General features: G+C 45.2%; 1 protein-coding gene and 1 pseudogene across 1 annotated transcript in view; one reads left to right on the forward strand and one right to left on the reverse strand.

The window, feature by feature from the left end:
* C1QA (complement C1q A chain) overlaps positions 1-1291 on the reverse strand; it is a 13607-nt gene extending 12316 nt beyond the window's left edge. The window contains exon 1 of the mRNA XM_060758679.2: positions 1201-1291. The gene's annotated coding sequence lies outside the window, so the exon portion shown is untranslated. The remainder of the gene's footprint in view (positions 1-1200) is intronic.
* A 22566-nt stretch (positions 1292-23857) lies between these two features.
* On the forward strand, positions 23858-41706 carry LOC137097771 (uncharacterized; annotated as a pseudogene).
* Positions 41707-72089: the final 30383 nt, after the last annotated feature.

The following is a 72089-nucleotide window of genomic DNA, read 5'->3' on the forward strand; positions in this document are numbered from 1 at the left end:
AGTGGTTGTATGAAACCCTATTGTTGTGTTGGAGGAACTAGAAGAATGTTCTAGATTACTCAGTACTGCTTCATGGAAACATCCAGTAATTGGATCATGGTTGTATGAAACCATGGCTGTTACCATTGAATTGCCTTTTTTCAGCCCCAGCAAACCACATTATTGTGTTGAAGCACCTAGAAGAATGTATTAGGTTCCTCAACACAACTTAATGGAAACAGTCCTAGAATAATGTTCTAGGTTCCTCAACACAACTTGACAGAAACTTCCAGTGGTTGTATGAAACCCTATTGTTGTGTTGGAGGAACTAGAAGAATGTTCTAGATTACTCAGTACTGCTTTATGGAAACATCCAGTAGTTGGATCATGGTTGCCTCGAGGACATGACCATATAGCCCAAAAAACCCCACAAGAACCTACCTTCCATAATTGTCTGGGGTGGGAGGGGACCAGGGAGCCGATTATTATTATTATTATTATTATTATTATTATTATTATTATTATTATTCTGACACAAAAACCCAGTATGGACTGGATGGCCCATGAGGTCTCTTCCAACTCTTTGATTCTATGATTCTATGAAATGAGATGTATATGCTGGATTTCGTATCACAAAATCACAAGTTGAACACTTCCCAAGCGTCTAGGACTGTGTGATGTATTATTATTATTATTATTATTATTATTATTATTATTATTATTATTATTATTCTGACACATAAACACAGTATGTCACAGCAAATGAGATATATATGCAAAATCACAAAATCACAAGATGAACACTTCCCAAGCGTCTAGGACTGTGTGATTATTATTATTATTAGTATTAGTATTATTGATATGAGCATTGGACTAAGACTCACACTCTCCTCTCAGCCTCATACAAAGACAATGGCACGCCTTCTCTATCTTGCCCGGAACGCCTAAGGTTGCCATAACTTGGCATTGACTTGAACGTGCACAACAAAACGCACAAAAGACCAACAACAAAGCAAGGTATTGGAAGACATTGATTGTTCAGTGTCAGAGATCTCTAGGATATGCCCTAGGAATGTATCAAAGTGCTATGAATGTATAATGTTGAAGTAATTGAACTAGACGGTCATTGCAACCTCTTCCAACCCAACAATTCGATGGTTGTCGAATTCTATGGTTCTCCATAAATTCTATTAATCCAAGACGAAATAAAGGATTGCTTACCTCTTCAGAAGAGATCTCCACCACGTTCTTTGAGAAGGAAGAATGTGCCCTGGTCGGCCTCGCAAATAAAGGAAGTTGAAAGGAAGAGTGATTGTTTTTGGCTGAATTGCAGAAAGCAAAGTTTCCCTTCCTTCTTTCCATTGCTTACCCTTGCCTTCCCTCAAACCACAAACTCAACAACTCAGCTCAGAAATCTCCCCATTGTCCATCTCTCTCTGCAAACCAATTTCTCCGCTTTGCTTCCATGTAAAAGGTGGACATTCTATATCATGGTTGAATGGAGAATGTTCTAGGTTCCTCAACACAGCTTTATGTTCTAGGTTTCTCTAAATTATGGACCTTTCCTCATTATCAGCCCCAGAATGTTGGAGGACCTAAAAGAATGCTCTAGGCTCCTCAACATAATTTGATGGAAATTTCCAGTTGTTAAATGACACCAGAGGATAATCCAACACAACAATAGGTTATGAGGAACCTAGATAACCTTCTAGGTTCCTCATAAAAATTTAATAGAAATGTCCAGTGGTTGGATCATGGTTCTATGAAATCATAGCGGTGACCATTGTATTGCCTCACTTTCAACTACCAGTGGTTGTATGAAACCATATTGTTGTGTTGGAGGACCTAGATGAATGTTCTAGGTTCCTCAGCACTGTTTTATGGAAACATCCAGTAGTTGGATCACGGTTGTATGAAACCATGGCTGTGACCATTGAATTGCCTCACTTTGAGCCCAAGCGTACCATATTGTTGTGTTGGAGAATAATCCAACATAACAATAGGTTATGAGGAACCTAGATAATCTTCTGAGTTCCTCATAAAAATTTGATAGAAATGTCCAGTGGTTGGCTGACAGTTGTATGAAACCATAGCGGTGACCATTGTGTTGCCTCACTTTCAGCCTCAGTGTACCATATTGTTGTGTTGGAGGATAATCCAACACAATAGTTCATGAGGAGCCTAGATAATCTTCTGAGTTCCTCACAAAAATTTGATAGAAATGTCCAGTGGTTGGATCACAGTTGTATGAAACCATAGCGGTGACCATTGAATTGCCTCACTTTCAGCCCAAGCGTACCATATTGTTGTGTTGGAGGACCTAGAAGAATCTTCGAAGTTCCTCAACACAGCTCGATGGAAATTTCCAGGGCTTGGATCATAGTTGTATGAAACCATGGCTGTGACCATTGAATTGCCTCTCTCTCAGCCCCAGCATACCCCATTGTGTTGAAGGACCTGGAAGAATCTTCTAGGTTCCTCAACAGAACTTGATGGAAATTTCCAGTGGTTATACGACATCGTAGCTGTGTCCATTAAATTGCCTTGCTTTCAGTCCTAGCAAACCATATTGTTGTGCTGGAGGATCTAGAAGAATGTTTGAGCTTCCTCAACACAGCTTGATAGAAATTTCCAGTTCTAGGGTCATGGTTGTATGAAACCATAGCTGTGACCATTGAATTGCCTCACTTTCAGCCCCAGCGTACCATATTATTTTGTTGAAGGACCTAGAAGAATGTTATAGGTTCCTCAACAATGGTCACACCATGGCTGTGACCACTGAATTGCCTTACTTTCAGTCCTAGTAAACCATATTGTTGTGTTGGAGAACCTAGAAGAATGTGAAATGGAAATGTCCAGTAGTTGGATCATGATCCTATGAACATGTCTGTGACCATTGAATGGCCTTGCTTTCAGCCCCAGCATTCCATTGTGTTCTGTTGGAGGACCTAGAAGAATTTTCTAGATTTCTCAAGACAGCTCAATGGAAATTTCCAGTGGTTGGATCATGATTGTATGAAACCATGGCTGTGACCATTGAATTTCCTCACTTTCAAGCCCAGCATACCAAACTGTTGTGTTGGAGGTCCTAGAAGAATGTTCTAAGTTCCTAAACACAACTTGACAGAAACTTCCAGTGGTTGTATGAAACCATATTGTTGTGTTGGAGGACCTAGAAGAATGTTTTAGGTTACTCAGTACTGCTTTATGGAAACATCCAGTAGTTGGATCACGGTTGTATGAAACCATGGCTTTGACCATTTAATTGCCTCTTTTTCAGACCTAGCAAACCATATTGTTGTGTTGAAGCACCTAGAAGAATGTTCTAGGTTCCTCAAGACAAATCGATGGAAAAGATCCTATAAGAATGTTCTAGGTTCCTAAACACAACTTGATAGAAACTTCCAGTGGTTGTATGAAACCATATTGTTGTGTTGGAGGACCTAGAAGAATGTTCCAAGTTCCTCAACACAGCTCGATGGAAATTTCCAGAGCTTGGATCATAGTTGTATGAAACCATGGCTGTGACCATTGAAATCCCAGTGTACCATAGTGTTGTGTTGAAGCCCCTAGAAGAATGTTCTAGGTTCCTCAAGACAAATTGATGAAAACGATCCTAGAAGAATGTTCTAGGTTCCTCAACACCATTTGACGGAAACTACAAGTGGTTGTATGAAACCATATTGTTGTGTTGGAGGACCTAGATGAATGTTCTAGGTTCCTCAGCACTGTTTTATGGAAACATCCAGTAGTTGGATCACGGTTGTATGAAACCGTGGCTGTGACCATTTAATTGTCTCTTTTTCAGCCCCAGCAAACCATATTGTTGTGTTGGAGGATAATCCAACACAACAATAGGTTATGAGGAACCTAGATAATCTTCTGAGTTCCTCATAAAATTTTGATAGAAATGTCCAGTGGTTGGATCACGGTTGTATGAAACCATAGCGATGACCATTGAATTGCCTCATTATCAGCCCAGCACGTTGGAGGACCTAAAAGAATGCTCTAGGCTCCTCAACATAATTTGATGGAAATTTCCAGTGGTTAAACGACACCATAGCTGTGAATGTTCAAAGTTCCTCATCACAGCTCGATGGAAATTTCCAGTGCTTGGATCATATTTGTATGAAACCATGGCTGAGACCATTGAATTGCCTCACTTTCAGCCCCTGTGTACCATGTTGTTTTGTTGAAGGACCTAGAAGAATGTTCAAGGTTCCTCAACAGAGCTCAATGGAAATTTCCAGTGGTTGCCTCATGGTTGTATGAAACCATGGCTGTGACCATTCAATTGCCTCACTTTCAAGACCAGCATACCATATTGTTGTGTTGGAAGTCCTAGAACAATGTTCTAGGTTCCTTGACACAACTTGACAAACACTTCCAGTGGTTGTATGAAACCATGTTGTTTTGTTGGAGGACCTAGAATAATGTTCTAGGTCCCTCAGCACTGCTTTATGGAAACATCCAGTAGTTGGATCATGGTTGTATGAAAACATGGCTGTGACCATTGAATTGCCTCTTTTTCAGCCCCAGTAAACCATATTGTTGTATTGAATCACCTAGAAGAATGTTCTTGGCTCCTCAACACAACTTGATGGAAATGGTCCTAGAAGAATGTTCTAATTCCTCAACACAATTTGACAGAAACTTCTAGTGGTTTTATGAAACCACATTGTTGTGTTGGAGGACCTAGAAAAATGTTCTAGATTCCTCAGCACTGTTTCATGGAAACATCCAGTAGTTAGATTACGGTTGTATGAAACCGTGGCTGTGACCATTGAGTTGTCTCACTTTCAGCCCCAGTGTACCATATTGTTGTGTTGGAGGATAATCCAACACAACAATAGGTTATGAGGAACCTAGATAATCTTCTGAGTTCCTCATAAAAATTTGATAGAAATGTCCAGTGGTTGGATCACGGTTGTATGAAACAATAGCGGTGACCATTGAATTGCCTCACTTTCAGCCCAAGCGTACCATATTGTTGTGTTGGAGGACCTAGAAGAATGTTCAAAGTTCCTCAACGCAATGGAAATTTCCAGTGGTTAAACGACAGCATAGCTATGTCCATTGAATTGCCTTACTTTCAGGCCCAGCAAACCATATTGTAATGTTGGAGGATCTAGAAGAATGTTCTAGATTCCTCAATACCACTTTATGAAAATGTCCAATAGTTGGATCATGATTGTATGAAACCATGGCTATGACCATTGAATTGCCTCACTTTCGGCCCAAGCATACCATATTGTTGTGTTGGAGGACCTAGAAGAATGTTCGAAGTTCCTCAACACAGCTCGATGGAAATTTCCAGGGCTTGGATCATAGTTGTATGAAACCATGGCTGTGACCATTGAATTGCCTCTCTCTCAGCCCCAGCATACCACATTGTGTTGAAGGACCTGGAAGAATCTTCTAGGTTCCTCAACACAACTTGATGGAAATTTCCAGTGGTTATACGACATCGTAGCTGTGACCATTAAATTGCCTTGCTTTCAGTCCTAGCAAACCATATTGTTGTGTTGGAGGATCTAGAAGAATGTTTGAGCTTCCTCAACACAGTTTGATAGAAATTTCCAGTGCTAGGGTCATGGTTGTATGAAACCATAGCTGTGACCATTAAATTGCCTCACTTTCAGCCCCAGCGTACCATATTATTTTGTTGAAGGACCTAGAAGAATTATAGGTTCCTCAACAATGGTCATACCATGGCTGTGACCACTGAATTGCCTTACTTTCAGTCCTAGTAAACCATATTGTTGTGTTGGAGAACCTAGAAGAATGTGAAATGGAAATGTCCAGTAGTTGGATCATGATCCTATGAACATGTCTGTGACCATTGAATGGCCTTGCTTTCAGCCCCAGCATTCCATTGTGTTCTGTTGGAGGACCTAGAAGAATTTTCTAGATTTCTCAAAACAGCTCAATGGAAATTTCCAGTGGTTGGATCATGATTGTATGAAACCATGGCTGTGACCATTGAATTTCCTCACTTTCAAGCCCAGCATACCAAACTGTTGTGTTGGAGGTCCTAGAAGAATGTTCTAAGTTCCTAAACACAACTTGACAGAAACTTCCAGTGGTTGTATGAAACCATATTGTTGTGTTGGAGGACCTAGAATAATGTTCTAGGTTACTCAGTACTACTTTATGGAAACATCCAGTAGTTGGATCATGGTTGTATGAAACCATGGCTGTGACCATTGAATTGCCTCTTTTTCAGCCCCAGCAAACCATATTGTTGTGTTGAAGCACCTAGAAGAATGTTCTAGGTTCCTCAAGACAAATAGATGGAAACGATCCTAGAAGAGTGTTCTAGGTTCCTAAACACAACTTGATAGAAACTTCCAGTGGTTGTATGAAACCATATTGTTGTGTTGGAGCACCTAGAAGAATGTTCTAGGTTCCTCGAACAACTTGATGAAAACGGTTCTAGAAGAATGTTCTAGGTACTGTAACACAATTTGACGGAAACTTCCAGTGGTTGTATGAAACCATATTGTTGTGTTGGAGGACCTAGAAGAATGTTCTAGGTTCCTCGAACAACTTGATGAAAACGGTTCTAGAAGAATGTTCTAGGTACTGTAACACAATTTGACGGAAACTTCCAGTGGTTGTATGAAACCATATTGTTGTGTTGGAGGACCTAGAAGAATGTTCGAAGTTCCTCAACACAGCTCGATGGAAATTTCCAGAGCTTGGATCATAGTTGTATGAAACCATGGCTGTGACCATTGAAATCCCAGCGTACCATAGTGTTGTGTTGAAGCCCCTAGAAGAATGTTCTAGGTTCCTCAAGACAAATCGATGGAAACGATCCTAGAAGATTGTTCTAGGTTCCTCAACACAATTTGACAGAAACTTCCAGTGCTTTTATGAAACGATATTGTTGTGCTGGAGGACCTAGACAAATGTTTTAGGTTCCTCAGCACTGTTTCATGGAAACATCCAATAGTTGGATCACGGTTGTATGAAACCATAGCGGTGACCATTGAGTTGCCTCACTTTCAGCCCCAACGTACCATATTGTTGTGTTGGAGAATAATCCAACACAACAATAGGTTATGAGGAACCTAGATAATCTTCTGAGTTCCTCATAAAAATTTCATAAAAATGTCCAGTGGTTCGATCGCGGTTGTATGAAACCATAGCGGTGACCATTGAATTGCCTTACTTTCAGCCCCAGCGTACCATATTGTTGTGTTGGAGGATAATCCAACACAACAATAGGTTATGAGGAGCCTAGATAATCGTCTAGGTTCCTCATAAAAATTTAATAGAAATGTCCAGTGGTTGGATCATGGTTCTATGAAATCATAGCGGTGACCATTATATTGCCTCACTTTCAACTACCAGTGGTTGTATGAAACCATATTGTTGTGTTGGAGGACCTAGATGAATGTTCTAGGTTCCTCAGCACTGTTTTATGGAAACATCCAGTAGTTGGATCATGATGGTATGAAACTGTGGCTGTGACAATTGAATTGCCTCTTTTTCAGCCCCAGCAAACTATATTGTTGTGTTGGAGGATAATCCAACACAACAATAGGTTATGAGGAACCTAGATAATCTTCTAGGTTCCTCATAAAAATTTGATAGAAATGTGCGGTGGTTGGATCACGGTTGTATGAAACCATAGCGGTGACCATTGAATTGCCTCACTTTCAGCCCTAGTGTACCTTATTGTTGTGTTGAATGTTCTAGGTTCCTCAACACAACGTGAGGGAAACTTCCCGTGGAAATTTAACCAGCTCTCCACATTTGCTCATGTTGTAGACACAACACATAGCAGGGAGACCTAGCAAGAGGGAGGCCATGTCTGTCCCTATGAAGGTCATGCTGTAAAGGACAGCGAAGACATAAAGCAACCGCTACTGCAGAGGAGAGAATTAGCTAAGATTTCAATGTGGGGAAAAACCACAGTTTTGCATTGCGATGCATGCACACAACATGTGAGCTGCAAAACGTGTATTGCGCAAGCCGGCCTCACTTCTCCTAAAACGATGGAAGCATCTTGTCCCATGGCTTCCTTTCCGCACCAAGAACTATTTCTGTATTTCCTGTACAAGAAGAAGAAAGAAGAGTCAACATGGATTTCTCAAAAACAAGTCATGCCAGACTCATCTGATCTCTTTTTTTCGGTAAAGTTACAAGCTGAGTAGATGCGGGGAATGCCGTGGATGTAGCGTACCTGGATTTCAGGAAGGCCTTCTTCGACAAGGTCCCCCATGACCTTCTGGCAAGGAAACTAGTCCAAGGTGGGCGAGGCAAAACTACGGTGAGGTGGATCTGGAATTGTTTAAATGGACGAACCCAGAGGGTGATTCTCCCCAAGGCTTCCTCTTCATCCTGGAAAGAAGTGACGAGTGGAGTGCCATCCGCAGGGTTCCGTCCTGGGCCCGGTCCTGTTCAACATCTATATTAATGACTTAGATGAAGGGCTAGAAGGCATGATCATCAAGTTTGCAGACGATACCAAATTGGGAGGGAGAGCCAATACTCCAGGGGACAGGAGCAGGATTCAAAACGATCTTGACAGATTAGAGAGATGCAAACTGTGCCATCTAAGAGAAAAAATAGGACAAGTGCAAAGAAGCCAGAATGGATGTCCAAAGAACTTCTAACTGTGCTAAGACACAAAAGAGACATGCACAAGAAGTGGAAAAAGGGAGAAATCACCAAAGAAGAATTCAAACAGGGAGGAGGGAGCAAGCTTGTTTTCTGCTGCCCTGGAGACAATGGCTTCAAACTACAGGATGGCCATCTGTCAGGGGTGATTTGAATGCAATATTCCTGCTTCTTGGCAGAATGGGGTTGGACTGGATGGCCCATGAGGTCTCTTCCAACTCTTTGATTCTATGATTCTATGAAAGGATGGAGATTCCACCTAAACATTAGGAAGAACTTCCTGACTGCGAGAGCTGTTCAGCAGTGGAACTCTCTGCCCTGGTGTGTGGTGGAGGCTCCTTCTATGGAGGCTTTGAAACAGAGGCTGGATGGCCGTCTGTTGATGATGCTTTGAATAGATTTTCCTGCTTTTTAGCAAAATGGGGTTGGACTGGGATTCTTTCCTTCCTTCTTTCCTTACCTCATTTCCTTCTCTCATTCCTTCCTTCATTATTCCCTTCCTTCCCTCCTTCCTTCTTTCCCCCTTTCCTTCCTTCCTTCCTTCCTTCCTTCCTTCCTTCCTTTCCCTTACCTTCTTTCCTTCTGTCATTCCTTCCTTCATTATTCCCTTCCTTCCTTCCTTCCTTCCTTCCTTCCTTCCTTCCTTCCTTCCTTCCTTCCTTCTTTCCTCTTTCCTTCCTTTCCTTCCTACTTTTCTCTTACCTTATTTCTTTCTCTCATTCCTTCCCTCCTTATTTTCTTCCCTTGTACCTTCCTTCTCTTTCCTTCATTCCTTCTTTCCCTCCTTCCTTTCCCTCTTTCATTCATTTTTCCTTCTTTTCTTCTTTTTTCATTCCTTCCTTCTTTCCTTCTTTCCTCCTTCCTTTCCCTTACCTTCTTTTCTTCTCTCATTCCTTCCTTCATTATGCCCTTCCTTCCTTCCTTCCTTCCTTCCTTCCTTCCTTCCTTCCTTCCTTCCTTTCCCTTACCTTCTTTCCTTGTCTCATTCCTTCCTTCATTATTCCCTTCCTTCATTCCTTTCTTCCTTCCTTCCTTTCTTCTTTCCTCTTTCCTTCCTTTCCTTCCTTCTTTTCTCTTACCTTATTTCCTTCTCTCATTCCTTCCCTCCTTATTTTCTTCCCTTGTACCTTCCTTCTCTTTCCTTCCTTCCTTCTTTCCCTCCTTCCTTTCCTTCTTTCATTCATTTTTCCTTCCTTTCTTCTTTTTCATTCCTTCCTTCTTTCCTTCTTTCCTCCTTCCTTCCTTTTCTTCCTTTCCCTTACCTTCTTTTCTTTTTTCATTCCTTCCTTCATTATGCCCTTCCTTCCTTCCTTCCTTCCTTTAACTTACCTTCTTTCCTTCTCTCATTCCTTCCTTCATTATTCCCTTCCTTCCTTCCTTCCTTCCTTCCTTCCTTCCTTCTTTCCTCTTTCCTTCCGTTCCTTCCTTCTTTTCTCTTACCTTATTTCCTTCTCTCATTCCTTCCCTCCTTATTTTCTTCCCTTGTACCTTCCTTCTCTTTCCTTCCTACCTTCTTTCCCTCCTTCCTTTCCTTCTTTCCTCCTTCCTTCCTTTTCTTCCTTTCCCTTACCTTCTTTTCTTTTCTCATTCCTTCCTTCATTATGCCCTTCCTTCCTTCCTTCCTTCCTTCCTTCCTTCCTTCCTTCCTTTCCCTTACCTTCTTTCCTTCTCTCATTCCTTCCTTCATTATTCCCTTCCTTCCTTCCTTCCTTCTTTCCTCTTTCCTTCCTTTCCTTCCTTCTTTTCTCTTACCTTATTTCCTTCTCTCATTCCTTCCCTCCTTATTTTCTTCCCTTGTACCTTCCTTCTCTTTCCTTCCTTCCTTCTTTCCCTCCTTCCTTTCCTTCTTTCCTTCATTTTTCCTTCCTTTCTTCTTTTTTCATTCCTTCCTTCTTTCCTTCTTTCCTCCTTCCTTTTTCTTCCTTTCCCCTACCTTCTTTTCTTCTCTCATTCCTTCCTTCATTATGCCCTTCCTTCCTTTCTTCCCTTCCTTCCTTCATTCCTTCCTTCCTTCCAGCTGGCAAATCCCAATGCTGACAGGGGATAGGGAAAAGGCAGAACTACTTAATGCCTTCTTTGCCTCGGTCTTCTCACAAAAAGAAGGTCATCTTCAACCTCAGCAAGATGGAGTGGATGAGGGATTAGAGGACATCCAACCCCACATTGGGAAACAAGTCGTCCAGGAATACCTGGCCACTCTCAATGAGTCTTAGTCCCCTTTGTGGGCCAGATCAACTACACCCAAGAGTATTGAAGGAACTAGCAGAAGTCATTTCGGAACCATTGGCAACCATCTTTGAGAGTTCTTGGAGAACGGGAGAAGTTCCAGCAGATTGGAGGAGGGCCAATGTGGTCCCAATCTTCAAGAAGGGAAAAAAGGATGACCCAAACAATGACCAATGTCCGGTCAACCTCACGTCGATACCGGGCAAGATTCTGGAAAAGATTGTGAAGGAAGTGGTCTGCAAACACTTAGAAACAAATGCGGTCATCGCTAAGAGTCAACATGGATTTATCAAAAACAAGTAATGCCAGACTCATCTGATCTGTTTTTTCGACAGAGCTACAAGCTGGGTAGATGCAGGGAATGATGCCGTGGATGGAGCGTACCTGGATTTCAGGAAGGCCTTCGACAAGGTCCCCCATGACCTTCTGGCAAGGAAACTAGTCCAATGTGGGCGAGGCAAAACTACTGTGAGGTGGATCTGGAATTGGTTAAATGGACGAACCCAGAGAGTGATTCACCCCAATGCTTCCTCTTCATCTTGGAAAGAAGTGACAAGTGGAGTGCCATCCGCAGGGTTCCGTCCTGGGCCCGGTCCTGTTCAGGATCTTCATTAATGACTTAGATGAAGGGCTAGAAGGCAGGATCATCAAGTTTGCAGACGACACCAAATTGGGAGGGAGAGCCAAGACTCCAGAGGACAGGAGCAGGATTCAAAACGATCTTGACAGATTAGAGGGAAAAATGGCCAAAACTAACACAATGAAGTTCAACAGGGACAAATGCAAGATACTCCACTTTGGCAGGAAAAACGAAATGCAAAGATACAGAATGGGGGACAAGGCCTGGCTCGAAAGCAGGACGTGTGGAAAAGATCTTGGAGTCCTCGTGGATTCCATGAAAGCGCAAATGCTGACACAACATAGGACAGGTTGCATACGCCCTGATGAAAGCATTGTACGCAAGGGCTTGAAATATTGTATTTTGAGAAGGGAAGAACCACTAGGTGGGGCCATTGCATAAACAAAGCCCGGCAATGGGGAAGCTTTTCCTATTGAGACTAAGAGAACCCTTAGAATCATAGAATCATAGAATCAAAGAGTTGGAAGAGACCTCCTGGGCCATCCAGTCCAACCCCATTCTGCCAAGAAGCAGGAATATTGCATTCAAATCACCCCTGGCAGATGGCCATCCAGCCTCTGCTTAAAAGCTTCCAAAGAAGGAGCCTCCACCACACTCCGGGGCAGAGAGTTCCACTGCTGAACGGCTCTCACAGTCAGGAAGTTCCCCACCATAGCATTCAAAGTCTGTGCAATTGTTCATATATCATCCACATACATTCTTGGAGAGATGCATGCTTTCCAATTATTATTATTATTATTATTATTATTATTATTATTATTATTACTACTACTACTACTACTACTGGTGCTATGTTATGATATTATTATATTATATTTTAATTATTTTATGTTATTATTATTATATTTTATTATATTTATTATTGGTGTTATGTTATTATATTATCATATTTTTATTATTTTATGTTATATTATTATTATTATTATTATTATTATTATTATTATTATTAATTATTAGCTGTACCCACCACACGCTGCTGTGGACAACCTTCCCTCCCCCTTTCTCTCCTCCTTTCTTTCTTTCCTTCCTTCTCTTCCTCTTCCCTTCCTTCCCCCCTTTCCTTTCCCTCCCTCTTTCTCTCCTCCTTTCTCTCCTTCCTTCCTACTTTTTCTTTCCCTCTCTCCTTCTTTCTCTTCCTCTTCCCTTCCTTCCCCCTTTTCTTTCCCTCCCTCTTTCTCTCCTCCTTTCTCTCCTTCCTTCCTATTTTTTCTTCCCTTCTCTCCTTCCTTCTCTTCCTCTTCCCTTCCTTCCCCCTTTTCTTTCCCTCCCTCTTTCTCTCCTCCTTTCTCTCCTTCCTTCTCTCTTTCTTTCCTTCCTTCCCATTTTTTCTTTCCTTCTCTTCTTCCTTCTCTTCCTCTTCCTCTTCCCTTCCCCCTTTTCTTTCCCTCCCTCTTTCTCTCCTCTTTTCTCTCCTTCCTTCCTATTTTTTCTTTCCTTCTCTCCTTCCTTCTCTTCCTCTTCCCTTCCCCCTTTTCTTTCCCTCCCTCTTTCTCTCCTCCTTTCTCTCCTTCCTTCTCTCTTTCTTTCCTTCCTTCCCTTTTTTCTTCCCTTTTCTCCTTCCTTCTCTTCCTCTTCCCTTCCTTCCCCCTTTTCTTTCCCTCCCTCTGTCTCTCCCTCTTTCTCTCCTTCCTTCTCTCTTTCTTTCCTTCCCTTTTTTCTTTCCTTCTCCCCTTCCTTCTCTTCCTCTTCCCTTCCTTCCCCCCTTTTCTTTCCCTCCCTCTTTCTCTCCTCCTTTCTCTCCTTCCCATTTTCTTTCCTTCTCTCCTTCCTTCTCTTCCTCTTCCTTCCCCCTTTTCTTTCCCTTCCTCTTTCTCTCCACCTTTTTCTCCTTCCTTCTCTCTTTCTTTCCTTCCCTTTTTCTTTCCTTCTCTCCTTCCTTCTCTTCCTCTTCCCTTCCTTCCCCCCTTTTCTTTCCCTCCCTCTTTCTCTCCTTCCTTCTCTCTTTCTTTCCTGCCTTCCCATTTTTCTTTCCTTCTCTCTTTCCTCCTCTTCCTCTTCTCTTCCTTCCCCCTTTTCTTTCCCTCCCTCTTTCTCTCCTCCTTTCTCTCCTTCCTTCTCTCTTTCTTTCCTTCCAGTATTCAGAACAGCTATCGAGAATATAGCTAGAATACTATGTGGAGCAGTACCCCGTTAGTGGACTGTCCAATTCCTAAGAAAGTCTAGTTCAGGGTTTTTGGCTAGACTCCTAAGGGGGATTTTTGGGAGTTACTTCAGAGATTCATTTCCTGAAGTAATTTTCTGTGTTGAAACTTTTAAGACTTGTAACCCAGAAGTTTTTAAGATCTTTATTCTAATGTAACCACAAGCTTTTTATGCCAGTATTTTACTGAAACCATTAAGCATTTGTACCTGAATTATTCCAGGCTGTTCAATAAACATTCTTGTTATTTTTATCAACTTATACCAGCCTCAGTGTGAATACCTTTGTGGTCAAAGCATTATTCAAGTCAGCTTTCAGCAACCTTTAAGGAAAAGGCATAACCCGACTTACCGGGCCAGGGAAGTTGCGGCGCAGGGCATCCTCCACCGTCATTTTGCAATGGAGGGAGCTTCTTCCTCCCAGAAGCCCCCTCACTCAGCAGGAAGGTTTCCCGCCATCCAGCCAGGTGGCCCAATCAGCTAGCCAGCCACGCCTCCAGGCCGGAGAGGCTGGTTCTGGCCTCTCCTCTCTCATGGGCAGCCTACTTGAGGCTGCCCCATGCTCCCCAGCACTGTGCCTGCAAGAGCTAATCCACCTCACCCACCCTGCATGCAGTTCGAGTAATTGCTTACGGCTAGCTTGCTTTGTTAAGTTATCACGATTAACTGTTCTTTGTTATCACGTTTACCTGTTCACCGCTTTGAGTCGCCTGAGGGCTGAGAAAAGTGGTATATAAATAAAGTAAATAAATAAATAAATAAATAAATATGTTGCTTGTTTTTTGTGCTACTCGTCACAACTCATGGTTGGCGGAGGGCATGGGCCCTGGATCTGGCTTGGTATCCCCCCCTAGCAGTAGGGGGGGGACGCCTGGTGGTCTCAGGGGTGCAGAGTTTTTGTTGTGCCGACGGCACCCTGGCGTGTCTCACGGTATCGGACAGCAATGGGCTGCCCTATCCTGATCCAGGACCCATGCATGGATGCCAACCCTTGTTTTTGTTGTCAATAAATGAGTTGTGGCCTTTGTTTATCCCAACACCCTTGTGTGAGTGATTTTTATGGGCCTGCGGAGAGAGGTATATCGTCCGTGCACACGCAACTATAGTGACACAGTGTGTGTTACTGAACAAACTCTCAATATTACCTCAGCCTAATTAATAGTGACATGGTGGCAGTGGAAATCTTTTGAAGAATCATTTTACGTCTCTCAGTTCCAGTGGTTCCCAGTTACTAACTTTTAAATATATGGTCAGTTCCACAACCATACTCCCGCTATATTTTAGTCTGTGGTGGTGTTACGTTATAGAGCTCATAAGGGAGGAGGCGGTCGCGCAGATAGGCAGGTCCATAGTGCAGTGCATACTAACATGAGTTTATCTCGCTATTGCGTGTTTCTGTATTTCTGCAACTGCGCTGATTCACCAATCCATGGTCTCACATTCTGACTTCATTGCAATCATATAGTTGAAAGAGACCTAGAATGGATGGTTTTATGTTTCATGTAGCCACAATCAGCAATCACACCGCTGCAGTGGAATAACAGCTGTGTGCGATAACGGTCATCTCCATCTCATTGCATAAAGCAATGGCAATCCAAGTGCAGGGGCGGCTCTTCCATTATGCGAAGCGGTCGCAGAACACTCTTTTTTTGCCAGGGGCGCAGAGGCGCCTCTGTAAATGCCTCTTGACCGCCACTTGAGGAGCGCCCCCTCAGCTCACAGCAGCCCTAGCAGTCCGGGGGGAGCCTCGGCCTTCTTGCCTCACTGCCAGGCGATCCTCTTCCCAAAGGGGTTGGGCCCTTGAGCCTCGCCTTGCCCCTCTCATTCCTGCTCCACCTGGCCACCGGGTGCGCAAGCAGAGCCGGCACTCAATCGTTCTCTGCATTCGATCCCTTTCCCATGACTGGATCGCTTTCCTGATCCCTCGGCACTCCACCCGCCTCCTCTCCTCTCCCCAATCCGTGGGTGGGCCAAGGGGCGTAGCCACCGCGTCTGGCCCGCTTTGGGTCTGGAGGCGTGTCTGAAGACCCCAGCGTGCGCACCAAAAGTCACCTCTTTTCCTGAGTTTCTCTTCAGCCATTGGGACCAAGAGAGAGAGAGAGAGAGAGAGAGAGCCCCTCCGGCTGGAGGTATCTCCCACCTCCGCTCCCTCCTTTGTTTTTGCTCCTACCTTCAGGAAAGGTGGGCATCTCCACCTCTCTCTCTCTCTCTCTGTCCAAATGGCTGAGGAGACAGTCAGGAGATGAGGTGACTTTTGGTGCACACGCTGGGGTCTTCAGGCACGCCTCCAGACCCAAAGCGGGCCAGGCAAGGGAGCAAGTGCGACAAGCGTAGTTACTGGGATGTATAGTTGACCTACAATCAAAGAGCATTCTGAACTCCACCAATGATGGAATTGAACCAAATATGGCACACAGAACTCCCACGACAAACAGAAAATATATATCAATGATTGGTTGGTTGTGGCACACAGAAATCCCACGACAAACAGAAAATATATATCAATGATTGGTGGGTTGTGGCACACAGAACTCCCATGACGAACAGAAAATATATATCAATGATTGGTGGGTTGTGGCACACAGAACTCCCACGACAAACAGAAAATATATATCAATGATTGGTTGGTTGTGGCACACAAAACTCCCACGACAAACAGAAAATATATATCAATGATTGGTTGGTTGTGGCACACAGAACTCCCACGACAAACAGAAAATATATATCAATGATTGGTTGGTTGTGGCACACAAAACTCCCATGACAAACAGAAAATATATATCAATGATTGGTTGGGGGGGGGCACCAAAATACTGTTTGCTTACCGTTGAAAATTACCTAGGGATGCCTCTGTCCAAGTGGCATCAAATTGCATCACTTCTATAATGTGGCTGCAACCTCTAGTCTCCAGAATCATGGCGCAATGCTCCGACCATTTTGCCAAACGGCCTTCGAAGGATATGCGTGCCATTTAGTGATTGCGAAACTTGTAAACAATGCGCTTCGAATCATTAAGTCACCAGCCATTAAACATTTATCATTTACCGCGGGCCACCGCGAGCTGATTTGAAATTCCTCGCTTTCCTGGGTGAGATTAAAGATGCTTTTGAAAAGTCATAAAGTCCCCTCTCCCTCATGCGTTTCTCCTTCAAACCCTCTCCTCCTTCCTCCGCCACATTCCCGCCGCGTGTGTTTCAGAGCTTTGGTGCCAACGTCAAGCTCAGTTCTCAATCGGTGTCTCTCCCTTTGATTCCCCGTTGCTTCATCTCTGTTTACCGGGTATCTGCACTGTCTCCGAGCCAACATTCGCTCCCCTTTCAAGTCTCAGCTCCTTGCCCTTGTTCCTGTTGTACCTCCTTCGTGTTCACCTCTCATTTCGCTTTTCTTTTGTGTAAAAGGGGAAAAAAAGATAGAAATAATATGGCACCACCAAGTTGCCACAGAGCAAAAAATTAGTTTTTCAGTGCTGTCAACAAGGCATGGCCATAGCGAGTCTTGTTAGATAGAGGGTGACATTGATGGTTCAGTGAACACCAAAAGTAGGAATGGTACCATTGATGGTTCAATGGGCGACAAGGGTAAGAATAGTGGCATTTATGGTTCAATGGACACCAAGAGTAGGAATAGTAGCATCGGTGCTTCAATGGACACCAAGACTAAGAATGGTGGCATGGATGGTTCCATGGACACCAAGACTAAGAATGATGGCATTGATGGTTCAATGGACACCAAGACTAAGAATGGTGACATTGATGGTTCCGTGGACACCAAGACTAAGAATGGTGGCATTGATGGTTCAATGGACACCAAGACTAAGAATGGTGGCATTGATGGTTCAATGGACACCAAGACTAGGAATGGTGGCATTGATGGTTCACTAGACATGAAGAGTAGGAATGGTAACATTAATGGTTAAATGAACATCACAAGTAGGAATGGTAACATCGATGGTTCAATGGACATCACAAGTAGAAGGTTCAGTGGACACCAAGGGTAAGAATTGGGGCATCAATGGTTCAATGGACACCAAGACTAGGAATGGTGGCATTGATGGTTCAATGTACACCAAGGGTAGGAATGGTGCCATCAATGGTTCAATGGACACCAAAACTAAGAATGGTGGCATTAACGGTTCAATGGACACCAAGACTAAGAATGGTGGCATCAATGGTTCAATGGACACCAAGACTAGGAATGGTGGCATTGATGGCTCACTAGACACGAAGAGTAGGAATGGTAACATTAATGGTTAAATGAACATCACAAGTAGGAATGGTAACATCGATGGTTCAATGGACATCACAAGTAGAAGGTTCAGTGGACACCAAGGGTAAGAATTGGGGCATCAATGGTTCAATGGACACCAAGACTAGGAATGGTGGCATTGATGGTTCAATGTACACCAAGGGTAGGAATGGTGCCATCAATGGTTCAATGGACACCAAAACTAAGAATGGTGGCATTAACGGTTCAATGGACACCAAGACTAAGAATGGTGGCATCAATGGTTCAATGGACACCAAGACTAGGAATGGTGGCATTGATGGCTCACTAGACACGAAGAGTAGGAATGGTAACATTAATGGTTAAATGAACATCACAAGTAGGAATGGTAACATCGATGGTTCAATGGACATCACAAGTAGAAGGTTCAGTGGACACCAAGGGTAAGAATTGGGGCATCAATGGTTCAATGGACACCAAGACTAGGAATGGTGGCATTGATGGTTCAATGTACACCAAGGGTAGGAATGGTGCCATCAATGGTTCAATGGACACCAAAACTAAGAATGGTGGCATTAACGGTTCAATGGACACCAAGACTAAGAATGGTGGCATCAATGGTTCAATGGACACCAAGACTAGGAATGGTGGCATTGATGGCTCACTAGACACAAAGAGTAGCATTAATGGTAACATTAATGGTCCAATGGACATCACAAGTAGGAATGATATCATTGATGGTTCAATGGACACCAAGGGTAGGAATGGTGGCATCAATGGTTCAATGGACACCAAAACTAGGAATGGTAACATTGATGGTTCAATGGACATCACAAGTAGAAACAGTACCATTGAAGGTTCGATGGACACCAAGGGTAAGGATTGTGGCATCGATGGTTGAATGGGCACCAAGACTAGGAATAGTGGCATTGATGGTTTAATGGACACTAATGACAGGAATGGTGGCATTGATGGTTCAGTGTATACCAAGGGTAGGAATGATGCCATCAATGGTTCAATGGACACCAAAACTAAGAATGGTGGCATCAATGGTTCAATGGACACCAAGACTAGGAATGGTGGCACTGATGGTTCACTAGACACAAAGAGTAGCATTAATGGTAACATTAATGGTCCAATGGACATCACAAGTAGGAATGATATCATTGATGGTTCAATGGACACCAAGGGTAGGAATGGTGGCATCGATGGTTCAATGGACAACAAAACTAGGAATGGTAACATTGATGGTTCAGTGGACATCACAAGTAGAAACAGTACCATTGATGGTTCAATGTACACCAAGGGTAGGAATGGTGCCATCAATGGTTCAATGGACACCATAACTAAGAATGGTGGCACAGATGGTTCAGTGGACACCAAAGGTAGGAATGGTGACATCGATGGTTCAGTTGACACCAAAAATAGGAGTGGTGACATTGATGTTTCAATGGACACCAAGGGTAGGAATAGTGGCATTGATGGTTCAAGAGACATGACGAGTAGGAATTGTGACATTGATGGTTCAATGGACATCACAAATAGGAATGGTATCATTGATGATTCAATGGACACCAAGAATAGGAATGGTGGCATTGATGGTTCAGTGGACGCCAAGGGTAGGAATGGTGGCATTGATTGTTCAATGGACACTATTGGGAGAATTGGGGGCATTGATGATTCAATGGATACCAAGGTTTGGAATGGTGACATTGATTGTTCAATGGACACCAAGAGTAGGAATGGTGGCATTGATGCTCCCATGAACACCATGTGCCTTGATAGTTCAATGGATACCAAGGATAGGAATGGTGGCATTGATGCTTCAATGGACACCAAGGGTCAGAATGGGGGCATTGATGGTTCAATGGACACCAAGAGTAGGAATGGTGGCATTGATGCTCCAATGAACACCATGTGCCTTGATAGTTCAATGGATACTAAGGATAGGAATGGTGGCATTGATACTTCAATGGACACCAAGGGTCAGAATTGGGGCATTGATGGTTCAATGGACACCAAGAGTAGGAATGGTGGCATTGATGCTCCCATGAACACCATGTGCCTTGATAGTTCAATGGATACCAAGGATAGGAATGGTGGCATTGATACTTCAATGGACACCAAGGGTCAGAATGGGGGCATTGATGGTTCAGTGGACACCAAGAGTAGGAACGGTGGCATTGATGCTCCAATGAACAGCATGTGCCTTGATAGTTCAATGGATACTAAGGATAAGAATGGTGGCATTGATGCTTCAATGGACACCAAGGGTCAGAATGGGGGCATTGATGGTTCAATGGACACCAAGAGTAGGAATGGTGGCATTGATGCTCCAATGAACACCATGTGCCTTGATAGTTCAAAGATAACTAAGGATAGCAATGGTGGCATTGATACTTCAATGGATACCAAGGGTCAGAATGGGGGCATTGATGGTTCAATGGACACCAAGAGTAGGAATGGTGGCATTGATGCTCCAATGAACACCATGTACCTTGGTAGTTCAATGGATACTAAGGATAGGAATGGTGGCATTGATACTTCAATGGACACCAAGGGTCAGAATTGGGGCATTGATGGTCCATGAATGCACATTAAGGCCTTCTTGGGATTATGTGGGTTCTCCAGATCTTTCCTGACCCCCAGGACCCACACTGAGAGCAACAATACAGCCTAGAAAGAGCCACATAAAATGCTTTTTGGTCCGACTCTACATCCCACGTCTCTCCTCCTTTTTCTCCTTCACAATCTCGCACATGTTTTCCGCCGGCAGAGGGAATCATCTCCTCAACTGAGCTGAACAGGAGCAGTTCAACTCTCTCCCCTCTTTCTCCCCCTTCCCCAGTTTTCTTCCAAAGGAGTTTTCTCTCTCTCTCTCTCTCCTTGTAGATTCCCTGCAGGATTCCATAATGGGGAAATCGTTCGATTCAGATTAAAAAATCCTCAAAGACGGGCGTTCTGCGGCCTCTGACCTCTTCGCGGAGCACGTCCCAGCTTCACCATAATAATTAGCTGCCCGGCTAATGCAAAGTTTTCGGGTTTTTTAAAATGAGTTTAAGAAGGAAAGCGATGAAACAAAGAGATGGGCGACCCTCTTATTAGAAAGGAGAGAAAAGGAGATGTCGGGAAGACTCTCCTCCCTGTTGTTCCTTTCAATTTCAGGTTTCCTTCGGATCTCTCTTTCTAAATATTTGGTGGCACCATCTCCCATGTGTCCAATGGTCAGGCACAATGGGAACTGCACTACAACATCATGGAGAAGGTGACTCTTTCTCATCCACCAATTGACTGAGGTAGTCTTTGCGATCATTGGTGAATTGACTGCAAGGCTGCGCATCAAACCCTGCGAGAAATAAAATATTCTAAATATTTGGCAGCAACGTCTCCCACGTGTCCAGTGGTCAGGCACAATGGGAACTGCACTGAAACATCATAGAGAAGGTGACTCTTTCTCATCTACAGCCTTTGCCACCAATTGACTGAGGTAGTCTTTGCGATCATTGGTGAATCCAGGGGCGGCTCGTCCATTACCCGAAGTAAGCGGTTGCAGAACACTTTTTTTTGCCAGGGGCGCAGAGACGCCTCTGTAAATGCCCCTCGACCGCCACTTGAGAAGCGCCCCCTCAGCTCACAACAGCCCTAGTAGTCCGGGGGAGCCTCGGCTTTCTTGCCTTGCTGCCGGGCGATCCTCTTCTCAAAGGGGCCGGGCCCTTGAGCCTCGCCTAGCCCCTCTCGTTCCTGCTCCACCGAGCCACCGGGTGCGTGAGCAGAGCCGGCGCTCAATCGTTCTCCGCATTCGATCCCTTCCCCATGACCGGCTCCCTTTCCCGATCCCCCGGCACTCCACCCGCCTCCTCTCCTCTCCCCAATCCGCAGGTGGGCCAAGGGGCGGAGCCACCGCGCCTGGCCCACTTCGGGTCCGGAGGCACGTCTGGAGACCCCAGCGTGTGCACCAAAAGTGGCCTCTTCTCTTGACTTTCTCTTCAGCCATTGGGACCAAGAGAGAGAGAGAGAGAGAGCCCCTCCGGCTGGAGGTATCTCCCACCTCCGCTCCCCACTTTGTTTTTGCGCCTACCTTCAGGAAAGGTGGGCATCTCCACCTCTGTCTCTCTCTCTCTCTCTCTCTCTCTTGGTCCCAATGGCTGAGGAGAAAGTCAGGAGAGAAGGGGACTTGGGTGCACACGCCGGGGTCTTCAGGCACGCCTCCGGACCCAAAGCAGGCCAGGCAAGGGAGCAAGTGCGGCAAGTGTCATTACTCGGATGTATAGTTCACCTACAATCAAAGAGCATTCTGAACTCCACCAATGATGGAATTGAACCAAATATGGCACACAGAACTCCCACGATGAACAGAAAATATATATCAATGATTGGTTGTGGGGGGGGGGGGGGGACGCCAAAATACTGTTTGCTTACCATTGAAAATTACCTAGGACTGCCTCTGGGTGAATCAACTGCAAAGCTGCGCATCAAACCCTGCAAAAAATAAAATATTCTAAATATCTGGCAGCTACATTTCCCATGTGTCCAGTGGGCAGGCACAATGGGAAGTGCACTGACACATCATAGAGAAGGTGACTCTTTCTCATCCACCAATTGACTGAGGTAGTCTTTGCGATCATAGGTGAATCAAACTGTGAAGCTGCACATCAAAACTTGAGAGATATAAATATTTGGCCGCGGTATCTCCCACATGTCCAGTGGTCAGGCACGATGGGAACTGCACTGAAACATCATAGAGAAGGTGACTCTTTCTCATCTATAGCCTTTGCCACCAATTGACTGAGGTAGTCTTTGCGATCATTGGTGAATCGACTGCAAAGCTGCGCATCAAACTCTGCGAAAAATAAAATATTCTAAATATTTGGCAGCAGCATCTCCCATGTGTCCAGTGGTCAGGCACAATGGGAACTGCACTTAAACATGACAGAGAAGGTGACTCTTTCTCACCCACCAATTGACTGAGGTAGTCTTTGCGATCATTGGTGAATCAAACTGTGAAGCTGCGCATCAAACCTTGAGAGAAGTAAATATTTGGCAGCAACATCTCCCACGTGTCTAGTGGTCAGGCACAATGGGAACTGCACTGAAACATCACAGAGAAGGTGACTCTTTCTCATCCACAGCCTTTACCACCAATTGACTGAGGTAGTCTTTGCGATCATTGGTGAATCAACTGCAAAGCTGCGCATCAAACTCTGCGAAAAATAAAATATTCTAAATATTTGGTAGCAGCATTTCCCATGTGTCCAGTGGTCAGGCACAACGGGAACTGCACTGAAACATCATAGAGAAGGTGACTCTTTCCCATCCACCAACAGACTGAGGTAGTCTTTGCGATCATTGGTGAATCAAACTGTGAAGCTGCGCATCAAACCTTGAGAGATATAAATATTTGGCAGCAGTATCTCCCACGTGTCCAATGGGAACTGCACTGAAACATCATAGAGAATGTGACTTTTTCTCATCTACAGCCTTTGCCACCAATTGACTAAGGTAGTCTTTGTGATAATTGGTGAATTGACTGTAAAGCTGTGCATCAAACCTGGTGAAAAAATATTTTTTTCTAAATATTTGGCAGCAACATCTCCCATGTGTTCAGTGGTCAGACACAATGGGAACTGCACTGAAACATCATAGAGAAGGTGACTCTATCTCATCTACAGCCTTTGCCACCAATTGACTGAGGTAGTCTTTGCGATCATTGGTGAATCCAGAGGCGGCTCGTCCATTACGTGAAGTAAGCGGTTGCAGAACACTTTTTTTTGCCAGGGGTGCAGAGGCACCTCTGTAAATGCCCCTCGACCACCACTTGAGGAGCGCCCCCTCAGTTCACAACAGCCCTAGCAGTCCGGGGGGAGCCTCGGCCTTCTTGCCTCGCTGCCGGGCGATCCTCTTCCCAAAGTGGCCGGGCCCTTGAGCCTCGCCTAGCCCCTCTCGTTCCTTCTCCACCCGGCCACCGGGTGCGCGAGCAGAGCCGGCGCTCAATCGTTCTCTGCGTTCGATCCCTTCCCCATGACCGGCTCCCTTTCCCGATCCCCCAGCGCTCCACCCGCCTCCTCTCCTCTCCCCAATCCGCGGGTGGGCAAAGGGGCGGAGCAACTGCACCTGGCCCACTTCGGGTCCGGAGGCATGTCTGGAGACCCCAGCGTGTGCACCAAAAGTGGCCTCTTCTCTTGACTTTCTCTTCAGCCATTGGGACCAAGAGAGAGAGAGAGAGAGAGAGAGAGAGCCCCTCCAGCTGGAGGTATCTCCCACCTCCGTTCCCCCTTTTGTTTTCGCGCCTACCTTCAGGAAAGGTGGGCATCTTCACCTCTGTCTCTCTCTCTCTCTTTCTCTCTTGGTCCCAATGGCTGAGTAGAAAGTCAGGAGAAGAGGTGATTTGGGTGCACACGGCGGGGTCTTTAGTCACGCCTCCGAACCCAAAGCGGGCCAGGCAAGGGAGCAAGTGCGGCAAGTGTCATTACTCGGATGTATAGTTCACCTACAATCAAAGAGCATTCTGAACTCCAGCAACATCTCCCACGTGTCCAGTGGTCAGGCACAATGGAAACTGCACTGAAACATCATAGAGAAGGTGACTCTTTCTCATCCACAGCCTTATCACCAATTGACTGAGGTAGTCTTTCCGATCATTGCTGAATCAACTGCAAAGCTGCGCATCAAACTCTGCAAAAAATAAAATATTCTAAATATTTGGCAGCAACATTTCCCATGTGTCCAGTGGTCAGGCACAATGGGAACTGCATTGAAACATCATAGAGAAGGTGACTTTCCCATCCACCAATTGACTGAGGTAGTCTTTGCGATCATTGGTGAATCAAACTGTGAAGCTGCGCATCAAAACTTGAGAGATATAAATATCTCATCTACAGCCTTTGCCACCAATTGACTGAGGTAGTCTTTGCGATCATTGGTGAATCAACAGCCTTTGCCACCAATTGACTGAGGTAGACTCAGATCATTGTTGAATCAACTGCGAAGCTGCGCATCAAACCCTACAAAAAAAAATCGAAATGCGAAGCTGCGCATCAAATCTTAAAAGAAATAAAATATTCTAAATATTTGGCAGCAACGTCTCCCACATGTCCAGTGGTCAGGCACAACGGGAACTGCACTGAAACATCATGGAGAAGGTGACTCTTTCTTGTCCACCAATTGACTGAGGTAGTCTTTGCGATCATTGGTGAATCAAACTGTGAAGCTGCGCATCAAACCTTGAGAGATATAAATATTTGGCAGCAGTATCTCCCACGTGTCCAGTGGTCAGGCACAATGGGAACTGCACTGAAACATCATAGAGAAAGTGACTCTTTCCCATCTATAGCCTTTGCCACCAATTGACTGAGGTAGTCTTTGCGATCATTGGTGAATCACCTGCAAAGCTGCGCATCAAACTCTGCAAAAAATAAAATATTCTAAATATTTGGCAGCAACATATCCCACTTGTCCAGTGGTCAGGCACAATGGGAACTGCACTTAAACATCATAAAGAAGGTGACTTTCTCATCCACCAATTGACTGAGATAGTCTTTGCCTCCCAGCAGGCTTTGTTGCATTAAAGATGCTTCGTCATAGTTCCGACTCACTTCCACATCCCTGAAATCAATCATGCAAGGCGAGTCAAAACTATAGGGGACTACAGCCTTGCGGAAACGTGGCGGAAATCCCTTCGAAAGGCAAAAACATCCGATTTTTTCCAAATTACGCCACATCCGAGTGCACAAATCCAACCCTAAATAAATGCATAAATAAATAAATACAGTAACTGCTTTGGGAAACGGTGATCTACGGGCAAAATTGGACAACATGACCTTGCCCAGCGCAGTTGATGGTGGAGGATCATTGCTTCAATGCTGGTGGCCTTGGCTCCTTCTAGAATACTGACATTTGTCCGCCTTTCTTTTTCCCAAGAGATTTATAGGATTTTTCAGAGGCAACTCTGATGGAATAATTCCAGGAGTTATATATATAATTATGTATCTATCTATGTATCTATCTATCTATACGGAGCTTTGCCTCTTCCATCCTCAAAAAAATCGCAGCTGCTCTGTCCCAAACCCGGTGGTTAATACAGGTGAAATTATACCCCCGGGGGCTTCGAACAAGCCTGAAATGCGAGAGAGAGAAAGGGCCGTCGCCGGCTGCCTTTGAAAGCCCCAGCAGCTGGCCACGGAGGCAATTGGGGCCCTCGCGGAATGATGATATGATGCCATCCAAATTGAGAAGCGAGATCCCAACTCGGTATCGATCCAGCAGCAAGGTCATTTGGAGGAAAACAGAGAAGAGCCCAGTTGGGAAGCATGCGGCAATCAACTCTAGCCTGTGTTGGCTTCCAGCCCCTCCGGTGACCCAGTTCTTTGCCAGCTTGCAATGTTATTGAGCCACGGTAACCCCCCCAAAAAAAGATTTATAGTTCACCAAGGGCTCAGAATCTATTAGGACTGGGCGGTTTCATTTCGTAATTTCGTAATTCGATAAAAATTCGTTATTTTTTTATAACGAAGCGATAACGAACCATTCAGGAGCAACTAAAAAACGAAACGAATTTTTAAATTCGTTTTGTAATTGTTTCAAATTCGTTTTGTATTCGTTTCGTTTTTGTTTTGAAATCGTTTCGTTATTATTTCCGCATGTCTGGGGCAAGTTTTATAGTTGTTGTTTGTTTAATCAGTGAAAAAAAATTATAAATATCACACCAACAGTCAACAACAGAGGGAGAGGGAAGCTTCAGAAGTTCCCCCTGTCCCATTTGGAGGTTTTTTAGCGTATTGCGCGGTTGCGTCCACCATTAACGAATCGATTCGTAATTGTTTCGTTATTGTTTCATATTGTTTTGTAATTTATGAAATTTCGTAAATATCGAACTTTTTAAAAGAAAAATTTCAGAATTCTTTTAAAAATCGAAACGCAAAAACCCCCAAAAAACGAATCGATTTTAGAAACAAATTTTTCCCTGGTTGCCCAGCCCTAGAATCTATATATATAAATCTGAAAGGGGCGTCGAACGGGACAGCAAAACTAAAAAAATCCCCAACGAAAATTAACCAAAATTCCCATACACATACCACAACCCACAAGGTACAAACAAATCGAATCAAAATGAAAAACAACACAACACACTCACAAAATGACAAAACAACTGAGCATGCACAATGGCACCCAGCCGCAAGTTCCCTGGCGCGCGCACATGGCCTGCCGGCCAACACTCCCTCTGCTCAAGCCACGCCCCATCCTCCTTCACCTTACCCCTCCCACACCACCTCCAAGCCCGCCCTGTCAAAACCATCCCTCCTCCCCCTCCCTCACTCAATCCTTCCCTCCTCCCACCCGCCTCCGGTAAGACACGCCCCCTCCCTTCTCCGTGGCGGGTCCAATCAAGGAAGAGGAAAAACATCGAATGAAGGAAGGAACCAGAGAAGGAAACATGGAAGCGAAGGAAAAAAGGAAAGAGGTAGAGAAGGAAGAAAACAGAGAAAGAGGAAATGAAGAGGGATGGAAAGAAATGGGTAGAGAAAGAAGGAAGGAGATAAGGAAAGAAAAGGAAGGAAAGAAGAGCGAAGGTAGAAGAGAAAGAAAGAGAAAGAGGGGGGAAGGAAGGACAGACAAAAGGAAGAATGTAAACAAAAACCACAGGAAGGAAGAAAGGAAAGAGGCAGAGAAGGAAGAAAGAGAAAGGGAAGGTAAAGAAAAAAGGAAGAGAAGGAAGGAAGGAGAGAAGGACAGAAAAGGAAGGAAAAAAAGGGGCGAAGGAAGAAGAGAAAGAAAGAGAAAGAGGGGGGAAGGAAGGACAGACAAAAGGAAGAATGGAAACAAAAACCAAAGGAAGGAAGGAAGGAAGGAAAGAGGCAGAGAAGGGAGAAAGAGAAAGGGAAGGAAAAGAAAAATGGAAGAGAAGGAAGGAAGGAGAGAAGGACAGAAAAGGAAGGAAAGAGGTACCGAAGGAAGGAAGAAGAGAAAGTAGAAAGGAAAGAAAAATAAAAGGAAGGAAAGGTAGGAAAGAGGAAAAGAAGGAAGGAGAAAAGGAAAGAAAAAATGAAAGAAGGAAGGAAACATGGAGGGAAGAGGAAGGAAGAAAGGGGGAGGGAATGAAGGAAAGAGAGAAGGATGAAACCAAGGAGCGAAAGAAGGAAAGAAAGAAAGAGGTAGAGGTCTCTTCCAACTCTTTGATTCTATGATTCTATGATTCTATCATAGAATCAAAGATTTGGAAGAGACCTCATGGGCCATCCAGTCCAACCCCATTCTGCCAAGAAGCAGGAATATTGCATTCAAATCACCCCTGAGAGATGGCCATCCAGCCTCTGTTTCAAAGCTTCCAAAGAAGGAGCCTCCACCACACGTCACTCTGGAATGCAGGAGATGTGGACTAGTACTGATAACAGCAGTTTAAACATACATACATACTAGGGCTGGGTAACCACGGAAAAATTTGTTTCTAAACTCGATTCGTTTCCAGGGGACGCTAGCGTTTCCAAATTCTAAATACTTCCGAAATTTTGAGATTTCAAAGTTTCGTTATTTACGAAATTTCATTAATTTCGAATCGATTCGTTAATGGCGGACGCGATTGCGCAGTATGCTAAAAAAACTCCAAATGGGACAGGGGGAACTTCTGTGTTAAAACAAACAACAACTATAAAATTGCACCAGACATGCGAAAATAATTACGAAAAAATTACGAAATAAATCGAAAAAATTGTTTTGAATCCAATTTACTCCTCACACAATTCCTGCATGGCTCAATATCGGATCGTAAGCTAATTTAAATACGAATTAATAACGAATTACGAAATTAACGAACGAAACCGCCCAGCCCTATTGTTTACAACTCAAAATCATTTCGCATTCTGCAATTTGGGCATTTTTTTCTCAACTGTCGCTTATATATGGCTATTAGGCTTGGGTAACAACGGAAAAAATTGTTTCTAAACTCGTTTCCTTTTTTAGGGGGTCCATTGCGTTTCGTTTTTTTAAAGAATTCCGAATTTTTTCTTTAAAAAAATTCGAAATTTACGAAATTTCGTAAATTTCGAATTGATTCATTAATGGCGGACGCGATTGTGCAATATGCTAAAAAAACCTCCAAATGGGACAGGGGGAACTTCTGATGCTTCCCTCTCCCTCTGTTGTTGACTGTTGGTGTGATAAAACAAACAACTATATTATATTATATTATAATAATATTATTATATTATATATTATTATATTATTATTATTATTATTATTATTATATTATTGTATTATATTATATTATATATATTATATTATATATTATTATATTATATTATGTTATATTATTATATTATATTATATTATATTATATTATATTATAATATTATATATTATTATACTATTATTATATTATATTATTGTATATTATATTATTATAATATATTGTATTATATATTATATATTATTATATTATATTACGAAAATAATTACGAAATAATTACACAAATTGGAAAAATTGTTTCGATTCTTAATTACTCCTCACACTATTCCAAAATGGCTCAATATCGGATCGTAAGCTAATTTAAATACGAATTAATAACGAATTACGAAATTAACGAACGAAACCGCCCAAGCCTTATAGCCATGGGTGGCGTGATGTCCTGCATGTCTCAAAATATAAACAAGAGCCCTGTCAAAATGCTTTTTGCTAGTACACAACTTGGATCTTCAACACAGCACATTGCGGGTGCCTTGCTTGATATGTAATCTGCTTGCGATATATATGATAAATTTAAGAAGCTTTCTTTCGTCCACAGTTTGTGTCTGTTATTGCTTCTGAATCTTAAAAAAAGTCAGAACTTCCCTCGTATTTGGCAAAACACCTTTCTGTTCCTTTGGCTTGTAAGGAAAGTGAAGGGCAAAAGAAAAAAAAGAGCAGAACAGAAGTGCGCAGCTTTCACGGTTGGAGGGAAAACCACCTTTTGGCATAAATTCCCCTGGAACAAAGAATGCCGTAGGCTTTTGGCCTGGGACCGTGAACCGAGGCCTAACCTATTCGGAAAGGATTGTGTTTCCATTGGGAGAGCATTCGCCCTCGACGAATTCTCAGAGTCAAAGCTGCGCGCGGAACGGGACGGAGCCTACATGCCGCTTTCATCTCCTACTATTGGCCTCCTCCGCACCCGCCGTGGTATTAGCCACCCAGTGGGACACACAACAAAGCCAGGGGCTTAAGAAGGGAAACAGCAAATTACAAAGACACCAATTAATGGAGGAGTTGGGAAAGAAATCCGGTGGAAATGCCCAGGTACGAGGAGAATGCAAATGCCAGCCCCCCCCCCCCCCCCCGCTGCACCGAAGCATCACAAGTTCAAGTCACATAGTACCCATTAGGCTTGGGCGGTTTCGTTCGTTAATTTCGTAATTCGTTATTGATTCGTATTTAAATTAGCTTACGATCCGATATTGAGCCATGCAGGAGCGACTAAAAATCGAAACGAATTTTTCAATTTATTTCGTAATTGTTTCGTAATTGGTTCGAAATCGTTTCAAAATTGTTTCGAAATTGTTTTGTAATTGTTTTGTAATTATTTCCGCATGTCTGGTGCAAGTTTTATAGTTGTTGTTTATTTTATCAGTGATAAAAAATAAATTATCACACCCACAGTCAACAACAGAGGGAGAAGGAAGCTTCAGAAGTTCCCCCTGTCCCATTTGGAGGGTTTTTTAGCATATTGCGCAATCGCGTCCGCCATTAACGAATCGATTCATAATTTTATGAAATTTCGTATATTTCGAACTTTTTTAAAGGAAAATTTCGGAATTCTTTAAAAAAACAAAACGCAAGGGCCCCCCTAAAAACGAGACGAGTTTAGAACCAAATTTTTCCGTGGTTACCCAAGCCTAGTACCCATCTGAATCCGAGTCCTTGGAGTAACAGACACACCATACTATGGCCATGGCAATGCCCGAAATGATGTCAGAAAGGATCCAAAGAAGAGCGCAGTAACTCCTGATTGGACTACTGTAATGCACTCTACGTGGGGCTGCCCTTGAAAACAGCTCGGAAATTTCAACTGGTACAACGGGCAGCGGCCAGGATGTTAACTGGTGCTCCTTTCAGAGAGAGGTCAACCCTCCTGTTCAAGGAGCTCCACTGGCTGCCGTTTATTTTCCGAGCCCAATTTAAGGTGCAGGTGCTTACCTACAAAGCCCTGAACGGTTTGGGACCAGCCTACCTGCGTGACCGCATCTCCGTCTACGAACCCACGCGTTCATTTCGTTCACCTGGAGAGGCCCTGCTCGTGATCCCGCCTGCGTCGCAAGCGTGTTTGGTGGGGACACGAGACAGGGCCTTTTCCGTGGTGGCCCCCTGACTCTTTTTTTTGCCCTTCACTTTCCTTACAAGCCAAAGGAACAGAAAGGTGTTTTGCCAAATACAAGGGAAGTTCTGTCTTTTTTTAAGATTCAGAAGCAATAACAATGTAGGGGCCTGTCTAAGGCCCTTGAGCCTCGCCTAGCCCCTCTCGTTCCTGCTCCACCCGGCCACCGGGTGCGCGAGCAGAGCTGGCGCTCAATCGTTCTACGCGTTCGATCCCTTCCCCATGACCGGCTCCCTTTCCCGATCCCCCGGTGCTCCACCCGCCTCCTCTCCTCTCCCCAATCCGCAGGTGGGCAAAGGGGCGGAGCCGCCACGCCTGGCCTGCCTTGGGTCTAGAGGCATGTCTGAAGACCCCAGCGTGCGCACCAAAAGTCGCCTCTTCTCCTGACTTTCTCTTTGGCCATTGGGACCGAGAGAGAGAGAGAGAGAGAGAGAGCCCCTCCGGCTGGAGGTATCTCTCACCTCCGCTCCCTCCTTTGTTTTTGCGCCTCCGCTCCCTCCTTTGTTTTCAGGAAAGGTGGGCATCTCCACCTCTCTCTCTCTCTCTCTCTCTCTCGGTCCCAATGGCTGAGGAGAAAGTCAGGAGAAGAGGTGACTTTAGGTGCACACCCCTCCAGACCCAAAGCGGGCCAGGCAAGGGAGCAAGTGCAGCAAGTGTAGTTACTGGAATGTATAGTTCACCTACAATCAAAGAGCATTCTGAACTCCACCATTGATGGAATTGAACCAAATATGGCACACAGAACTCCCACGAAGAACAGAAAATATATATCAATGATTGGTTGGTTGTGGCACACAGAACTCCCACAACAAACACTAAATATATATCAATGATTGGTTGGGGGGGCGCCAAAATACTGTTTGCTTACCTTTGAAAATTACCTAGGGCCGCCTCTGGCTACGGTCTACCATTGTGCATGAAGGACCTATGATATGAATCTGCATCTACACTGTTGAGTTAATGCAGTTTGGTGTCTCCTTAACTACCTTAGCTCAATGCTATGGAGCCCCTCTACTTTCCTTGACATGGCTGTGGTCTACCATTGTACTTGAAGGACCTATGCTATGAATCTGCATCTACACTGTTGAGTTAATGCAGTTTGGTGTCTCCTTAACTGCCATAGCTCAATGCTATGGAGTCCCTCTACTTTCCTTGACATGGCTGCGGTCCGCCATTGTACTTGAAGCACCTATGATATGAATCTGCAGCTACACTGTTGAGTTAATGCAGTTTGGTGTCTCCTCAACTGCCTTAGCTCAATGCTATGAAGTCCCTCTACTTTCCTTGGCATGGCTGTGGTCCACCATTGTACTTGAAGGACATATGATATGAGTCTGTGTCTATGCTATCGAGCTAATGCAGTTTGGTGTCTCCTTAACTGCCTTAGCTCAATGCTATGGAGTCCAAATAGATCCTGATCACATTGGATAGAGACCACCATATCCTCTCCCCAAAATGAGAAGAACGGGTTGTCTCTGACCAACATTTGACCCCATGATGGCCTCCTCCACACCCATGGAGCATCTTGCAGGCTATATAGGATTTCCTTATACGAACTGATCCTGAGGACATACTACTTTGGATAGAGACCACCATATCCTCTCCTTAAAAGGAGAAGAACGGATTATCTCTGACCAACATGTACCCAATGATGGCCTTCTCCACACTCATGGAGCATCTTGCAGGCTATATAGGATTCCCTTATGCGAATGGTACCCAATCACATGCTACTTTGGATAGAGACCACCATATCCTCTCCCCAAAATGAGAAGAACGGGTTGTCTTTGGCCAACATTTCACCCCATGATGGCCTCCTCCACACTTATGGAGCATCTTGCGGGCTATATAGGATTCCCTTATACGAATGGAACCCGATCACATGCTACTTTGGATAGAGACCACCATATTATCTCCCCAAAATGAGAAGAACGGGTTGTATCTGGCCAACATTTCACCCCATGAATGCCTTCCTCCACACTCATGGAGCATCTTGCAGGCTATATAGGATTCCTTTATACAAATGGAACCCGATCACATGCTACTTTGGATAGAGGCCTCCATATACTCTCCTTAAAATGAGAAGAACAGATTGTCTCTGACCTACATTTGACCCCATGATGGCCTTCTCCACACTCATGGAGCATCTTGCAGGCTATATAGGTTCCCCTTATACAAATGGATCTTGATCACATGCTACTTTGGATAGAGACCACCATATCCTCTCCTTAAAAGGAGAAGAACGGATTATCTCTGACCAACATGTACCCAATGATGGCCTTCTCCACACTCATGGAGCATCTTGCAGGCTATATAGGATTCCCTTATGCGAATGGTACCCAATCACATGCTACTTTGGATAGAGACCACCATATCCTCTCCCCAAAATGAGAAGAACGGGTTGTCTTTGGCCAACATTTGACCCCATGATGGCCTTCTCCACACCCATGGAGCACCTTGCAGGGTATTTAGAATTTCCTTATATGAATGGTACCCAATCTCATTTTGGGGAGAGAATATGGTGGTCTCTACTTTGGATAGAGACCACCATATCCTCTCCCCAAAATGAGAAGAACGGATTGTCTCTGGCCAACATTTCACCTATGATGGCCTTCTCCACACCCATGGAGCATCTTGCAGGCTATATAGGATTCCCTTATACGAATGGAACCCGATCACATGCTACTTTGGATAGAGACCACCATATCTTCTTCCCAAAATGAGAAGAACAGATTGTCTCTGACCAACATTTGACTCCATGATGGCCTCCTCCACACCCATGGAGCATCTTGCAGGCTATATAAGATTTCCTTATATGAACTGATCCTGAGGACATACTACTTTGGATAGAGACCACCATATCCTCTCCCCAAAATGAGAAGAACGGGTTGTCTCTGGCCAACATTTGACCCCATGATGGCCTTCTCCACACCCATGGAGCATCTTGCAGGCTATATAGGATTCCCTTATATGAATGGTACCCGATCACATGCTACTTTGGATAGAGACCACCATATCCTCTCCTGAAAATGAGAAGAACAGTTTGTCTCTGGCCAACATTTCACCCCATGATGGCCTTCCTCCACACCCATGGAGCATCTTGCGGGCTATATAGGATTCCCTTATATGATTGGATCTTGATCACATGCTACTTTGGATAGAGACCCCATGATGGCCTCCCTCCACACTCATGGAGCATCTTGCAGGCTATATAGGATTTCCTTATACAAACTGATCCTGAGGACATACTACTTTGGATAGAGACCACCATATCCTCTCCCCAAAATGAGAAGAACGGATTGTCTCTGACCAACATTTGGCCCCATGATGGCCTTCTCCCCAACCCATGGAGCATCTTGCAGCCTATATAGGATTCCCTTATACGAATGGAACCCGATCACATGCTACTTTGGATAGAGACCACCATATTATCTCCCCAAAATGAGAAGAACGGGTTGTATCTGGCCAACATTTCACCCCATGAATGCCTTCCTCCACACTCATGGAGCATCTTGCAGGCTATATAGGATTCCTTTATACAAATGGAACCCGATCACATGCTACTTTGGATAGAGGCCTCCATATACTCTCCTTAAAATGAGAAGAACAGATTGTCTCTGACCTACATTTGACCCCATGATGGCCTTCTCCACACTCATGGAGCATCTTGCAGGCTATATAGGTTCCCCTTATACAAATGGATCTTGATCACATGCTACTTTAGATAGAGACCACCATATTCTCTCCTTAAAATGAGAAGAATGGATTGTCTCTGACCAACATTTGACACCATGATGGCCTTCTCCATACCCATGGAGCATCTTGCAGGCTATATAGGATTCCCTTATATGAATGGAACCCGATCACATGCTACTTTGGATAGAGACCACCATATCCTCTCCTTAAAATGAGAAGAACGGGTTGTCTCTGGCCAACATTTGACCCCATGATGACCTTCCTCCACACCCATGGAGCATCTTGCAGGCTATATAGGATTCCCTTATACAAATGGAAGCCGATCACATGCTACTTTGGATAGAGACCACCATATCCTCTCCCCAAAATGAGAAGAACAGATTGTCTCTGACTGACATTTCACCCCATGATGACCTTCTCCCACACCCATGGAGCATCTCCAGGTGACTCCAGAGGATCCTGGGGCTTGATGTCCCGCTGCCCGTCCTCCTTTCCAAGATGTAAAGATAATGGAGCCACCCAACCGTTGGTGCCCGCAACTAATTCAGTGGAAAGGCCCCCCGCCAAGCTACATGGGCAGGTTTGCCACTAAAAGCCAGGCTTCCTGAGTCAAAGAGGCACAGTCAAAAGTGAAGACCTTGTCCTGCAGTCGCTGCAGCTTTGGTCGCGGAGACCACAAGTGGACGAGAGCCAGGACTCACAAGAAGCAGAAGAATCGGTCCAGGAGATGGGGCAGGTGAGTGAGAGCATCTCAACTTGGCTTTCCTTGCATGAGGGTCGTCTTCTTGGCTTTCAGAGACAGGACGTCACCAAGTAATATCGGATTTACAAATTACTCCGAGTTAAGAACGGGCTTAGAAAACCGAAAGGGAGAGAAATCTTCCCCTCGGAAGGAAGGGAAACCCACTTCTGGAAAATATATTATCATGGGGAAGGAGGAAAGGATCTCCAATGAAGCTTTATCCCCAATCCTTGTTTCCACAAGCCATGTTTTCCTAATTCCCATTCTCATGTAGACAGAAAGTGAGATGAATATATATATTGGCGGGAGTTATACTTCAGAAATGTCCCTGTTCTGACTTACAAACATATTCAACTTAAGAGGAAACCTATGGAACTGATCTTGTTCATAACTTGAGGACTGCCTATACTTACTTCTACTTTGGCACACCACAGATGGAGAGATGTTGAGGATCATGGCATAGAAATATACCATGAGGAAGGCACATGAAGCCAACCTTGACCAGGACCACCTTCCATGTGGAAACCGATGTCCTCTCTATGGGAGAACATGAGGATTAAGAATAGGGTTCCACAGCCACCTACGGACCCACCACCAAGACACTACATGGAGGACCACCATCCTCAGGCTACGAGGGATCGCCTAAGGTACATGCCACGAGGAAGGCACATGAAGCCAACCTTGACCAGGACCACCTTCCACGTGGAAACCGATGTCCTCACTATGTTAGAACATGAGGATTAAGAATAGGGCTCCACAGTCACCTACGGACCCACCACCAAGACACTACACTTGGAGGACCATCATCCTCAGGCTACGAGGGATCGCCTAAGGTACATGCCACGAGGAAGGCACATGAAGCCAACCTTGACCAGGACCACCTTCCACATGGAAACCGATGTCCTCACTATGGGAGAACATAAGGATTAAGAATAGGGTTCCACAGCCACCTACGGACCCACCACCAAGACACTACACTTGGAGGACCACCATCCTCAGACTATGAGGGATCGCCTAAGGTATATGCCACGAGGAAAGCACATGAAGCCAACCTTGACCAGGACCACCTTCCACGTGGAAACCGATGTCCTCACTACAGGAGAACATGCGTATTAAGGAGAGGGTTCCACAGCCACCTACGGACCCACCACCAAGACACTACACTTGGAGGACCACCATCCTCAGACTATGAGGGATCGCCTAAGGTACATGCCACGAGGAAGGCACATGAAGCCAACCTTGACCAGGACCACCTTCCACGTGGAAACCGATGTCCTCACTACAGGAGAACATGCGTATTAAGGAGAGGGTTCCACAGCCACCTACGGACCCACCACCAAGACACTACACTTGGAGGACCACCATCCTCAGACTATGAGGGATCGCCTAAGGTACATGCCACGAGGAAGGCACATGAAGCCAACCTTGACCAGGACCACCTTCCACGTGGAAACCGATGTCCTCACTACAGGAGAACATGCGTATTAAGGAGAGGGTTCCACAGCCACCTACGGACCCACCACCAAGACACTACACTTGGAGGACCACCATCCTCAGACTATGAGGGATCGCCTAAGGTACATGCCACGAGGAAGGCACATGAAGCCAACCTTGACCAGGACCACCTTCCACGTGGAAACCGATGTCCTCACTACAGGAGAACATGCGGATCAAGAATAGGGCTCCACAGCCACCTCGGACCCACCACCAAGACACTACACTTGGAGGGAGATCATCCTCGAGCTATGAGGGATCACCTAAGGTAAGGTGGCACAACAAGTGGTCCTTCTGGCCATTTTGGGAAGTCATTGGATTACACGACGTAACATGATTTTTGTTCCTGGGTTATCAATGTCATTTCCTAATTGGGTCTATCATTAAACTGTACAAACTTTGTTTACTTGGGAGGGACATCCTGCTTAGCTCTAATTTTTCTCTGGACACATTCAAAGTTGTCAACAAACTTTTGTGAGGCTGACCGGACGGTAATTGTTTGGGTCATCCTTTTTTCCCTTCTTGAAGATTGGGACCACATTGGCCCTTCTCCAGTCTGCTGGAACTTCTCCCGTTCTCCAAGAACTCTCAAAGATGATTGCCAATGGTTCCGAAATGACTTCCGCTAGTTCCTTCAGTACTGTTGGGTGTAGTTGATCTGGCCCTGAAAGGGGACTTGAACTCATTTAGAGCGGCCAGGTATTCCTGGACGACTTGTTTCCCAATTTGGGGTTGGATGTCCTCAAATCCCTCATCCACTCCATCTTGCTGAGGTTGAAGATGACCTTCTTTTTGTGAGAAGACCGAGGCAAAGAAGGTATTAAGTAGTTCTGCCTTTTCCCTATCCCCTGTTAGCATTGCCCCATCTTCTCCTCGAAGAGGCCCTATCGCCTCCATGTTCTTCCTTTTTCTACTGACATAAGAAAAGAAGCCCTTTTTATTGTTTTTAATGTCCCTGGCAAGCCTGAGCTGGTTTTGTGCTTTAGCCTTGCAGAACTTTTCCCTACAGGTGTTGGCTATTTGTTTGTATTCTTCTTTGGTGGTTTCTCCCTTTTTCCACTTCTTGTGCATGTCTCTTTTGTGTCTTAGCACAGTTAGAAGTTCTTTGGACATCCATTCTGGCTTCTTTGCACGTGTCCTATTTTTTTCTCTTTGTTGGCACAGTTTGCAATTGTGCCTTGAGTATTTCACTCTTGAGAAATTCCCATCCATCCGTAACTCCCTTGTCTTTTAGTATCTGTGTTCACAGAATGCTGCTCAGTGTTTCCTTCATTTTTCGGAAATCAGCTCTCCTAACGTCCAAAATACAGGTTTGGCTTGTCTTCGTTTTGACCTTCCTTTGTACCTCAAATTGCAGGAGCACATGGTCACTTGCCCCTAAGGATCCGACCACTTCAACTGCATCGATCAGGTCCTCTGCATTTGTTAGGATGAGATCAAGAGTAGCCAACCCCCTTGTTGCCTCTTCTACCTTCTGGACCATGAAATTGTCTGCAAGGCAAGCGAGGAATTTGTTGGACCTTGTACTCTTGGCCGAGTTTGTTTTCCAGCAAATATGGGGATAGTTGAAATCGCCCATGACTACTACATCTCTTCTCTGTGCCTGTTTTGTCATCTGTTGGCAGAAGGCTTCATCAAGTTCTTCCTCCTGGCTTGGAGGTCTGTAGTAGATGCCTACAACAAGATCTTTTTGAATCCCAGTTCCCTTGATTCTTATCCAGATGCTTTCAAGCTGGTTTCCCAGATTGCTCTCTTGCATCTCTTCTGCAGCATAACAGTTTTTGACATATAAGGCTACTCCGCCTCCTCTGCCCTTTGTTTGGTTTCTGTGAAAGAGGTAATAGCCCTTGATGTCTTGTTCTTCCTTGTTCTAATGACATAAGAAAAGAAGCCCTTTTTGTTGTTTTTAATGTCCCTGGCAAGCCTGAGCTCGTTTTGTGCTTTAGCCTTGCGGACCTTTTCCCTACTTGTTTGGAAGTCCCTGCCATTGCCACCAATGGGCTGGATCAAAAACAAATCTTTCAGCTTCCCGGATCAAAATTGGATTTCCACCCTCCTTTATTTGGGGGGTTCCCGAAAAACAAACCAGGGCCCCCACCGAAATACAGAACACCGAAAAGGATCCCAGTTTACTGGAATCACAGAATGCTTTTCCTCTGGATCTTGATAGCTACAAGAACCCCATTTCATATTCAGCTTCACAAAAAATAAATGCGTAAAGTGCCAAAGCGGAGGCATCGGAAGCCGATAGCTAAGCCCAAGCTAAGACAATGTACACATCATTAGAAACCGGCATCCCCCTTTGAGATCGGAACTTTGTTGAATGTTCTTGAATTGTTCTTCGAGGAGCCGGCACAAGGTAAATTTCATTTGTCGGCGGGCCATGGGAACAAATAGACAATGCGTTGCTCGCGTTGGAAAAATTACTTTGGAAAATACCTTTTCCCTCCTGCAATTTTGGTCATTTCCAAAACGGTCGTGCGGGCCGCGGGGAGCGCATTCAGTTTGCCTGGGTTCTGGGGGCAAGTAAATTATATTTGCATGCGCCAAGCTTCTCCCGAGCGCACAGCGAGCATGTCCACCGGCGACAGGAATTGGGGAGATGGAAAAGGTTTAATATATGGGAGATTAGGGAAGTGTTTGACAACTGCTTGCCGTAAGCCGATCAGAGGGAAGGAAACCGGTCGCCACACTGCATTCTGATGAGGTTTCGCGGGAGACAAACGAGAAGGGGAAGCAATGGGGGTCGGGCGTCCCACTCCTTCCCAGCTATGCCTTCCGCCTTCAATGCTTTGTCTGTGGGCTCTCGGTCCCTTCATCTTTTCAACGGCACAGTAGCACCAATGCCGGGAAGTGACTAAGACTCAGTGAAGCCCTCTCACAACCCTATGTACTCTTTTGAAGCAGGATTCATAGTATCATAGAACCGTCTATCCATCCATCACCTATCTATCCTTCCATCCAGCTATCCATCCATCATCTCTTCTATCTATCTATCTATCTATCTATCTATCTATCTATCTATCTATCCATCCATCCATCCATCATCTCTACCATCTATATGTCTATCCATCCATCATATCTTCTATCCATCCATCCATCATTTCTACCATCTGTCTATCCATCAACAATCTCTTCCATCCAGCTACCCATCCATCATCTCTACCATCTATCTGTCTATCCATCCATCGTCTCTTCTATCTATCTATCTATCTATCTATCTATCCATCCATCCATCCATCCATCCATCCATCCATCCATCATCTCTACCATCTATCTATCTATCCATCCAACATATCTTCCATCCATCCTTCCATCATCTTTACCATCTATCTGTCTATCCATCCATCACCTCTTCTATCTATCTATCTATCTATCTATCTATCTATCTATCTATCCGTCCCTCCCTCCCACCCTCCATCCATCCATCCATCCATCCATCATCTCTACCATGTATCTGTCTATCCATCGATCATCTCTACCATCTATCACCTCTTCCATCCATCCTTCCATCCATCAACTCTACTACTCTACTATCTATCTGTCTATCCATCCATCATCTCTACCATCTATATGTCTATCCATCCATCATATCTTCCATCCATCATTTCTACCATCTGTCTATCCATGAATCATCTCTTCTATTCATCCTTCCATCCAGCTACCCATCCATCATCTCTACCATCTATCTATCTATCCATCCATCCATCCAACATCTCTTCCATCCATCCATCCTTCCATCATCTTTACCATCTATTTGTCTATCCATCCATCACCTCTTCCATCCATCATTTCTACCATCTGTCTATCCATGAATCATCTCTTCTATCCATCCTTCCATCCAGTTACCAATCCATCATCTCTACCATCTATCTATCTATCCATCCATCCATCCATCGATCATCTCTACCATCTATCTATCTGTCCATCCAACATCTCTTCCATCCATCCATCCTTCCATCTTTACCTTCTATCTGTCTATCCATCCATCACCTCTTCCATCCATCATTTCTACCATCTGTCTATCCATGAATCATCTCTTCTATCCATCCTTCCATCCAGCTACCCATCCATCATCTCTACCATCTATCTATCTATCTATCTATCTATCTATCTATCTATCTATCCATCCATCCATCCATCCATCCATCAATCATCTCTACCATCTATCTATCTATCCATCCAACATCTCTTCCATTCATCCATCCTTCCATCATCTTTACCATCTATCTGTCTATCCATCCATCACCTCTTCTATCTATCTATCTATCTATTTATCTATCTATCTATCTATCTATCTATCTATCTATCTATCTATCTATCTATCTATATCTATCTATCTATCCATCCATCCATCCATCCATCCATCCATCCATCATCTCTACCATGTATCTGTCTATCCATCGATCATCTCTACCATCTATCACCTCTTCTATCCATCCTTCCATCCATCAACTCTACTATCTATCTGTCTATCCATCCATCATCTCTTCTATCTATCCATCCATCCATCATCTCTACCATCTATCACCTCTTCTATCCATCCATCCATCAACTCTACTATCTATCTGTCTATCCATCCATCATCTCTTCTATCTATCTATCATCCATCCATCCATCATCTCTACCATCTATCACCTCTTCTATCCATCCATCCATCCATCAACTCTACCACCTATCCATCCATCATCTCTTCTATCCATCCATCCATCCATCCATCCATCCATCCATGGATCATAGAAATGTACAATCATTGAATCAAAGAGTTGGAAGAGACCTCCTGGGCCATCCAGTCCAACCCCATTCTGCCAGGAAGCAGGAATATTGCATTCAAAGCACCCCTGACAGATGGCCATCCAGCCTCTGTTTAAAAGCTTCCAAAGAAGGAGCCTCTACCACACTCCGGGGCAGAGAGTTCCACTGCTGAACAGCTCTCACAGTCAGGAAGTTCTTCCTCATGTTCAGATGGAATCTCCTCTCTTGTAGTTTGAAGCCATTGTTCCACATCCTAGTCTCCAAGGAAGCAGAAAACAAGCTTGCTCCCTCCTCCTTCCTGTGGCTTCCTCTCACATATTTATACATGGCTATCATCATATCACCTCTCAGCCTTCTCTTCTTCAGGCTAAACATGCCCAGCTCCTTAAGCCCCTCCTCATAGGGCTTGTTTCTCCAGACCCTTGATAATTTTAGTCGCCCTCCTCTGGACACATTCCAGCTTGTCAATATCTCTCTTGAATTGTGGTGCCCAGAATTGGACACAATATTTCAGGTGTGTTTGTTTGAATTCTTCTTTGGCGATTTCTCCCTTTTTCCACTTCTTGTGCATGTCTCTTTTGTGTTTTAGCACAGTTAGAAGTTCTTTGGACATCTTTGGAGGCAAAAAAAACCAATGGGATTTTGGCCTGCATCAATAGGAGCCTAGTGTCTATATCTAGGGAAGTCATGCTCCCCATGCTCTATTCCGCTTTGGTTAGACCACACCTGGAATATTGTGTCCAATTCTGGGAACCACAACACTTTTTGGAAGGAATCCTTCCGCTCTTCCAGGTGTTGCAGAGGAAAATCTCAGCCATTTCCAGGGAGGGATGTGACAGGGGTCCAACTGGTATTCCACAGATATATAAACCCAATTTTCCTAGTTACAACAGACCTCACAACCTCTGAGGATGCTTGCCATAGATGCAGGCGAAACGTCAGGAAAGAATGCCTCTAGAACATGGCCATATAGCCCGAAAAAACCTACAGCAACCCAATTATTTTAATTGCTACTTCATTACAATTCAAATGGCAAATGCCACATCCGCGGATACGGAGTCCATTCTACAAACCAAAGCCTTCCTCGTTGGCTCCAGTTTCGGCCAACACTTCTCGGAAGGAATCCTTCTGCTCTTCCAGGTGTTGCAGAGAAAAATCTCAGCCATTTCCAGAAAGGGATGTGACAGGGGTCCAATTGATATTCCACAGATATATAAACAGATCTCACAACCTCTGAGGATGCTTGCCATAGATGCAGGCGAAACGTCAGGAGAGATGCCTCTAGAACATGTCCATATAGCCCGAAAAAACCTACCAAAATCCAATTATTTTAATTGCTGCTTCATTACAGTTCAAATAAATGTTAAATGCCAGACCTGCGGATACGGAGTCCATTCTACAAGCCAAAGTTTTCCTCGCTGGCTCCGGTTTCCGCCAACGCTACTCAGAAGGAATCCTTCTGCTCTTTCAGGTGTTGCAGAGGAAAATCAACCATTTCCAGGGAGGGATGTGACAGGGATATATAAACCGACCTCACAACCTCTGAGGAGGCTTGCCATAGATGCAGGCGAAACGTCAGGAGAGAATGCCTCTAGAACATGTCCATATAGCCCGAAAAAACCTACCAAAATCCAATTATTTTAATTGCTGCTTCATTACAGTTCAATGAAATGTTAAATGCCAGACCCGCGGATACGGAGTCCATTCTACAAACCAAAGCTTTCCTCGTTGGCTCCGGTTTCCGCCAACACTTCTCGGAAGGAATCCTTCCGCTCTTCCAGGTGTTGCAGAGGAAAATCAACCATTTCCAGGGAGGGATATGACAGGGATATATAAACCGACCTCACAACCTCTGAGGAGGCTTGCTATAGATGCAGGCGAAACGTCAGGAGAGAATGCCTCTAGAACATGGCCATATAGCCCGAAAAAACCTACAGCAACCCAATTATTTTAATTGCTACTTCATTACAGTTCAATGAAATGTTAAATGCCAGACCCGCGGATACGGAGTCCATTCTACAAGCCAAAGCTTTCCTCGTTGGCCGCGGTTTCCGCCAACACTTCTCGGAAGGAATCCTTCCGCTCTTCCAGGTGTTGCAGAGGAAAATCAACCATTTCCAGGGAGGGATGTGACAGGGACATATAAACCGACCTCACAACCTCTGAGGAGGCTTGCCATAGATGCAGGCGAAACGTCAGGAGAGAATGCCTCTAGAACATGGCCATATAGCCCGAAAAAACCTACAGCAACCCAATTATTTTAATTGCTACTTCATTACAATTCAATGAAATGTTAAATGCCAGACCCGCGGATACGGAGTCCATTCTACAAGCCAAAGCTTTCCTCGTGGGCTCTGGTTTCCGCCAACACTTCTCGGAAGGAATCCTTCCACTCTTCCAGGTGTTGCAGAGGAAAATCAACCATTTCCAGGGAGGGATGTGACAGGGATATATAAACCGACCTCACAACCTCTGAGGAGGCTTGCCATAGATGCAGGCGAAACGTCAGGAGAGAATGCCTCTAAAACATGTCCATATAGCCCGAAAAAACCTACCAAAATCCAATTATTTTAATTGCTGCTTCATTACAGTTCAATGAAATGTTAAATGCCAGACCCGCGGATACGGAGTCCATTCTACAAGCCAAAGCTTTCCTCGTTGGCTCCGGTTTCCGCCAACACTTCTCGGAAGGAATCCTTCCGCTCTTCCAGGTGTTGCAGAGGAAATTCTCTGCCATTTCCAGGGAGGGATGTGACAGGGATATATAAACCGACCTCACAACCTCTGAGGAGGCTTGCCATAGATGCAGGCAAAACGTCAGGAGAGAATGCCTCTAGAACATGGCCATATAGCCCAAAAAAACCTACCAAAGTCCAATTATTTTAATTGCTGCTTCATTACAGTTCAATGAAATGTTAAATGCCAGACCCGCGGATACGGAGTCCATTCTACAAGCCAAAGCTTTCCTCGCGGGCTCCAGTTTCCTCCAACGCTTCTCAGAAGGAATCCTTCCGCTCTTCCAGGTGTTGCAGAGGAAAATCAACCATTTCCAGGGAGGGATGTGACAGGGGCCCAATTGGTATTCCACAGATATATAAACAGACCTCACAACCTCTGAGGATGCTTGCCATAGATGCAAGTGCAGGTGTTTGTTTGAATTTTTCTTTGGTGATTTCTCCCTTTTTCCACTTCTTGTGCATGTCTCTTTTGTGTTTTAGCACAGTTAGAAGTTCTTTGGACATCTTTGGAGGCAAAAAAAGCCAATGGGATTTTGGCCTGCATCAATAGGAGCCTAGTGTCTAGATCTAGGGAAGTCATGCTCCCCATGCTCTATTCCGCTTTGGTTAGACCACACCTGGAATATTGTGTCCAATTCTGGGCACCACAACACTTTTCGGAAGGAATCCTTCCGCTCTTCCAGATGTTGCAGAGGAAAATCTCAGCCATTTCCAGGGAGGGATGTGACAGGGGTCCAATTGGTATTCCACAGATATATAAACCCAATTTTCCTAGTTCCAACAGACCTCACAACCTCTGAGGATGTTTGCCATGTATGCAGGCAAAACGTCAGGAAAGAATGCCTCTAGAACATGGCCATATAGCCCGGAAAAACCTACAGCAACCCAATTATTTTAATTGCTACTTCATTACAATTCAAATGGCAAATGCCACATCCGCGGATACGGAGTCCATTCTACAAACCAAAGCCTTCCTCGTTGGCTCCAGTTTCGGCCAACACTTCTCGGAAGGAATCCTTCTGCTCTTCCAGGTGTTGCAGAGAAAAATCTCAGCCATTTCCAGAAAGGGATGTGACAGGGGTCCAATTGATATTCCACAGATATATAAACAGACCTCACAACCTCTGAGGATGCTTGCCATAGATGCAGGCGAAACGTCAGGAGAGAATGCTTCTAGAACATGTCCATATAGCCCGAAAAAACCTACCAAAATCCAATTATTTTAATTGCTGCTTCATTACAGTTCAATTAAATGTTAAATGCCAGACCCGCGGATACGGAGTCCATTCTACAAGCCAAAGCTTTCCTCGCTGGCTCCGGTTTCCGCCAACGCTTCTCAGAAGGAATCCTTCTGCTCTTTCAGGTGTTGCAGAGGAAAATCAACCATTTCCAGGGAGGGATGTGACAGGGATATATAAACCGACCTCACAACCTCTGAGGATGCTTGCCATAGATGCAGGTGAAACGTCAGGAGAGAATGCCTCTAGAACATGGCCATATAGCTCGGAAAAACCTACCAAAATTCAATTATTTTAATTGCTGCTTCATTACAGTTCAATGAAATGTTAAATGCCAGACCCGCGGATACGGAGTCCATTCTACAAGCCAAAGCTTTCCTCGCGGGCTCCAGTTTCCGCCAACGCTTCTCAGAAGGAATCCTTCCACTCTTCCAGGTGTTGCAGAGGAAAATCTCAGCCATTTCCAGGGAGGGATGTGACAGGGATATATAAACCAACCTCACAACCTCTGAGGAGGCTTGCCATAGATGCAGGCGAAACGTCAGGAGAGAATGCCTCTAGAACATGGCCATATAGCTCGGAAAAACCTACCAAAATCCAATTATTTTAATTGCTGCTTCGTTACAGTTCAATGAAAAGTTAAATGCCAGACCCGCGGATACGGAGTCCATTCTACAAGCCAATGCTTTCCTTGCTGGCTCCGGTTTCCGCCAACGCTTCTCAGAAGGAATCCTTCCGCTCTTCCAGGTGTTGCAGAGGAAAATCAGCCATTTCCAGGGAGGGATGTGACAGGGGTCCAATTGGTATTCCACAGATATATAAACAGACCTCACAACCTCTGAGGATGCTTGCCATAGATGCAGGTGCAGGTGTTTGTTTGAATTCTTCTTTGGTGATTTCTCCCTTTTTCCACTTCTTGTGCATGTCTCTTTTGTGTTTTAGCACAGTTAGAAGTTCTTTGGACATCTTTGGCGGCAAAAAAAGCCAATGGGATTTTGGCCTGCATCAATAGGAGCCTAGTGCCTAGATCTAGGGAAGTCATGCTCCCCATGCTCTATTCCGCTTTGGTTAGACCACACCTGGAATATTGTGTCCAATTCTGGGCACCACAACACTTTTTGGAAGGAATCCTTCCGCTCTTCCAGGTGTTGCAGAGGAAAATCAGCCATTTCCAGGGAGGGATGTGACAGGGGCCCAATTGGTATTCCTGCCGCACGCCTCCTTTCTGCCATTTCAGCAGCACCGCGGATCAGGAAAGCGGCGGCCCCCTTTTCTCTCCTCCCGCTTTTCAAATCCGGCTTCCAAGAGCCTGTGATCTGCTCCCACAAGGAAAGGCTTCACTCTCATCTTATTATTGTCACCACCGCCTCCCTCTCGAGGGGGTCAAGGTGGGGTTCCAGGTTCCGGATTCAATTCTCAGCCGGAATAAAGACCAAACGCCTCTTGACAGCTCCAGCCTCGCGTCTCTTGACACAGGGGCCTGCCGTATTGGGGGGCAAAGCGGAGACGCGGGAACCATAGACAAAGACAACAAAAAGGAGTCAGTGGGCAAAGGGTGGCCCGCTCTTCTATTTACTGCCCAGGGTCAATGGTTTACGTTGTTTATACCTTTTGGCAGGAACGACCGCATTATGCCGTGACGTGTAGTGAGAGGCAGCCATGTCTGTCACGAATGACTTTCCAATAACTTTAAAGTATAGGTTCTTTTTAATGCAATTTCCAGTATAGCAGAGTATATCAGATTGCAGAAACATTTAGACAAAGAAGGACATTAGACATACAGATTCGATGCAACTACGAGGGTTGAATGAAAAGTAATGCCTCCACCTTCGTAACTCCTCAAAAGATGGTAATACTGGTATGCAGCAGATACTGGCGTGTTCAGTAGACTCTACTCTACAGTTCCATTTTGGTGGGAAGCCTTAGCATTGAACGGTTCTGTTGTTAAAGTGCAAAGTATGGAACCCTGCGCAGACAGTCGGTCAATGTGACTTAAGCAACGTATGCGGCAGGTACTGGCAGGGGCGGCTCGTCCATTACGCGAAGTAAGCGGTCACAGAACACTTTTTTTTGCCAGGGGTGCAGAGGCGCCTCTGTAAATGGCCCTCGACCACCACTTGAGTCACTCTGGACCATGCTCTTACCTACAAGAAGCACTGCCTGAACATCAAGCAAAAAGTGGGTGCTGGAAACAATATCATACGAAAGCTGATTGGCACAACCTGGGGATCACAACCAGACACAGTGAAGACATCTGCAATTGCGCTGTGCTACTCTGCTGCTGAGTATGCATGCCCAGTGTGGAACACATCTCACCACACTAAAGCAGTGGATGTGGCTCTTAATGAGACATGCCGCATTATCACGGGGTGTCTGCGCCCCACACCACTGGAGAAATTACACTGCTTAGCCGGTATTGCACCACCTGGCATCCGCCGGGAAGTAGCAGCCAATAGTGAAAGGACCAAGGCAGAGACATCTCCAGCTCATCCCCTGTTTGGGTATCAGCCAGCACGCCAACGACTTAAATCTAGACATAGTTTTCTAAGATCTACAGAGACACTCGCTGGAACACCTCAGCAAGCGAGAGTCCAAAAGTGGCAGGCTCAAACCCAGCACCTCAACCAATGGCTGATACCAAATGAGAAACTCCCTCCTGGGCACACAGAGGACTGGGCGACTTGGAAGGCATTGAACAGACTGCGCTCTGGCACCACGAGATGCAGAGCCAACCTCAAGAAATGGGGCCACAAAGTGGAATCCTCGACATGCGAGTGCGGAGAAGAGCAAACCACTGACCCCCTTCTGCAATGCACCCTGAACCCAGCCACATGATGCACAATGGAGGACCTTCTTGCAGCAACACCGGAAGCACTCCAAGTGGCCAGATACTGGTCAAAGGACATTTAACCACCTACCAAACTCACAAGTTGTGTATTTTTCTGTTTGTTTGCTTTGTTCTGTTAGACTGGTTGTTCTGACACGACAAATAAAATAAATACCACTTGAGGAGCGCCCCCTCAGCTCACAAGAGCCCTAGCAGTCCGGGGGGAGCCTCGGCTTTCTTGCTTTGTTGCTGGGCATTCCTTTTCCCAAAGGGGCCGGGCCCTTGAGCCTCGCCTCGCCCCTCTCGTTCCTGCTCCACATGGCCACCGGGTGCGCGAGCAGAGCCAGCGCTCAATCGTTCTCCGCGTTCGATCCCTTCCCCATGACCGGCTCCCTTTCCCGATCTCCCGGTGCTCCACCCGCCTCCTCTCCCCTCCCCAATTCACAGGTGGGCCAAGGGGCGGAGCCGCCGTGCCTGACCCACTTCGGGTCCGGAGGCGCGTCTGAAGACCCCGGCGTGCGCACCAAAAGTCGCCTCTTCTCCTGACTTTCTCTTCAGCCATTGGGACCAAGAGAGAGAGAGAGAGCCCCTCCGGCTGGAGGTATCTCACACCTCTGCTCCCTCTTTTGTTTTTGTGCCTACCTTCAGGAAAGGTGGGCATCTCCACCTCTCTCTCTCTCTCTTGGTCCCAATGGCTGAGGAGAAAGTCAGGTGAAGAGGTGACTTTTGGTGCATACGCCAGGGTCTTCAGGCACGCCTCCAGACTCAAAGCGGGCCAGGCAAGGGAGCAAGTGCGGCAAGTGTAGTTACTGGGAGGTATGGATCACCTACAATCAAAGAGCATTCTGAACTCCACCAATGATGGAATTGAACCAAATATGGCACACAGAACTCCCACGACGAACAGAAAATATATATCAATGATTGGTTGGGGTGTGTGTGCCAAAATACTGTTTGCTTACTGTTGAAAATTACCTAGGGCCTCCTCTGGGTACTGGCTTGTTCAGTAGACTCTCATCTACAGTTCCATTTTGGCAGGAAGCCTTAGCATTGCACGGTTGTGTTGTTAAAGTGTGAAGTATGGAACCCAGCGCAGACGGTTGGCCATCTGTTGGGGGTGCTTTAAATGTGATTGCCCTGCTTCTTGGCAGAATAGGGTTGGACTGGATAGCCTATGAGGTCTCTTCCAACTCTAGGATTCCACGATTCTATGAACTCTCTACTCCAAAGTGGGGTAGAGGCTCCTTCCATGAAGGCTTTGAAACAGAGTCTGGATGGCCATCTGTTGGGTGTGCTTTGAATGTGATTGCCCTGCTTCTTGGCAGAATGGGGTTGGACTGGATGACCCACCAGGTCTCTTCCAACTCTAGGATTCTATGAAACCGCAAATCTTTAGTAATCTCACCAAAATGTTTCATTCCACAATGCTTCGGAGAGGGTCCTGTTCCGCTTTGTAATTCGGATATTTAACGATTCATACAAATTTCCAAATTATGAAACGGACCTCTGAAGCTTTGCACAGCTTCTACTACAAAGTGTGTGATGTTTCATGGGGTCAAACACAGTTCTCTAAGTCGGTGTAGACGTGTCACGCGGAACCAGTGAACCCACGATTCTCCCCTATGTTTGGAGAGGTGACGATTCTGCTTCGTAATTCGGACATCTAACGATTCATACAAATTTCCGAATTATGAAACGGATCTCCAAAGCTTTGCACAGCTCTTACTACAAAGTGTGCGATGTTTCATGGGGTCAAACAGAGTTCTGTAAGTCGGTGTAGACCTGTCATGCAGAGCCGGTGAACCCACGATCCTCCCCTACGTTTGGAGAGGTGACGATTCTGCTTCGTAATTCAGACATTTAACGATTCATACAAATTTCCGAATTACGAAACGGACCTCCGAAGCTTTGCACAGCTCTTACTACAAACTGTGCGATGTTTCATGAGGTCAAACAGAGTTCTGCAAGTTGGTGTGGACGTGTGATGCGGAGCCGGCCCACGATCCTCCCCGACGTTTGGAGAGGCAATGATTCTGCTTCGTAATTCGGACATTTAACGATTCATACAAATTTCCGAATTACGAAACTGACCTCCGAAGCTTTGCACAGCTTCTACTACAAAGTGTGCGATGTTTCATGGGGTCAAACAGAGTTCTGTAAGTTGGTGTAGACGTGTCGCGCGGAACCGGTGAACCCACGATCCTCCCCTACATTTGGAGAGGTGACGATTCTGCTTCGTAATTCGGACATCGGACATCTAACGATACAAATTTCCAAATTACGAAACGGAAATCCGAAGCTTTGCACAGCTTCTACTACAAAGTGTGTGATGTTTCATGGGGTCAAACAGAGTTCTGTAAGTCGGTGTAGATGTGTCGCGCGGAGCCGGTGAACCCACGATCTTCCCTACATTTGGAGAGGTGACGATTCTGCTTCATAATTCGGACATTTAACGATTCACACAAATTTCCGAATTACGAAACGGACCTCCAAAGCTTTGCACAGCTCCTACTACAAAGTGTGCAATGTTTCATGGGGTCAAACACAGTTCTGTAAGTTGGTGTAGATGTGTTGCGCGGAGCCGCTGAACCCACGATCCTCCCCTACATTTGGAGAGGTGACGATTCTGCTTCGTAATTCGGACATTTAATGATTCATACCAATTTCCGAATTACGAAACGGACCTCTGAAGCTTTGCACAGCTTCTACTACAAAGTGTGCGATGTTTCGTGGGGTCAGAATTCTGTAAGTTGGTGTAGACGTGTCACGTGGAACCGGTGAACCCACGATCCTCCCCTACGTTTGGAGAGGCGATGATTCTGCTTCATAATTCGGACATTTAACAATTCATACAAATTTCCGAATTATGAAATGGACCTCCAAAGCTTTGCACAGCTTCTACTACAAAGTGTGCAGTGTTTCATGAGGTCAAACAGAGTTCTGCAAGTTGGTGTAGACGTGTGGCGCGGAGCTGGTGAACCCACGATCCTCCCCTACGTCTGGAGAGGTGACGATTCTGCTTCGTAATTCGGACATTTCCGAATTATGAAACGGACCTCCGAAGCTTTGCACAGCTCCTACTACAAAGCGTGTGATGTTTCATGGGGTCAAACAGAGTTCTGTAAGTCGGTGGAGACGTGTCGCGCGGAGCTAGTGAACGCACGATCCTCCCCTACATTTGGAGGGGCGATGATTCTGCTTCGTAATTCGGACATTTAACAATTCATACAAATTTCTGAATTACGAAATGGACCTCCGAAGCTTTGCACAGCTCCTACTACAAAGTGTGCGATGTTTCGTGGGGTCAAACAGAGTCCTGTAAGTTGGTGTAGACATGTAACATGGAGCAGGTGAACCCACGATCCTCCCCTACGTTTGGAGAGGTGACGATTCTGCTTCGTAATTCGGACATTTAACAATTCATACAAATTTCCAAATTACGAAACGGACCTCCGAAGCTTTGCACAGCTTCTACTACAAAGTGTGCGATGTTTCATGGGGTCAAACAGAGTTCTGTAAGTCAGTGTAGACATGTCGCGTGGAGCAGGTGAACCCCTACGTTTGGAGAGGTGACAATTCTGCTTCGTAATTTGGACATTTAACGATTCATACAAATTTCCGAATTATGAAATGGATCTCCAAAGCTTTGCACAGCTCCTACTACAAAGTGTGCGATGTTTCATGGGGTCAAACAGAGTTCTGTAAGTTGGTGTAGACGTGTCATGCGGAACCAGTGAACCCACGATCCTCCCTTACGTTTGGAGAGGCAATGATTCTGCTTCGGAATTCGGACATTTAACGATTCATACAAATTTCTGAATTATGAAACGGATCTCCGTAGCTTTGCACAACTCCTACTACAAAGTGTGTGATGTTTCCTGGGGTCAAACAGAGTTCTGTAAGTTGGTGTAGACGTGTCGCGCGGAGCTAGTGAACCCACGATCCTCCCCTACATTTGGAGAGGCGATGATTCTGCTTCGTAATTCGGACATTTAACGATTCATACAAATTTCCGAATTACGAAACGGACCTCCGAAGCTTTGCACAGCTCCTACTACAAAGTGTGTGATGTTTTATGGGGTCAGACAGAGTTCTGTAAGTTGGTGTAGACGTGTCGCACGGAGCTAGTGAACCCACAATCCTCCCCTACGTTTGGAGAGGCGATGATTCCGCTTCGTAATTCGGACATTTAACAATTCATACAAATTTCCAAATTACCAAACGGAAATCCGAAGCTTTGCACAGCTTCTACTACAAAGTGTGCGATGTTTCATGGGGTCAAACAGAGTTCTGTATGTTGGTGTAGATGTGTCGCGCGGAGCAGGTGAACCCACGATCCTCCCCTACATTTGGAGAGGCGATGATTCTGCTTCGTAATTCGATTTAACGATTCATACAAATTTCCGAATTACGAAACGGACCTCCGAAGCTTTGCACAGCTCCTACTACAAAGTGTGCGATGTTTCATGGGGTCAAACAGAGTTCTGTAAGTTGGTGTAGACTTGTGGCGCGGAACCGGTGAACCCACGATCCTCCCCTACGTTTGGAGAGGTGATGATTCTGCTTCGTAATTCGGACATTTCCGAATTATGAAACGGATCTCCGAAGCTTTGCACAGCTCCTACTACAAAGTGTGCGATGTTTCATGGGGTCAAACAGAGTTCTATAAGTCAGTGTAGACATGTCGCGTGGAGCAGGTGAACCCACAATCCTCCCCTACGTTTGGAGAGGTGACAAGAATGCCAACTTGAGTTTCCTATTCGTTCGGCAAATTGCCTGCTGGGTTTTCCTCGCTTGCAAAAGAAGAGGCGAGCATGTGTATGTCTATGCATGTGCGCAAACTTGAAAAGCAAATGAACGTATGTTTTATACTCTCTCTTTTTTTTCCTCTACGCCGTCGAGTGGAGTACAAAAGTTCATCTTTAATAGGAGGGCAGCGCCGACTGCTTCGAGCTGCAGTTTGACACAGATAGGGAGCTCCAGCGCCTTTGAAGTTGCTTCTGATTTCTCATGCTGCCTGAAGTAACTGCCTTATTTATGCGGCATCTGGGAGATGGTCCCTCGCCGCTGCGCTCGTCTTTTTTTCCCCCTTCATATCCAGCGCTCGTTTCTGAAAACCTGGTGCCCAGCTGTAGACCCAGACTATAAAAGCGATGAGACGGTGCCCGGGCCTTTGGGGACTCCTCGCCTTGCCGATATCCATGTTTCGCCCCCTTCCACGCTCTCCCTCCCACCTGCCAACGCTTTCCCCCAAAACTATTCTCTATGAGTCCGAGGCGGTGGGTTGATCTTCAAAGCGGGATTGCGGAGCCAAAGGTGCATCCATTTCGATTTGTTTGAAAACCTGTCTCCAGCCTTTTTTGTAGAGGGATAAAATAGTTATTTGGAGAACCTCACAGTAGGGCCGTGCGATCGATGAAAAAAAATGTTTCAAAAGTCATCACAAAATTAGGGGGAGCCGGCGTTTCATCCCTTCCAACTCTAGGAATCTCTCTCTCTCTCTCTCTCTCTCTCACTATCAATCAGTCTATCTATTTATCACTCTATCCATCCATCCATCCATCCGTCCATCTGTCCGTCTGTCTGTGTCTGTCCATCCATCCATCCATCTATCCATCTATCCATCTATCTATCTATCCATCTATCCATCTATCTATCTATCTATCTATCATCTCTCTCTCTCTCTCTCTCTCTCTGTCCGTCCGTCCGTCCATCCATCCATCTATCTATCTATCCATCTATTAGGTTTGGGTAACCACGGAAAAATTTGATTCTAAACTCGTTTCGTTTTTAGGGGGCCCTTGCGTTTCGTCTTTTAAAATAATTCCGAAATTTTCCTTTAAAATTTTTTGAAATTTACGAAATTTCGTAAAATTACGAATCGATTCGTTAATGGCGGACGAGATTGCGCAATATGCTAAAAAACCCTCCAAATGGGACAGGGGCAACTTCTGAAGCTTCCCTCTCCCTCTGTTGTTGACTGTTGGTGTGATAATTATATTTTTTTTTCACTGATAAAACAACAACAACTATAAAACTTGCACCAGACATACGAAAATAATAACGAAATAATAACAAAACAATTACGAAACAATTTTGAAACAATTATGAAACAATTACGAAACAATACGAAATAAATTGGAAAAATTGTTTCGATTTTTAATTACTACTCACAGTAGTCCTGCATGGCTCAATATTGGATCGTAAGCTAATTTAAATACGAATTAATAACGAATTACGAAATTAACGAACGAAACCACCCAAGCCTTCTATTTATGTGTATTTATTGCCCAACTTACTGGGCAAGGTCTATTGTGGCGGGGGGCGCCCTCCTGCTGGCCATGTTGGGAGCAGGGGGCTTCTCCTTTCCAGAAGCCCCCTCCTCAGCGGGAAGTTTCCCGCCACCCGGTCAGCTGGCCAATCAGCGGCCGGCCCCACCCAGCACCTTGTATTGGCCAGGGGTCAGCCGCTCCCTTCACCCAGCAGCCTTAAATAGGCTGCGTAGGGCCGGACAGGCAGCAGGCCGGCTTTGGGTTGTCCTCCCACCCACCCACCCTGCATGTTTTATGTTTTTGTTTAAGGTTGCAGTTGTTGGGCATTATCTGTTTGTCACAACTTCAGTTGGCATGTAGCATGGGCCCTGGATCTGGTTTCTGTCCCTCCCCTACTGACCGCGGAGGGAACATCTGGCGGTTCCCAGGGGTGCCGTGTTTCATTGCCAGGTATTGTGCCGGTGGGCCCCCTGTTGGACTCATTAGGTATCGGTCAGCAGTGGGCTGATCGATCTTGATCATAGAAAATAGAACCCATACCTGGCAGCCAACCCTTTGTTCCTGTAATCAATAAAATAAGTTGTGGCCAATTTTTACTCCATCTATGTGTCCGTGTCAGCTCTGGTTCTGCTGGCGAGAGGAGTGTCGCACATCCACGCGCAACTATCTATCCATTCATCCGTCCCTGTATGTATTTATCTACAGACCTACCGATCAATCTCCTATCTACCCGTCCATCTACTTGTCTGTCTATCTCTTATGGGATGGACTGGATGGCCGTTAGGGCCCCTTCCAACTCTAGGAATCAATCAATCCATCCATCCATCCATCCATCCATCCATCCATCCATTCTTCTCTGTATCTATCTATCTACCTACCGATCGATCTACCTACCTACCCGTCCATCTACTTGTCTGTCTATCTCTTATGGGATGGACTGGATGGCCGTTAGGGCCCCTTCCAAATCTGGGAATCTATCTATCTATCATCTATCTATCTATCTATCCATCCATCCATCCATCCATCCCTGTATCTACCTACCTACCTATCTACCTACCTATCAATCTACCTACCTACCCATCCATCTACTTGTCTGTCTATCTGTTATGGGATGGACTGGATGGCCGTTAGGGCCCCTTCCAACTCTAGGAATCCATCCATCCATCCATCCTTCCCTGTATCTATCTACCTACCTACCGATCGATCTACCTACCTACCCGTCCATCTACTTGTCTGTCTATCTCTTATGGGATGGACTGGATGGCCGTTAGGACCCCTTCCAACTCTAGAAGTCTATCTATCTTTCTATCTATCCATCCATCCCTGTATCTACCTACCTACCTATCAATCTACCTATCTACCCTTTCATCTAGCTGTCTGTCTATCTCTTATGGGATGGATGGCTGTTAGAGCCCCTTCCAACTCTAGGAATCTATCTATCTATACATCCATCCATCCATCCCTGTATCTATTTATCTACCTACCTACCTCAAGCCAGAGAAGCAAGTTTTAAACCAGAGAAGTCAGTTTTAAACCAGAGAAGGAAGGAATTTCCTGGACTCAGCAAAAGCCAGAGAAGCCAGTTTTTAAACCAAAGAAGGAAGGAATTTCCTGGACTCAGCTAAAGCCAAAGAAGTCAGTTTTTTAAACCAGAGAAGGAAGGAATTTCCTGGACTCAGCTAAAGCCAGAGAAGCCAGTTTTAAACTAGAGAAGGAAGGAAATTCCTAACCTCAGCTCAAGCCAGAGAAGCCAGTTTTAAAGACAGAGAAGCCAGTTGTTTAAACCAGAGAAGGAAGGAATTTCCTGGTGTCGGCTCAAGCCAGAGAAGCCAGTTTTAAACCAGAGAAGGAAGGAATTTCCTGGTGTCGGCTCAAGCCAGAGAAGCCAGTTTTAAACCAGAGAAGGAAGGAATTTCCTGGTCTCGGCTCAAGCCAGAGAAGCCAGTTTTAAACCAGAGAAGGAAGGAATTTCCTGGCCTCGGTTCAAGCCAGAGAAGCCAGTTTTAAACCAGAGAAGGAAGGAATTTCCTGGTCTCGGCTCAAGCCAGAGAAGCCAGTTTTAAACCAGAGAAGGAAGGAATTTCCTGGCCTTGGCTCAAGCCAGAGAAGCCAGTTTTAAAGCCAGAGAAGCCAGTTGTTTAAACGAGAGAAGGAAGGATTTTCCTGGACTCAGCTAAAAAAAGAGAAGCCAGTTTTAAACCAGAGAAGGAAGGCATTTCCTGGCGTCAGCTCAAGCCAGAGAAGCCAGTTTTAAACCAGAGAAGGAAGGCATTTCCTGGCGTCAGCTCAAGCCAGAGAAGCCAGTTTTAAAGCCAGAGAAGCCAGTTGTTTAAACCAGGGAAGGAAGGCATTTCCTGGTGTCAGCTCAAGCCAGAGAAGCTGGTTTTAAAACCAGAGAAGCCAGTTGTTTAAACCAGAGAAGGAATTTCCTGGGCCTCTGCTCAAGCCAGAGAAGCCAGTTTTAAAGCCAGAGAAGCCAGTTGTTTAAACCAGAGAAGGAAGGAATTTCCTGGCCTCTGCTCAAGCCAGAGAAGCCAGTTTTAAAGCCAGAGAAGTTTTAAAGCCAGAGAAAGAAGGAATTTCTTGGCCTCTGCTCAAGCCAGAGAAGCCAGTTTTAAAGCCAGAGAAGCCAGTTTTTTAAACCAGAGAAGGAAGGAATTTCCTGGCCTCATCTCAAACCAGGGAAGCTGGGTTTAAAGCCAGAGAAGCCAGTTTTTTAAACCAGAGAAAGAAGGCATTTCCTGGCGTCAGCTCAAGCCAGAGAAGCCAGTTTTAAAGCCAGAGAAGTCTGTTTTAAACCAGAGAAGGAAGGCATTTCCTGGCGTCAGCTCAAGCCAGAGAAGCCAGTTTTAAAGCCAGAGAAGACAGTTTTTTAAACCAGAGAAGGAAGGCATTTCCTGGCATCAGCTCAAGCCAGAGAAGCCAATTTTAAACCAGAGAAGGAAGGCATTTCCTGGCGTCAGCTCAAGCCAGAGAAGCCAGTTTTAAAGCCAGAGAAGCCAGTTGTTTAAACCAGGGAAGGAAGGCATTTCCTGGTGTCAGCTCAAGCCAGAGAAGCTGGTTTTAAAACCAGAGAAGCCAGTTGTTTAAACCAGAGAAGGAATTTCCTGGGCCTCTGCTCAAGCCAGAGAAGCCAGTTTTAAAGCCAGAGAAGCCAGTTGTTTAAACCAGAGAAGGAAGGAATTTCCTGGCCTCTGCTCAAGCCAGAGAAGCCAGTTTTAAAGCCAGAGAAGTTTTAAAGCCAGAGAAAGAAGGAATTTCTTGGCCTCTGCTCAAGCCAGAGAAGCCAGTTTTAAAGCCAGAGAAGCCAGTTTTTTAAACCAGAGAAGGAAGGAATTTCCTGGCCTCATCTCAAACCAGGGAAGCTGGGTTTAAAGCCAGAGAAGCCAGTTTTTTAAACCAGAGAAAGAAGGCATTTCCTGGCGTCAGCTCAAGCCAGAGAAGCCAGTTTTAAAGCCAGAGAAGTCTGTTTTAAACCAGAGAAGGAAGGCATTTCCTGGCGTCAGCTCAAGCCAGAGAAGCCAGTTTTAAAGCCAGAGAAGACAGTTTTTTAAACCAGAGAAGGAAGGCATTTCCTGGCATCAGCTCAAGCCAGAGAAGCCAATTTTAAACCAGAGAAGGAAGGCATTTCCTGGCGTCAGCTCAAGCCAGAGAAGCCAGTTTTAAAGCCAGAGAAGCCAGTTGTTTAAACCAGGGAAGGAAGGCATTTCCTGGTGTCAGCTCAAGCCAGAGAAGCTGGTTTTAAAACCAGAGAAGCCAGTTGTTTAAACCAGAGAAGGAATTTCCTGGGCCTCTGCTCAAGCCAGAGAAGCCAGTTTTAAAGCCAGAGAAGCCAGTTGTTTAAACCAGAGAAGGAAGGAATTTCCTGGCCTCTGCTCAAGCCAGAGAAGCCAGTTTTAAAGCCAGAGAAGTTTTAAAGCCAGAGAAAGAAGGAATTTCTTGGCCTCTGCTCAAGCCAGAGAAGCCAGTTTTAAAGCCAGAGAAGCCAGTTTTTTAAACCAGAGAAGGAAGGAATTTCCTGGCCTCATCTCAAACCAGGGAAGCTGGGTTTAAAGCCAGAGAAGCCAGTTTTTTAAACCAGAGAAAGAAGGCATTTCCTGGCGTCAGCTCAAGCCAGAGAAGCCAGTTTTAAAGCCAGAGAAGTCTGTTTTAAACCAGAGAAGGAAGGCATTTCCTGGCGTCAGCTCAAGCCAGAGAAGCCAGTTTTAAAGCCAGAGAAGACAGTTTTTTAAACCAGAGAAGGAAGGCATTTCCTGGCATCAGCTCAAGCCAGAGAAGCCAATTTTAAAGCCAGAGAAGTCTGTTTTAAACCAGAGAAGGAAGGAATTTCTTGGCGTAAGCTCAAGCCAGAGAAGCCAGTTTTAAAGCCAGAGAAGCCAGTTTTTTAAACCAGAGAAGGAAGGAATTTCCTGGCCTCAGCTCAAGCCCGAGAAGCCAGTTTTAAAGCCAGAGAAGCCAGTTGTTTAAACCAGGGAAGGAAGGCATTTCCTGGTGTCAGCTCAAGCCAGAGAAGCTGGTTTTAAAACCAGAGAAGCCAGTTTTTTAAACCAGAGAAGGAATTTCCTGGTCTCTGCTCAAGCCAGAGAAGCCAGTTTTAAAGCCAGAGAAGCCAGTTGTTTAAACCAGAGAAGGAAGGCATTTCCTGGCCTCAGCTCAAGCCCGAGAAGCCAGTTTTAAACCAGAGAAGGAAGGCATTTCCTGGCCTCAGCTCAAGCCCGAGAAGCCAGTTTTAAAGCCAGAGAAGCCAGTTGTTTAAACGAGAGAAGGAAGGAATTTCCTGGACTCAGCTAAAGCCAGAGAAGCCAGTTTTAAACCAGAGAAGGAAGGCATTTCCTGGCCTCAGCTCAAGCCAGAGAAGCCAGTTTTAAACCAGAGAAGGAAGGCATTTCCTGGCGTCAGCTCAAGCCAGAGAAGCCAGTTTTAAAGCCAGAGAAGCCAGTTTTTTAAACCAGAGAAGGAAGGCATTTCCTTGCGTCAGCTCAAGCCATAGAAGCCAGTTTTAAAGCCAGAGAAGCCAGTTTTTTAAACCAGAGAAGGAAGGCATTTCCTGGCATCAGCTCAAGCCAGAGAAGCCAATTTTAAAGCCAGAGAAGTCTGTTTTAAACCAGAGAAGGAAGGAATTTCCTGGTGTCAGCTCAAGCCAGAGAAGCCAGTTTTAAAGCCAGAGAAGCCAGTTTTTTAAACCAGAGAAGGAAGGCATTTCCTGGTCTCTGCTCAAGCTAGAGAAGCCAGTTTTAAAGCCAGAGAAGCCAGTTTTTTAAACCAGAGAAGGAAGGCATTTTCTGGCAGCAGGTCAAGCCAGAGAAGCCAGTTTTAAAGCCAGAGAAGCCAGTTTTTTAAACCAGAGAAGGAAGGTATTTCCTGGCGTCAGCTCAAGCCAGAGAAGCCAGTTTTAAATCCAGAGAAGCCAGTTTTTTTAAACCAGAGAAGGAAGGCATTTCCTGGCGTCAGCTCAAGCCAGAGAAGCCAGTTTTAAAGCCAGAGAAGCCAGTTTTAAACCAGAGAAGGAGGAAATTTCCTCCGCTTGCTTTTCCCCGCTTCTGGAAAAGCGGGGAAAAGCATTGGGTGGTCTTTACTTTCAAAGTAAAGACCATCCAATGAAACAGGAAATAACACTTTCAAACCATTAACCAAAGGATTCAGAAGTCTCGGAAGTTTCGAAAAGTTGGATTTTTTTTCTGTGAAAATCAGAATTGACTTTAGAATCGAACCACCAGTGCCCCCTACATCCAAAATGAGTTTTGAACCATTTTTTTAACTCAACCAAGCCTAGTAATTAGCTATATGGTTCACCCTAGGTTGAGAGATTGCTGCCCATGGAAATGGAAGCTTAGAATATGTGCATTCGTTAACTTCTTAACTGACAAGCAAAAGATCATCACCTTTGTTCCAGGAGTCTCGCACCTTTGTTTCCTGGAACTCCTGCCCATTGGCGGCTCATCCATTATGCGAAGTAAGCGGTCGCAGAACACTTTTTTTTGCCAGGGGCGCAGAGGCGCCTCTGTAAATGCCCCTCGACCTCCACTTGAGGAGCACCCCCTCAGCTCACAACAGCCCTAGCAGTCCGGGGGGAGCCTTGGCTTTCCTGCCTCACTGCCTGGTGATCCTCTTCCCAAAGGGGCCGGGCCCTTGAGCCTCGCCTAGCCCCTCTCGTTCCTGCTCCACCCGGCCACCGGGTGCATGAACAGAGCCGGCGCTCAATCGTTCTCCGCGTTCGATCCGTTTCCCATGACCGGCTCCCTTTCCCGATCCCCCGGCGCTCCACCCGCCTCCTCTGCTCTCCCCAATCTGCGGGTGGGCCAAGGGGCGGAGCCGCCACGCCTAGCCTGCTTTGGGTCCGGAGGCGTGTCTGAAGACCCCAGCGTGCGCACCAAAAGTCACCTCTTCTCCTGACTTTCTCTTCAGCCATTGAGACCGAGAGAGAGAGAGAGAGAGAGAGAGAGAGAGAGAGAGAGCCCCTCCGGCTGGAGGTATCTCCCACCTCCGCTCCCTCCTTTGTTTTCGCACCTACCATCAGGAAAGGTGGGCATCTCCACCTCTCTCTCTCTCTCTCTCTCTCTCTCTCTTGGTCCCAATGGCTGAGGAGAAAGTCAGGAGAAGAGGTGACTTTTGGTGCACACGCCGGGGTCTTCAGGCACGCCTCCGGATCCAAAGCGGGCCAGGCAAGGGAGCAAGTGTGGCAAGTGTAGTTACGGGGATGTATAGTTCACCTAAAATCAAAGAGCATTCTGAACTCCACCAATGATGGAATTGAACCAAATATGGCACACAGAACTCCCACGACGAACAGAAAATATATATCAATGATTGGTTGGGGGGGGGGGGGGCGCGCCAAAATACTATTTGCTTACCGTTGAAAATTACCTAGGGTCGCCTCTGCTTCTGCCTTTGTTCAACATGGAACTGGACAGTTGAACTAATCAAAAACTCCTTAACATTTTTTTGACATTGTCTCTCTGGATTATCCCATCTAACCACGTTGGCTCTGTTGAGTTTCCATGATCGGAAGAAGATTTGGTGCCTGTAGGACATTTAGGCTTCCAGCCATCTCCTCCCACTTGATTCTCTCCCTGTCTCTTTTGAGAGAGGAGGACACCTTCCTGCTCAAAAGCATTTGCAAATGTGTCTGGAAGTCTTCAGGTTGGCGGCCTGCCTCCCCAGCAGCCCTGGAGGCTGCCGGCTGCTCCGTTTGATCCGCTGATTTCGGTATTTAGCAAGTGAAAGCAGGGCATTCGATGATCTAGGGCCGGGCCTGTCTGAAAGGGACTGTCAAGGAGCTTGATGGCTTGCCCTGATTTATTATTCCACCTTTTCAGAGGTGATCGGTGCCAAACAATGTCAGGCTTGCCAACCCAAAAGAGACAGAGTCAGAGACCTAAAAGAGGGGGAGTGAGAGAAGAAGTAGAAGAGAAAGGCTTTACAGAATGTGCCATGTATAGACAGAGGTAATTTTCAACTGTAAGCAATAGGCTTGGGCAGTTTCATTCGTTAATTTCGTAATTCATTATTAATTCGTATTTAAATTAGCTTACGATCCAATATTGAGCCACGCAGGAATAGTGTGAGGAGTAAATTAGATTCGAAACAATTTTTTCAATTTATTTCGTAATTATTTCGTAATTATTTCGTAATTGTTTCGTAATTATTTTCGCGTGTCTGGTGCAAGTTTTATAGTTGTTTGTTTTATCACACCAACACTCAACAACCGAGGGAGAGGGAAGCTTCAGAAGTTCCTCCTGTCCCATTTGGAGGTTTTTTTTAGCATATTGCGCAATCGCGTCCGCCATTAACAAATTGATTGGTAATTATACGAAATTTCGTAAATTTCGAAATTTTTTAAAGGAAAATTTCGGAATTCTTTAAAAAAACGAAACGCGATGGACCCCTGAAAACGAAACGAGTTTAGAAACAAATTTTTCTGTTGTTACCCAAGCCTAGTAAGCAAACAGTATTTTGCCCCCCCACCCGCCAACCAATCATTGATATATATTTTCTGTTCGTCGTGGGAGTTCTGTGTGCCATATTTGGTTCAATTCCATCATTGGTGGAGTTCAGAATGCTCTTTGATTGTAGGTGAACTATACATCTCAGTAACTACACTTGCCGCACTTGCTCCCTTGCCTGGCCCGCTTTGGGTCCGGAGGCGAGCCTCGCCTCGCCCCTCTCGTTCCTGCTCCACCCGGCCACCGGGTGCGTGAGCAGAGCCGGCACTCAATCGTTGTCCACGGTCAATCCCTTCCCCATGACCGGCTCCCTTTCCCGATCCCTTGGCGCTCCACCCGCCTCCTCTCCTCTCCCCAATCCGCGGGTGGGCCTGTCCCGCTTCGGGTCTGGAGGTGTGTCTGAAAACCCCAGCGTGTGCACCAAAAGTCACCTCTTCTCCTGACTTTCTCCTCAGCCATTGGGACCGAGAGAGAGAGAGAGAGAGGTGGAGATGCCCACCTTTCCTGAAGGTAGGCACAAAAACAAAGGAGGGAGCGGAGGTGGGAGATACCTCCAGCCGGAGGGGCTCTCTCTCTCTCTCTCTCTCTTGGTCCCAATGGATGAAGAGAAAGTCAGGAGAAGAGGCGACTTTTAGTGCACACGCTGGGGTTTTCAGACACACCTCCAGACCCGAAGCAGGACAGGCGTGGCGGAGCGCCAAGGGATCGGGAAAGGGAGCCGGTCATGGGGAAGGGATTGACCGCGGACAACGATTGAGTGCCGGCTCTGCTCGCGCACCCGGTGGCCGGGTGGAGCAGGAACGAGAGGGGCGAGGCGAGGCTCAAGGGCCCGGCCCCTTTGGGAAGAGGATCGCCTGGCAGCGAGGCAAGAAAGCCGAGGCTCCCCCCCGGACTGCTAGGGCTGTGGTGAGCTGAGGGGGCGCTCCTCAAGTGGCGGTCGAGGGGCATTTACAGAGGCGCCTCTGCTCCCCTGGCAAAAAAATGTGTTCTGCGACCGCTTACTTCGCGTAATGGACGAGCCGCCCCTGTCTGCATATTGGTAACAGTCCAGGCCGAAACTCTGAGCCAAACTATCAAGGGGTCTAACGCAGATGTTGAGGAGAAGAGGAGAGATCATTGCACCTTGGGGGACCCCACATAAGAGGGGGGATCTATCGGAGACTTGAACCATGTACTCCACGCGTTCAACTCAGGAGAAATGAGTTGAACCAATTGAGAGCCTGACAGCGAACCCCAGACATAGCAAGACGATGAATCATTAGATCGTAGTCGATGGTGTCAAACACTGTGGTAAGGTCGAGAAGTACCAATAGCGCAGAAGTATCTCTACAGGAACCATAGATCTATGATAAATTATAAATCCCAGCAACAACAACTCACAAATGTCAATCTCTGTTTTTCTCAAACTCTACCAGTGTTCCCACTTGGGTATTTGAGTATTCATGCCAAGTTTGGTCCAGATCATTGTTTGAGTCCACAGTGCTCTCTGGTTGTAGGTGAACTACAACTCCAAAACTCGAGATCAATGCTCACCAAACTTTTCCAATATTTTCTGTTGGTCATGGGAGTTGTTTGTGCCAAGTTTGGTTCAATTCCATTGTTGGTGGAGTTCAGAATGCTCTTTGATTGTAGGTGAACTACAAATCCCAATTGACAAAATCAATCCCCCCAACCCCATTAGTATTTAAATTTGGTTGAAGGCTTTCATTGCTGGAATCACAGGGTTGTTGTAGGTTTTTCGGGCTATATGGCCATGTTCTAGAAGCATTCTCTCCTGATGTTTCACCTGCATCTATGGTAAGCATCCTCAGAGGTCAGTCCTTACAACCTCTGAGGATGCTTGCCATAGATGTAGATGAAACATCAGGAGAGAATGCTTCCAGAACATGGCAATATAGCCCAAAAACCCTACAACAACCCATTGGTTCAATTCCATTGTTGGTGGAGTTCAAAATGCTCTTTGATAGTAGGTGAACTATAAATCTCAGCAACTACAACTACAGCTTCCAAATGACAAAGTCAACTCCTCCCAACCCCACCAATACTCAAATTTGGGGATGTCGGGTATTTGTGCCAAATTTGGTCCAGCGAATGAAAATACATCCCGCATATCCGATGTTTACATTACAATTGCTAACAGGAGCAAAATGACAGTTGTGAAGTCGCAACGAAAATAATGTTATGGTTGGGGGTCACCACTAGGCTTGGGCGATTTCGTTCATTAATTTAATAATTCGGTATTAATTCGTATTTAAATTAGCTTACGATCCAATATCGAGCCATGCAGGAATAGTGTGAGGAGTAATTAAGAATCGAAACAATTTTTCCAATTTTCGTAATTATTTTCGTAATCTTGTAATTATATTTTATAATATACAATTATAATATAATATATAATATAATAATATAATATAATAATATTATAATAATATAATATACATTATATATTATATTATATTACATTATATTATTATAATACTATTATAATAACCATTGGCAACCATCTTTGAGAGTTCTTGGAGAACGGGAGAAGTTCCAGCAGATTGGAGGAGGGCCAATGTGGTCCCAATCTTCAAGAAGGGAAAAAAGGATGACCCAAACAACTACCGTCCGGTCAGCCTCACGTCGATACCGGGCAAGATTCTGGAAAAGATTGTGAAGGAAGCGGTCTGCAAACACTTAGAAACAAATGCGGTCATCGCTAATAGTCAACATGGATTGATCAAAAACAAGTCATGCCAGACTAATCTGATCTCTTTCTTCGATAGAGCTACAAGCTGGGTAGATGCGGGGAATGCCGTGGATGGAGTGTACCTGGATTTCAGGAAGGCCTTCTTTGACGAGGTCCCCCATGACCTTCTGGCAAGGAAACTAGTCCAATGTGGGCTAGGCAAAACTACGGTGAGGTGGATCTGGAATTGGTTAAGTGGACGAACACAGAGAGTGCTCACTAATGCTTCCTCTTCATCTTGGAAAGAAGTGACGAGTGGAGTGCCACAAGCAGGGTTCCGTCCTGGGCCCGGTCCTGTTCAACATCTTTATTAATGACTTAGATGAAGGGCTAGAAGGCAGGATCATCAAGTTTGCAGACGACACCAAATTGGGAGGGAGAGCCAATAGTCCAGAGGACAGGAGCAGAATTCAAAACGATCTTGACAGATTAGAGAGATGGGCCAAAACTAACAAAATGAAGTTCAACAGTGACAAATGCAAGATACTCCACTTTGGCAGAAAAAACGAAATGCAAAGATACAGAATGGGGGACAATGCCTGGCTCGAGAGCAGTACGTGTGAAAAAGATCTTGGAGTCCTCATGGACAACAAGTTAAACGTGAGCCAACAATGTGATGTGGCAGAAAAAAAAGCCAATGGGATTTTGGCCTGCATCAAGAGGAGCATAGTGTCTAGATCTAAGGAAGTAATGCTACCCCTCTATTCTGCTTTGGTTAGACCACATCTGGAATACTGTGTCCAATTCTGGGCACCACAATTCAAGAGAGATGTTGACAAGCTGGAGGGCGACTAAAATGATCAAGGGTCTGGAGAACAAGCCCTATGAGGAGCGGCTTAAGGAGCTGGCCATGTTTAGCCTGAAGAAGAGAAGGCTGAGAGGAGATATGATGGCCATGTATAAATATGTGAGAGGAAGCCACAGGGAGGAGGGAGCAAGCTTGTTTTCTGCTTCCTTGGAGACTAGGACGCAATGGAACAATGGCTTCAAACTACAAGAGAGGAGATTCCATCTGAACATTAGGAAGAACTTCCTGACTGTGAGAGCCGTTCAGCAGTGGAACTCTCTGCCCCGGAGTGTGGTGGAGGCTCCTTCTTTGGAAGCTTTTAAGCAGAGGCTGGATGGCCATCTGCTGGGGGTGATTTGAATGCAATATTCCTGCTTCTTGGCAGAATGGGGTTGGACTGGATGGCCCAGGAGGTCTCTTCCAACTCTAGGATTCTATGATTCTATGATTCTATATAGGGCTGGGCGGTTTCGTTCGTTAATTTCGTAATTCGTTATTAATTCGTTATTTTTTTTATAACGAAGCGATATTGAACCATTCGGGAGCAACTAAAAATCGAAACGAATTTTTCAATTCGTTTCGTAATTGTTTCGTAATTGTTTCAAAATCGTTCCGAAATTGTTTCGAAATCGTTTCGTTATTATTTCCGCATGTCTGGTGCAAGTTTTATAGTTGTTGTTTGTTTTATCAGTGAAAAAAAAATAAATTATCACACCAACAGTCAACAACAGAGGGAGAGGGAAGCTTCAGAAGTTCCTCCTGTCCCATTTGGAGGTTTTTTAGCGTATTGCGCAATCGCGTCCGCCATTAACGAATCGATTTGTAATTGTTTCGTAATTGTTTCGTAATTTCCAAAATTTCGTAAATTTCGAACTTTTTTAAAGAAAAATTTCGGAATTCTTTTAAAAATCGAAACGCAAAAACCCCCTAAAAACGAATCGAGTTTAGAAACAAATTTTTCCGTGGTTGCCCAGCCCTATAGTATTGTATATTATATTATTATATTATATATTATATTACTATATTATTATTATTATATTATAATTGTATATTATACTATAATATATATAATATAATATAATCATATTATAATATAATATACAACAATATAATATAATCATATTATAATAATATAATATAATATAATATAATATAATATAATATAATATAATATAATATAATATAGTTGTTGTGTGTTTTATCACACCAACAGTCAACAACAGAGAGAGAGGGAAGCTTCAGAAGTTCCTCCTGTCCCATTTGGAGGGTTTTTTAGCATATTGCGCAATCGCGTCCGCCATTAACGAATCCATTCGTAATTTTACGAAATTTCGTAAATTTCGAACTTTTTTAAAGAAACATTTCGGAATTCTTTAAAAAATCGAAACGCAAAAACCCCCTAAAAACGAATCGAGTTTAGAAACAAATTTTTCCGTGGTTGCCCAGCCCTATAGTATTGTATATTATATTATTATATTATATATTATATTACTATATTATTATTATTATATTATAATTGTATATTATACTATAATATATATAATATAATATAATCATATTATAATATAATATACAACAATATAATATAATCATATTATAATAATATAATATAATATAATATAATATAATATTTTATTTATTTATCGTGTCATCATCAACCATTGTATTACAATTCCAACAGAGCAAAACAAACACAGAGATTAAAAAGAAAAAGAAAAAAAAGAAAAAAACCACACAGATTTTGTAAATTTGGTATTTGGTTAAATGTCCTTTGACCAGTATCTGGCCACTTGGAGTGCCTCTGGGGTTGCCGCAAGAAGGTCCTCCATCGTGCATGTGGCAGGGCTCAGGGTGCATTGCAGCAGGTGGTCAGCGGTTTGCTCTTCTCCGCACTCGCATGCCGAGGATTCCACCCTGTAGCCCCATTTCTTAAGATTGGCTCTGCATCTTGTGGTGCCAGAGCGCAATCTGTTCAGCGCCTTCCAAGTCACCCAGTCTTCTGAGTGCCCAGGGGGGAGTCTCTCATCTGGTATCACCCATGAATTGAGGTGCTGGGTTTGGGCCTGCCACTTTTGGACTCTCGCTTGCTGGGGTGTTCCAGCGAGTGTCTCTGTAGTTCTAAGAAAACTATGTCTTGATTTAAGTCATTGACGTGCTGGCTGATACCCAAACAGTGGATGAGCTGGAGATGTCTCTGCCTTGGTCCTTTCACTATTGGCTGCTACTTCCCGGCGGATGTCAGGTGGTGCAATACCAGCTAAGCAGTGTAATTTCTCCAGTGGTGTGGGTTGCAGACACCCCGTGATAATGCGGCATGTCTCATTAAGAGCCACATCCACTGTTTTAGTGTGATGAGATGTGTTCCACACTGGGCATGCATACTCAGCAGCAGAGTAGCATAGCGCAAGGGCAGATGTCTTCACTGTGTCTGGTTGTGATCCCCAGGTTGTGCCAGTCAGCTTTCGTATGATGTTGTTTCTAGCGCCCACTTTTTGTTTGATGTTCAGGCAGTGCTTCTTGTAATTGTATATTATATTATAATATAATATAATATAATATAATATAATATAATATAATATAATATAGTTGTTGTTTGTTTTATCACACCAACAGTCAACAACAGAGGGAGAGGGAAGCTTCAGAAGTTCCCCCTCTCCCATTTGGAGGGTTTTTTAGCATATTGCGCAATCGCATCCACCATTAACGAATCCATTCGTAATTTTACGAAATTTCGTATATTTTGAACTTTTTTAAAGGAAAATTTCGGAATTCTTTAAAAAAACGAAACGCAAGGGCCCCCCTAAAAACGAAACGAGTTTAGAACAAAAAATTTCCATTGTTACCCAAGCCTAGTCACCACAACATGAGGAACTCTACTAAGGGGTTGCGGCATCAGGATGGGTCATGCAGAAGGCATGCCAACTTTTCGGGGAGAGCGAAGTGACGAACGTAGGGGTTGCAGTCGAACTCTTTCCGCTTCTTGCCGCTCTCCACCCGCGCTCCTTTCTTTTCGTTCGGTCTCAGATGGATCATAATGAAAAGATTCCCCGGAGAGGCGAGACTCGACACAAAAACATGGGAGGGCAGCTTGAGACGGGGGAGGAAGAGGCGGGGGGACAAAGTCAAGAGAAGAAAGGCAAAGAGAAGGGAAAGGAGAAGCCAAGGAAAGGAACAAGCCCACCTCCCGCTTCTCCTCTGAATCTCTTTATTTAAAAAAGGCATTTATCTCGTTTCCCCCCGGAATTGGTCTCTTATGTTTTTAAGGCACAGCTGCCACGGAAGAAAGCAAGGAAGATGGAAGGGAAGGAGAAGTGCCGCCTGGAACAAGCGGTGCCGCCAACGTGTCACTCAGAGCAATCCCCGGCCGATTGATTGCCGTGTTGTGACAGCGGTGGCGTGTCAAGGGCCGTCCGTGTGAGAGGAGTAGCGTGTCAAGTGCTCCCGTGGGGGGGAAATGGGGAAGATGTGACTTCGCACCCCTCCCCGAAAGCTGGCCCTGGGCTCACAAGAAGGAGCAAGGCCGAGGAACGCAGCGGGGGGCCATTGCAAGGCAGGCAGAGAGAGGCGGGCAGGTGTTTGTGCCGCAGGCGCAAGGCGCAAGGGCACTCCCACCCCCTTTCCCTTTTTGCAAATGGTTAATACTGGCACTCTTCCATTCCCAGAATGGTTCAAAAGGGCAGCGAACCAAGACGGAGAAGGTTCGCTCCTCATGGAGACCAGAGCCCTGGAATTCCGAATCACGGCATCACGACATTACAGCATCACGGCATCATAGCACCATAGAATCGCTGCAACACAGAATCACAGCATCACAACATCACAGAAGCATAGCATCACGGCATCATAGAAACATGGCATCAAAACATGACAGAAACACAGCACCACAAAATCATAGTATCATAAAATCATGGCATCACAGCATCACAGCATCATAGAATCAAGACATCAGAGCATCATGGCATCACAAGATCATAGCATCATAAAATTATGGCATCACGGCACCATGGCATCACAGGATCATAGCATTGTAGAATCACAGCACCACGGCATCATGGCATCACAGAATTATAGCATCACAGCATCACAAAATCACGGAAGCACAGCACCACAGAATCATAGCATCATAAACTTATGGCATCACGGTATCACAGCATCACGGCACCACGGCATCACAGGATCATAGCATCACGGCACCACAGAATCGCAGTAACACAGAATCATGGCATCACAACATCACAGAATCATAGCATCAAGGAATCATAGAATCACAGCATCACGGCACCACGGCATCACAGGATCATAGCATTGTAGAATCACAGCACCACGGCATCATGGCATCACAGAATTATAGCATCACAGCATCACGAAAACACAGCATATTAAATTACAGCATCACAGCATCATAGCACCATAGAATCGCGGCAACACGGAATCCCGGCATCACAACATCACAGAATCATAGCATCACAGCATCATGGAATCACAGCATCACAAAATCATGGAAGCACAGCACCACAGAATCATAGCATCATAAACTTATGGCATCACGGTATCACAGCATCACGGCACCACGGCATCACAGGATCATAGCATCACGGCACCACAGAATCGCAGTAACACAGAATCATGGCATCACAACATCACAGAATCATAGCATCAAGGAATCATAGAATCACAGCATCACGGCACCACGGCATCACAGGATCATAGCATTGTAGAATCACAGCACCACGGCATCATGGCATCACAGAATTATAGCATCACAGCATCACGAAAACACAGCATATTAAATTACAGCATCACAGCATCATAGCACCATAGAATCGCGGCAACACGGAATCCCGGCATCACAACATCACAGAATCATAGCATCACAGCATCATGGAATCACAGCATCACAAAATCATGGAAGCACAGCACCACAGAATCATAGCATCATAAACTTATGGCATCACGGTATCACAGCATCACGGCACCACGGCATCACAGGATCATAGCATCACGGCACCACAGAATCGCAGTAACACAGAATCATGGCATCACAACATCACAGAATCATAGCATCAAGGAATCATAGAATCACAGCATCACGGCACCACGGCATCACAGGATCATAGCATTGTAGAATCACAGCACCACGGCATCATGGCATCACAGAATTATAGCATCACAGCATCACGAAAACACAGCATATTAAATTACAGCATCACAGCATCATAGCACCATAGAATCGCGGCAACACGGAATCCCGGCATCACAACATCACAGAATCATAGCATCACAGCATCATGGAATCACAGCATCACAAAATCATGGAAGCACAGCACCACAGAATCATAGCATCATAAACTTATGGCATCACGGTATCACAGCATCACGGCACCACGGCATCACAGGATCATAGCATCACGGCACCACAGAATCGCAGTAACACAGAATCATGGCATCACAACATCACAGAATCATAGCATCAAGGAATCATAGAATCACAGCATCACGGCACCACGGCATCACAGGATCATAGCATTGTAGAATCACAGCACCACGGCATCATGGCATCACAGAATTATAGCATCACAGCATCACGAAAACACAGCATATTAAATTACAGCATCACAGCATCATAGCACCATAGAATCGCGGCAACACGGAATCCCGGCATCACAACATCACAGAATCATAGCATCACA

The sequence above is a fragment of the Anolis sagrei genome, chromosome 13 (genome assembly GCF_037176765.1).
Source record: "Anolis sagrei isolate rAnoSag1 chromosome 13, rAnoSag1.mat, whole genome shotgun sequence".
Classification (NCBI taxonomy): domain Eukaryota; kingdom Metazoa; phylum Chordata; class Lepidosauria; order Squamata; family Dactyloidae; genus Anolis; species Anolis sagrei.